General features: G+C 40.7%; 1 protein-coding gene across 1 annotated transcript; it reads left to right on the forward strand.

The window, feature by feature from the left end:
* Positions 1-7622: 7622 nt before the first annotated feature.
* On the forward strand, positions 7623-55066 carry LOC145802555 (uncharacterized). Its single transcript, XM_082895282.1, has 4 exons — positions 7623-8514; positions 15072-15972; positions 51383-51459; positions 54747-55066. The coding sequence occupies exons 1-4, from the start codon at positions 7623-7625 to the stop codon at positions 55064-55066; spliced, it is 2190 nt and encodes a 729-aa protein (XP_082751408.1).
* The last annotated feature ends 13640 nt before the right edge of the window (positions 55067-68706 follow it).

The following is a 68706-nucleotide window of genomic DNA, read 5'->3' on the forward strand; positions in this document are numbered from 1 at the left end:
CTGATATGCCACATCATCCCAATTTGGCAAAGGGTGCAAATGAGTAGAAACATGTGTAGTAGTAAAGTCAACAAATATATATTGTTGCACCTGAAGTAGACAAACTCAATCTCACAATTTCAGAAGCTATGAAATTATCCTCTGTAATTTAATAAAGTCAAACTCAGCCACCCCAATCTCACAATTTCAGAAGCTATGAAATTATCCTCTATTTTTTTCAATAACCAGCAAAGTAAGGACCAAAAAAAGTCAAAAAATCGGCATATTTGACTATCAAAGCCTATTGAAAGTTTATTTAGCAAAGTTGAGAGCTCCATCCACTGAACAACAAGTTATAGATGGAAGAGGATAACTTGAACTTAAAATTATATTTGAAACCCATTATCATTATATTTGAGACCCATTATCCGGAACATATTGAACACATTATATTTGAAACACATTATCATAAAATTAAATCCCACTATATCTTATCACATTTAGATTGTAAATCTATATAAATATAACAAATGGCAGGAAATTTAAGAGGTTGATGCAGCTTAGTATTGCCAAAACCTATAATACAAAAGTGAACTTAACTAAATAAATATTAAATACATAGCATATTTTAATTCACCAAGTCAAACCGAACGAAGCAATCAATAGATACTTAACATATCGATGGCTCCTACATTATTGTTAGGAATCAAACATATCGATGGATTAAGCTTTACTGAATTGCAGATGCCAAACTAATAACCTACTGTAGCTCGACTGAACTCCCTTCGCGCGCCCCCTTTTCGGAGAGGGCGCGGATTTGGTTTCATAGCTACTACAGTTCGAACTCCTGTCACAGTTCTGAATCTAATCTCACAAAGAACAATGTAAGACTGATAAATCACCAAATAGTCCAAATCCGGCAAATCGTTTTGGAAAATCGATTTTAATCAAAAAAGCACCAAACATGGACTGCTTTGCCAGATTTCAGAGTCACCACCTAAATATTTTATTTTGGAAAATTTAGGAAACCCTGACTCGTGTTTAAGGCCACGTGTCCGTCATCACCAAAGTTGCCTCGGCTCGGGAACTTGGGTACGAGAGGAGAAGGTCCTGAAATGAGCACCCCCGCTTGCCCGATCAAAGGATTGACCTCTACTAACATGATATGTTGTTTTTATAAACACATGTGTTCTTTTTCCGGTTATTAGCTAGTTTACTATGTGATCCGCACAGCACACAAGTATAGACTCAATCACTCAATTTGGAACAAAACATCTCATGTTTGTTTGTCGAAAATGGTTTGAAGTTGCTACCCTCAAGTAGGCTAAAATGCCGATTTGCCACCCTCAAGTGGGCTTAAAACATGATTTGCCACAAACAAGTGGGCTTAAAACGCACATTTTGATGAATTGTTTCATTTCAAGCAATGAAGCCTTCATCCACAGGCATTCATGCAGTTAAGCACTTAAGCAAATAGGCTTATGGCAAACATGCTATCATGGCAGTCACTTACACACATGTAGTATGCTAAAGTGTAAACACTTATAATGTACTTCGAGCCAAAACAGAAAACTAGATAGAAATCATGTATGATCCTAGCTATGTTAAGATGCTTAATGCAATACATGCAATAATACAACTAAAGTAGGCTCGGCTATCTAATCATGACATATGAATCAACAATTTGATACATGTATTCAAATAGGTATTGAAATACGATGCAGTTTGAATGATGCGCCGAGCCCGGTGCATGCAAGACGAATGAATGATGCAAACATGCAAGCATAAGGTATGCTAATCGAAATATGCCCTAATCTAACCACTGAAAGCGGGTAAATAAAAGGGAGAAAGACGTGGGGTTGGAAGACATTCACACACACAAGCACACTTATTACAACATATGCCCTCTCGACGAAGGGTCCGAATAATAAGCTAACTAGCTACGCTAATTAAACTAATTATTACAAATCAAAACTAATTAACTATTCCTAGTTAACTAATTATTACAAAACAAATCGATTAATTAAGCATATTAACTAATCAATTACAACAACGACTAAGCTAACTTAGCTAAGCAAAACAGTTAGAAGGCCTCGGGACGAGGGATGCATGCATGCTCGATCGCCTCGCTCGGAAATCCATTGCTATGCCACCAATTGCCTCTGTTTGCAGTTGATTTGATCTTTGAAAATTGCACAAACTTCCAGATTGCTTTTGCTCCAACACAGGGACCCTCTAGTGGGCTACCGACCAGAAAAAAAGGGCTGTAGACCAGAAAAACTGGTCGGCCGACCACCCTTACTGGTCGGTCGATTACTTCTTATGGTCGGTCGGCCAGTTGATTCTCCAAACTCCAGTTTTGCTGCAACAGAGAACAACAAGGGGCATAGCAGTGTATTTGCAAGATATGTGTGCACAACCACCCTCCATATCATTTCTTAGGCTCAAGGGAGTGTGGTTCTTGACTCTCGGGTCGCCAACCAAGCATCGCAGTGCACGATGGCCGAGAAGCCAATATTGCACGAGTCAATGAATGCACAAATAACACATAAGAGCCTCCAACTCTATCATGCATAATCAAGAGGGTTGGCGACCAAGAAATGCTACACGTTTCATCACTTTGAGTATGAAACGTGCCACATTCCTCGTGTTTGGATTAACGTTCGATCTAAACACATGTAATGTGTAACGCCCTCAAAATAATACATAAAACCCATCACTTTAGACATGCATTGACATAGAAGAACCCAACCATCTTTCCATTAATCAAAGTAGTTCTTACAAAAGTATTACATGTAAACAACAAAAGCGAATGCCCTACGGGCTTACAGCTTTCCAAGTTAACACTTGGTTACAAAAAGAAGAGCGCTAACTCAATACATATTAAGCCCTTGGCTTGAATTTACATGTAATACATCAAAAGAAAGCAAACAACAAAAGCAGTCTGTCTGTATAGCGATCCCGGGTTTTCCCTTGTTGTACAGTGATCCGGACATGTGTCCGTGGATGTTGGTAGTTGTTTATTTTCTAGTTTGCATCCTTTGTACTTTGTATTTGAGTTATAGGATGTGTTGGGCAGGTTTGTTTCAGGTTGGTTGTGTTTGGAAACCAAGTGTTGCTGCCCAAAATTTTGGGCCTTCGCTCGAGCGAGGAGTGGTCGCTCGAGCGAGCGTTGTGTTGCACCCGGTTCTGGACCTGAGAGTTGTAGTTTCTGGCTCGAGCGAGCTTTTCGTGGCTCGAGCGGTCTGGGTTTTTCTTCGCTCGATCGAGAACTTCTTGGCTCGAGCGAGAGTTTTCTGTGTCTGGTAGCTCGAGCGACCAATCCTTCGCTCGAGCGAGCGTGTTTTATATCAGCGGACAGCAGCGTCTAAAACATCACTTTTTCAGTCCCTTTCTTTGATTAAACCCTAAATCCGACACCCTCTCTCTCTAAACTTGCACTCTCTCTAAGATTTGATCTCCCTAAGGTGTAAATCTAGCCTAGGGCCTTTGTTAAAAAGATAGAGGGCGTTGAGAGCTTCGATTTAATCTGAAAAAGTTTGGATTTGGAGCAAGTTGATCTTGGAGTCTTCATCTCCTTTTTGGCTTAAACTTCAAGGTAGGGATAACCTACTCCTCTCTATGGGTTTTGTCTTTAAATTTTGGTATTTTGAAATGTTGGGCTTGGTTTGGTAATTTTGTGAAAGTTTGGGGCTTTTGTGTAATTTTACAAAAGTTGGGGTTTTATTCATAATAAACCTAGATGCATGTTTGACATAGAAAAATGGAATGATTGTTGAATCATTGATGAAAATGGAACCTAAGGGTTGAAATAGTAATTATGGAAAATGGCCTAATTACATTGTTTAATTAATTGGGATAATTAATTAGTGAGAAATGAGGAAATGAAATGTTGATTGAATATCCATCCGTGCATTTATTTTCTGTTTTAGAAATAACTGCTTTGGGCTATCGGTGGAGGATAGTCGTGATTGTTGTAGACAATGTATGTTGATTAGGCAAACTGAAACTAATCAATGGAATGTGTTATGGAACTTGACAGTTGCTAGAATACATTAATTGTTTGTACTGTGTGATTGTATATAGAACCAATGTGTTTATATACGTTTGTGTAGAGGAGGAGATAGGGGATGTACTCCGCGGTTTAGGGGAAGATAGGGGATGGACCTCTAAACCGGATAGGTATTTGGAGGAGATAGGGGATGTACTCCGTAGACAGAGCTCATATGCTTGTCTAGAGAAGTGAAGATAGAGCTCATATGCTTATCTTTGTGAAGTGAAGTGTGGATACAGCTTGTATGCTTATCTGTGGATATTGTTGATATACATATCTGTTGTAGAGTGTGGGTACAGCTTGTATGCTTATCTGTGGATATTGTTGATATACATATCTGTTGAGAATGTGGATATAGCTTCTATGCTTATCTGAATGTGAGATATAGTTTTTATACATATCTGTGGAAATGATGATAGAGCTAGCATGCTTATCTGTTAAAAAAGGGAAAATGAAAAGTAATTGGGACTTGTAAGTCGTTGACATAAATATGTAATTTATGTGATTGAATCAGTGTTGACCAACTATCAATTGCTAATGTTTTAGTCATTGTCCATGGTTGGTTTAGTGTATTTCTACTGGGCTGTGGCTCACCCTATATGGGAATATCATTTTCAGGTGCAGGAAGCATGCCACCTCCAAGGACATAGCTGGGAGGCTAGTGGCGGACATAGTTATGTCGTTTTACTGTTGATGTATTACATGTAATTTCAAGCCAAGGGCTTAATGTGTAAACGAGTTAGAACTCTTTGTTGTAACCAAGTGTTAACTTGGAAAGCTGTAAGCCCGTAGGGCATTTTGTTATGAGGTTAACATGTAATACTTATGTAACGGAATTCTAATGAATGAAAGGAATGTGGTTAGTTTAAATGTAAATGCAAGTCTTATCTGGTGGGTTTATTGTTATTATTTTGAGGGCGTTACAACTTGGTATCAGAGCGTACCGGGTTCGAATACTTTGGGTACGTGGGAAGTGATTAGGATCACAATGGGTTTGTCTCGCTTGATAGAGACGTAGATGTAGTACCATATGCTATGTGTTTATTTGATAACATGCTTATGTGACTATGTGGGTATGGGATTTAATTTCTAGGATGTTGATTGGATCCTTGAGTTTCTGGGAGTCTTGTTGGAAAAGCACTTGATCAATGCTGTTTCTAACCGGAACTCTAGTAACGCCTTGGGACTATCATTATCCGGAAATGAAATTCGTAAGTGCTTATGTGTTTATGTGCTTATGTGGAGTGAATTACAGTTGTCCATGCATTAGGACGTTAGTGTTTAGTTTCGGCACATTCGTGAATGTGCTAATGTTCTGTGTTGCCTTTATTAGGATGTCAGGACGAGGAAGAGGAGCTAGGCGTGGTAGACCTGCGAGGCAGGAAGCACCGTCACAGGGTGAGATTCCGGCAGTGCAGGAGGGAGTTGGGCAGGCCAATGTGGCCGAGCCAGTGGGTCAGCAGGCTATGGGTGCCTTGGCCAGAGAGATAGCAGGAGCTTTGGGTATTCTTAGAGCTGGGAATCAGGCAGCTGAGACAGGGCCTTCCTTCTTGAAAAGGGAGTTCTTTCGGTGTAATCCGGACGAGTTTATTGGGGATCCTAAAGAACCGCTTAAGGCAGATGAATGGCTCGAACAAACAACGAAGACGTTTGAGATGCTTGGCATCGAGGACGGAGCACTGAAAGTGACCTTGGCATCCTTCCAATTGAAGGGAGATGCGGGTCAATGGTGGAAGTACGAGAAAGCTCGTGTTGGTGGTACTTGGGAGGCGTTTATAAATGCTTTTCAGGAGAGGTTTTTGTCTGCAGTAGCAAGGGAGAAGCTGAGGGATCAGTTTAGCCGGCTTAATCAGCAGGGCTTGTCAGTGGCCGAGTTTGAGGCTACTTTTACCAGTCTGTCTAGGTTTGCACCTGAACTGGTGGCGTCTGAGGAACGCCGTTGCTATGAGTTTGAGCGGAAGTTGAGGCGGGGCCTTAAGTTGAGAGTTGGTGGGTCTTATATTTGAGAGTATAGACACCTAGTGGACGCTGCAGCTCATATGGAGCTTATGATGCAGGAGGAGGATGAGGGTCAGAGAGGCTCCAAGAGGAGCCAGGATAGTCAGAGTGATGGCAGGAGACAGAAGGGTTATAACCCTCAGCAGTCTCAGGGTGCAGTTTCTAGATCGACCTTTCCAGTGCCGAGTGGAGGCTCGGGGAGAGGCAGTCAGGGAGAATTCACTTGTTACAAGTGTGGCCAGCTGGGTCACAAGGTATCTGTTTGCCCGCAGAAGGGTGGGGATCAGAAAGCTGCTTCTTCTTCAGCTAGACCGCCGAGTCAGAGTTTGGGCAGGGGGCAGCTCTTGATTTGTTATCAGTGTGGACAACCTGGGCACATGAAGAGGTTTTGCCCACAGTTGAGTGCCACTTCGGGAGCGTCTGGTTCTAGGCAGACGCAGGGTTTTCAGCCAGCTCAGTCTGTGCAGGCCTCGAGGGCCAATCCGGGAGTTTCGTCATCCCAGTCTGTGCAGCAGTCTTTTGCTCCGAGAGGTGAGCAGGTAGACCAGGGGCCTACGGGGCGTGTGTATGCTGTTACCGCGCAGGATTTAGTACCAGCTCCATCAGTAGTGAGAGGTACTTTTTTGTTTTGCAACTCGGTTGCTAATGTGTTGATAGACACGGGTGCATCTCATTCTTTTGTATCTGCTGCATTTGCATCTGTTTTGGAATTGGAGTTAGCACAGTTAGCATCTCCTATTTGTGTGGTATCGCCTTTGGGCGGTGAGTTGATTCTGAAACAGGGTGTTAGAGGATGTGATATTGAGGTCGCCGATTATAGGCTTCCTTTTCCATTTGTTATCATGCCCATGAAGGGTTTTGATGTTATTTTGGGTATGGACTGGTTATCGTCATACCGGGCTGTTATTGATTGCTACCGCCAGAGGGTTACATTGTGTACCTTGAGCGGGGAGTGGTTCCATTTCTTGGGAGACCGGGTTGGTAGTGTTTTGCCACCGGGGTATGATTCGCGAGGGCGAAGTGAGCTTAGTAGTCTACTTGCTAGCTTTGAGAGTGGTGAGAGTGGTGAGACCCAGCAGGTATTGCCGAGGGTGGTTTGTGAGTATTCGGATGTCTTTCCCGAAGATCTTGTTAGTTTGCCACCTCACCGAGAGATAGAGTTCTCTATTGATTTAGTGCCTGGTACGGCGCCGATTTCTATGGCACCTTACCGTTTGCTCCAGCAGAGTTGGTTGAGTTGAAAGTTCAGCTCCAGGAATTGCTCGATAAGGGCTTTGTTCGCCCTAGTGTTTCACCGTGGGGAGCACCGGCACTCTTTGTTAAAAAGAAAGATGGTGCCTTGAGATTGTGTATAGACTACCGGAAGTTGAATCGGGCTACGGTTAAGAATAAGTACCCTATGCCCCGTATAGATGATTTATTTGACCAGTTGAAGGGTTCCCGTTGTTTCTCTAAGATAGACTTGAGATCGGGTTACCATCAGTTGAGGGTCAGGGAGGAAGATATTCCGAAGACGGCATTCCGTACGCGGTATGGCCATTATGAGTTTCTGGTGATGCCATTTGGGCTTACCAATGCACCGGCAGTCTTTATGGACTTGATGAACCGGATTTTCCGGGAGTTCTTAGACCGCTTTGTGGTTGTTTTCGTGGACGATATCCTTATCTATTCGTCTTCTGAGGAGGAGCACGAGGAACACTTGAGAGTGGTGCTTGAGTTACTTAGAGCCCATAGGCTGTATGCCAAGTTTGGGAAGTGTGAGTTCTGGCTGAGGGAAGTCAAGTTCTTAGGCCATGTGGTATCCGGGGAAGGGGTGTCTGTTGATACATCCAAGGTTGAGGCAGTGCAAGATTGGGCACAGCCTAAGAGTGTGTTTGAGATCCGCAGTTTTCTGGGATTGGCTGGGTATTACCGTCGGTTTGTGAAAGATTTCTCCAGGTTAGCGTCACCGTTGACTAGACTGACTCGGAAGGGAGTCAAGTTTGTGTGGAGTGAGACTTGTGAAAAGTCGTTCCAAGAGTTGAAAGTTAGATTGACCACCGCTCCGGTGTTGATTATTCCGGAGAGAGGGTTGGGTTATGCGGTTTATTGTGATGCCTCACGAGAGGGTTTGGGTTGTGTGTTGATGCAAGAGGGGAAAGTGGTAGCTTATGGCTCACGTCAGTTGAAAATACACGAGAAAAATTACCCTACACACGACCTAGAGTTAGCAGCTGTGATCTTTGCCTTGAAAATCTGGAGGCACTACCTTTATGGTGAGAGGTTCGAGGTATTCTCGGATCACAAGAGTTTGAAGTATCTGTTTACACAGAGAGACTTGAATCTGAGGCAGAGGAGATGGATGGAGTTCATCGAGGATTATGATTTTGAGTTGCATTATCATCCGGGAAAGGCCAATGTTGTGGCCGATGCCCTTAGTAGAAAGACCATTAGTGATGTTGCTAGTATAGCCATCCGGGAATGGGAGATGTTGGGAACACTTGGCGAGTTTGATTTGCTACTGGGCGAATCTGTTGAGACTGCGGCCTTGTTTTCTGTTGTTGCGCAGCCTACACTTATGATTAGAGTGTTAGAGGCACAGAGAGGTGACCTTGAGGTAGAATCCCTCCGAGAGAAGATCTCTAGTGGGAAAGTTGAGAAGGGTTTGGCGGTGTATCCCGACCTGAGTGTGAGATACCGAGACCGTTTGTTTGTACCGGAGTCTTGCCGAGAGGAAGTACTCCGAGAGTTTCACCATTCGCGCCTTGCGGTGCATCCGGGAGGTACTAAGATGTATCAGGATTTGGGTCGCCAGTTTTGGTGGCGGGGTATGAAGAAAGATGTGGCTGTCTTCGTATCGAAATGCCTTACTTGCCAGCAAGTGAAGGCCGAGCATCAGAGGCCAGCGGGTTTGTTGCAACCCTTGCCTATTGCCGAGTGGAAGTGGGAGCATGTCACTATGGACTTCGTTGTAGGTCTTCCGAGGACTCAACGGGGTAGTGATGCTATTTGGGTGGTTGTAGACCGGTTGACTAAGTCGGCGCACTTTATTCCTATGCGCGTGAGAGATTCGGTAGATCATCTTGCCGACTTGTATATTCGGGACGTAGTGAGATTGCACGGGGTCCCAGTGACGATCGTCTCAGATAGAGATCCTTGTTTTACTGCTAGGTTGTGGCAGAGTTTGCAGAGTGCCTTGGGCACTAAGTTGACCTTTAGTACGGCTTATCATCCTCAGACTGACGGACAGTCCGAGCGTACTATTCAGATCCTTGAGGATATGCTTCGGGGTTGTGTCCTTGACTTCAGTGGGACGTGGGAGAGGCACTTGCCATTGGTAGAGTTTGCCTACAACAACAGTTTTCAGTCTAGCATCGGTATGGCACCGTTTGAGGCCTTGTATGGCCGACCGTGTAGGTCTCCAGTTTGTTGGGCCGAGGTGGGTGATGCACCTTTGTTGGGTCCGGAGTTGGTTAGGGAGACGACGGAGAAAGTTGAACTTGTCCGTAGGAGGCTTGTTACAGCCCAGAGTCGACAAAAGAGTTATGCCGACCGTAGGAGGAGACCTTTGGCGTTTGAGGTGGGTGACCATGTCTTTCTGAAGATATCACCTAGGCGAGGCTTGATGAGATTTGGGAAGAGTGGGAAGTTATCCCCTCGGTTTATTGGTCCTTTTGAGATCCTTGAGAGGATAGGTGAGGTTGCTTATCGGTTAGCCTTACCGCCGCAGTTGTCCGGAGTGCATGACGTGTTTCATGTGAGTATGCTTCGGAAGTATAAGCCAGATCCATCACATGTGCTGGATTGGAGCGATTTAGAGGTAGATGAGGATGCCTCGTATGAGGAGAGACCGGTTCGGGTCTTGGATAGGCGGGATCAGGTCCTGCGTGGCAAGACCATTCCTTTGGTGAAAGTCTTGTGGAAACATCACGGAGTGGAGGAAGCCACTTGGGAACGTGAGTTGGAAGTCCGAGAGAAATATCCGGACTTGTTTGTTGATATGTAATCTTGTATTTAAATTTTACATCTTGTTGAACTTAAGAGCTTTGATATATGTCTTAAGTTGTGAAACATTGAAAATGTTTTGGTTATTGGAAGTATGTTTTGGAACTTGCCTAATATGGAAGTTGAAAGTGACATTATATGTGTTAAATATATTGTTGAAATTGGAAGGATAGTGCATAATGTTAATGCATGTTGAAAATACATATGTTGTTTACATATTGTGATATGTCTCTTGTTAAAGGGATGGGATGACCGGTAATGGGTCGAATTGTTGAATGTTAAAATGTAACATTGTTTAAAATGGAGGAAAACTTGTTTTTGAAAACTTGTGCTTAATTTCGAGGACGAAATTCTGTAAGGGGGGGAGGTTATAGCGATCCCGGGTTTTCCCTTGTTGTACAGTGATCCGGACATGTGTCCGTGGATGTTGGTAGTTGTTTATTTTCTAGTTTGCATCCTTTGTACTTTGTATTTGAGTTATAGGATGTGTTGGGCAGGTTTGTTTCAGGTTGGTTGTGTTTGGAAACCAAGTGTTGCTGCCCAAAATTTTGGGCCTTCGCTCGAGCGAGGAGTGGTCGCTCGAGCGAGCGTTGTGTTGCACCCGGTTCTGGACCTGAGAGTTGTAGTTTCTGGCTCGAGCGAGCTTTTCGTGGCTCGAGCGGTCTGGGTTTTTCTTCGCTCGATCGAGAACTTCTTGGCTCGAGCGAGAGTTTTCTGTGTCTGGTAGCTCGAGCGACCAATCCTTCGCTCGAGCGAGCGTGTTTTATATCAGCGGACAGCAGCGTCTAAAACATCACTTTTTCAGTCCCTTTCTTTGATTAAACCCTAAATCCGACACCCTCTCTCTCTAAACTTGCACTCTCTCTAAGATTTGATCTCCCTAAGGTGTAAATCTAGCCTAGGGCCTTTGTTAAAAAGATAGAGGGCGTTGAGAGCTTCGATTTAATCTGAAAAAGTTTGGATTTGGAGCAAGTTGATCTTGGAGTCTTCATCTCCTTTTTGGCTTAAACTTCAAGGTAGGGATAACCTACTCCTCTCTATGGGTTTTGTCTTTAAATTTTGGTATTTTGAAATGTTGGGCTTGGTTTGGTAATTTTGTGAAAGTTTGGGGCTTTTGTGTAATTTTACAAAAGTTGGGGTTTTATTCATAATAAACCTAGATGCATGTTTGACATAGAAAAATGGAATGATTGTTGAATCATTGATGAAAATGGAACCTAAGGGTTGAAATAGTAATTATGGAAAATGGCCTAATTACATTGTTTAATTAATTGGGATAATTAATTAGTGAGAAATGAGGAAATGAAATGTTGATTGAATATCCATCCGTGCATTTATTTTCTGTTTTAGAAATAACTGCTTTGGGCTATCGGTGGAGGATAGTCGTGATTGTTGTAGACAATGTATGTTGATTAGGCAAACTGAAACTAATCAATGGAATGTGTTATGGAACTTGACAGTTGCTAGAATACATTAATTGTTTGTACTGTGTGATTGTATATAGAACCAATGTGTTTATATACGTTTGTGTAGAGGAGGAGATAGGGGATGTACTCCGCGGTTTAGGGGAAGATAGGGGATGGACCTCTAAACCGGATAGGTATTTGGAGGAGATAGGGGATGTACTCCGTAGACAGAGCTCATATGCTTGTCTAGAGAAGTGAAGATAGAGCTCATATGCTTATCTTTGTGAAGTGAAGTGTGGATACAGCTTGTATGCTTATCTGTGGATATTGTTGATATACATATCTGTTGTAGAGTGTGGGTACAGCTTGTATGCTTATCTGTGGATATTGTTGATATACATATCTGTTGAGAATGTGGATATAGCTTCTATGCTTATCTGAATGTGAGATATAGTTTTTATACATATCTGTGGAAATGATGATAGAGCTAGCATGCTTATCTGTTAAAAAAGGGAAAATGAAAAGTAATTGGGACTTGTAAGTCGTTGACATAAATATGTAATTTATGTGATTGAATCAGTGTTGACCAACTATCAATTGCTAATGTTTTAGTCATTGTCCATGGTTGGTTTAGTGTATTTCTACTGGGCTGTGGCTCACCCTATATGGGAATATCATTTTCAGGTGCAGGAAGCATGCCACCTCCAAGGACATAGCTGGGAGGCTAGTGGCGGACATAGTTATGTCGTTTTACTGTTGATGTATTACATGTAATTTCAAGCCAAGGGCTTAATGTGTAAACGAGTTAGAACTCTTTGTTGTAACCAAGTGTTAACTTGGAAAGCTGTAAGCCCGTAGGGCATTTTGTTATGAGGTTAACATGTAATACTTATGTAACGGAATTCTAATGAATGAAAGGAATGTGGTTAGTTTAAATGTAAATGCAAGTCTTATCTGGTGGGTTTATTGTTATTATTTTGAGGGCGTTACAACTTGGTATCAGAGCGTACCGGGTTCGAATACTTTGGGTACGTGGGAAGTGATTAGGATCACAATGGGTTTGTCTCGCTTGATAGAGACGTAGATGTAGTACCATATGCTATGTGTTTATTTGATAACATGCTTATGTGACTATGTGGGTATGGGATTTAATTTCTAGGATGTTGATTGGATCCTTGAGTTTCTGGGAGTCTTGTTGGAAAAGCACTTGATCAATGCTGTTTCTAACCGGAACTCTAGTAACGCCTTGGGACTATCATTATCCGGAAATGAAATTCGTAAGTGCTTATGTGTTTATGTGCTTATGTGGAGTGAATTACAGTTGTCCATGCATTAGGACGTTAGTGTTTAGTTTCGGCACATTCGTGAATGTGCTAATGTTCTGTGTTGCCTTTATTAGGATGTCAGGACGAGGAAGAGGAGCTAGGCGTGGTAGACCTGCGAGGCAGGAAGCACCGTCACAGGGTGAGATTCCGGCAGTGCAGGAGGGAGTTGGGCAGGCCAATGTGGCCGAGCCAGTGGGTCAGCAGGCTATGGGTGCCTTGGCCAGAGAGATAGCAGGAGCTTTGGGTATTCTTAGAGCTGGGAATCAGGCAGCTGAGACAGGGCCTTCCTTCTTGAAAAGGGAGTTCTTTCGGTGTAATCCGGACGAGTTTATTGGGGATCCTAAAGAACCGCTTAAGGCAGATGAATGGCTCGAACAAACAACGAAGACGTTTGAGATGCTTGGCATCGAGGACGGAGCACTGAAAGTGACCTTGGCATCCTTCCAATTGAAGGGAGATGCGGGTCAATGGTGGAAGTACGAGAAAGCTCGTGTTGGTGGTACTTGGGAGGCGTTTATAAATGCTTTTCAGGAGAGGTTTTTGTCTGCAGTAGCAAGGGAGAAGCTGAGGGATCAGTTTAGCCGGCTTAATCAGCAGGGCTTGTCAGTGGCCGAGTTTGAGGCTACTTTTACCAGTCTGTCTAGGTTTGCACCTGAACTGGTGGCGTCTGAGGAACGCCGTTGCTATGAGTTTGAGCGGAAGTTGAGGCGGGGCCTTAAGTTGAGAGTTGGTGGGTCTTATATTTGAGAGTATAGACACCTAGTGGACGCTGCAGCTCATATGGAGCTTATGATGCAGGAGGAGGATGAGGGTCAGAGAGGCTCCAAGAGGAGCCAGGATAGTCAGAGTGATGGCAGGAGACAGAAGGGTTATAACCCTCAGCAGTCTCAGGGTGCAGTTTCTAGATCGACCTTTCCAGTGCCGAGTGGAGGCTCGGGGAGAGGCAGTCAGGGAGAATTCACTTGTTACAAGTGTGGCCAGCTGGGTCACAAGGTATCTGTTTGCCCGCAGAAGGGTGGGGATCAGAAAGCTGCTTCTTCTTCAGCTAGACCGCCGAGTCAGAGTTTGGGCAGGGGGCAGCTCTTGATTTGTTATCAGTGTGGACAACCTGGGCACATGAAGAGGTTTTGCCCACAGTTGAGTGCCACTTCGGGAGCGTCTGGTTCTAGGCAGACGCAGGGTTTTCAGCCAGCTCAGTCTGTGCAGGCCTCGAGGGCCAATCCGGGAGTTTCGTCATCCCAGTCTGTGCAGCAGTCTTTTGCTCCGAGAGGTGAGCAGGTAGACCAGGGGCCTACGGGGCGTGTGTATGCTGTTACCGCGCAGGATTTAGTACCAGCTCCATCAGTAGTGAGAGGTACTTTTTTGTTTTGCAACTCGGTTGCTAATGTGTTGATAGACACGGGTGCATCTCATTCTTTTGTATCTGCTGCATTTGCATCTGTTTTGGAATTGGAGTTAGCACAGTTAGCATCTCCTATTTGTGTGGTATCGCCTTTGGGCGGTGAGTTGATTCTGAAACAGGGTGTTAGAGGATGTGATATTGAGGTCGCCGATTATAGGCTTCCTTTTCCATTTGTTATCATGCCCATGAAGGGTTTTGATGTTATTTTGGGTATGGACTGGTTATCGTCATACCGGGCTGTTATTGATTGCTACCGCCAGAGGGTTACATTGTGTACCTTGAGCGGGGAGTGGTTCCATTTCTTGGGAGACCGGGTTGGTAGTGTTTTGCCACCGGGGTATGATTCGCGAGGGCGAAGTGAGCTTAGTAGTCTACTTGCTAGCTTTGAGAGTGGTGAGAGTGGTGAGACCCAGCAGGTATTGCCGAGGGTGGTTTGTGAGTATTCGGATGTCTTTCCCGAAGATCTTGTTAGTTTGCCACCTCACCGAGAGATAGAGTTCTCTATTGATTTAGTGCCTGGTACGGCGCCGATTTCTATGGCACCTTACCGTTTGCTCCAGCAGAGTTGGTTGAGTTGAAAGTTCAGCTCCAGGAATTGCTCGATAAGGGCTTTGTTCGCCCTAGTGTTTCACCGTGGGGAGCACCGGCACTCTTTGTTAAAAAGAAAGATGGTGCCTTGAGATTGTGTATAGACTACCGGAAGTTGAATCGGGCTACGGTTAAGAATAAGTACCCTATGCCCCGTATAGATGATTTATTTGACCAGTTGAAGGGTTCCCGTTGTTTCTCTAAGATAGACTTGAGATCGGGTTACCATCAGTTGAGGGTCAGGGAGGAAGATATTCCGAAGACGGCATTCCGTACGCGGTATGGCCATTATGAGTTTCTGGTGATGCCATTTGGGCTTACCAATGCACCGGCAGTCTTTATGGACTTGATGAACCGGATTTTCCGGGAGTTCTTAGACCGCTTTGTGGTTGTTTTCGTGGACGATATCCTTATCTATTCGTCTTCTGAGGAGGAGCACGAGGAACACTTGAGAGTGGTGCTTGAGTTACTTAGAGCCCATAGGCTGTATGCCAAGTTTGGGAAGTGTGAGTTCTGGCTGAGGGAAGTCAAGTTCTTAGGCCATGTGGTATCCGGGGAAGGGGTGTCTGTTGATACATCCAAGGTTGAGGCAGTGCAAGATTGGGCACAGCCTAAGAGTGTGTTTGAGATCCGCAGTTTTCTGGGATTGGCTGGGTATTACCGTCGGTTTGTGAAAGATTTCTCCAGGTTAGCGTCACCGTTGACTAGACTGACTCGGAAGGGAGTCAAGTTTGTGTGGAGTGAGACTTGTGAAAAGTCGTTCCAAGAGTTGAAAGTTAGATTGACCACCGCTCCGGTGTTGATTATTCCGGAGAGAGGGTTGGGTTATGCGGTTTATTGTGATGCCTCACGAGAGGGTTTGGGTTGTGTGTTGATGCAAGAGGGGAAAGTGGTAGCTTATGGCTCACGTCAGTTGAAAATACACGAGAAAAATTACCCTACACACGACCTAGAGTTAGCAGCTGTGATCTTTGCCTTGAAAATCTGGAGGCACTACCTTTATGGTGAGAGGTTCGAGGTATTCTCGGATCACAAGAGTTTGAAGTATCTGTTTACACAGAGAGACTTGAATCTGAGGCAGAGGAGATGGATGGAGTTCATCGAGGATTATGATTTTGAGTTGCATTATCATCCGGGAAAGGCCAATGTTGTGGCCGATGCCCTTAGTAGAAAGACCATTAGTGATGTTGCTAGTATAGCCATCCGGGAATGGGAGATGTTGGGAACACTTGGCGAGTTTGATTTGCTACTGGGCGAATCTGTTGAGACTGCGGCCTTGTTTTCTGTTGTTGCGCAGCCTACACTTATGATTAGAGTGTTAGAGGCACAGAGAGGTGACCTTGAGGTAGAATCCCTCCGAGAGAAGATCTCTAGTGGGAAAGTTGAGAAGGGTTTGGCGGTGTATCCCGACCTGAGTGTGAGATACCGAGACCGTTTGTTTGTACCGGAGTCTTGCCGAGAGGAAGTACTCCGAGAGTTTCACCATTCGCGCCTTGCGGTGCATCCGGGAGGTACTAAGATGTATCAGGATTTGGGTCGCCAGTTTTGGTGGCGGGGTATGAAGAAAGATGTGGCTGTCTTCGTATCGAAATGCCTTACTTGCCAGCAAGTGAAGGCCGAGCATCAGAGGCCAGCGGGTTTGTTGCAACCCTTGCCTATTGCCGAGTGGAAGTGGGAGCATGTCACTATGGACTTCGTTGTAGGTCTTCCGAGGACTCAACGGGGTAGTGATGCTATTTGGGTGGTTGTAGACCGGTTGACTAAGTCGGCGCACTTTATTCCTATGCGCGTGAGAGATTCGGTAGATCATCTTGCCGACTTGTATATTCGGGACGTAGTGAGATTGCACGGGGTCCCAGTGACGATCGTCTCAGATAGAGATCCTTGTTTTACTGCTAGGTTGTGGCAGAGTTTGCAGAGTGCCTTGGGCACTAAGTTGACCTTTAGTACGGCTTATCATCCTCAGACTGACGGACAGTCCGAGCGTACTATTCAGATCCTTGAGGATATGCTTCGGGGTTGTGTCCTTGACTTCAGTGGGACGTGGGAGAGGCACTTGCCATTGGTAGAGTTTGCCTACAACAACAGTTTTCAGTCTAGCATCGGTATGGCACCGTTTGAGGCCTTGTATGGCCGACCGTGTAGGTCTCCAGTTTGTTGGGCCGAGGTGGGTGATGCACCTTTGTTGGGTCCGGAGTTGGTTAGGGAGACGACGGAGAAAGTTGAACTTGTCCGTAGGAGGCTTGTTACAGCCCAGAGTCGACAAAAGAGTTATGCCGACCGTAGGAGGAGACCTTTGGCGTTTGAGGTGGGTGACCATGTCTTTCTGAAGATATCACCTAGGCGAGGCTTGATGAGATTTGGGAAGAGTGGGAAGTTATCCCCTCGGTTTATTGGTCCTTTTGAGATCCTTGAGAGGATAGGTGAGGTTGCTTATCGGTTAGCCTTACCGCCGCAGTTGTCCGGAGTGCATGACGTGTTTCATGTGAGTATGCTTCGGAAGTATAAGCCAGATCCATCACATGTGCTGGATTGGAGCGATTTAGAGGTAGATGAGGATGCCTCGTATGAGGAGAGACCGGTTCGGGTCTTGGATAGGCGGGATCAGGTCCTGCGTGGCAAGACCATTCCTTTGGTGAAAGTCTTGTGGAAACATCACGGAGTGGAGGAAGCCACTTGGGAACGTGAGTTGGAAGTCCGAGAGAAATATCCGGACTTGTTTGTTGATATGTAATCTTGTATTTAAATTTTACATCTTGTTGAACTTAAGAGCTTTGATATATGTCTTAAGTTGTGAAACATTGAAAATGTTTTGGTTATTGGAAGTATGTTTTGGAACTTGCCTAATATGGAAGTTGAAAGTGACATTATATGTGTTAAATATATTGTTGAAATTGGAAGGATAGTGCATAATGTTAATGCATGTTGAAAATACATATGTTGTTTACATATTGTGATATGTCTCTTGTTAAAGGGATGGGATGACCGGTAATGGGTCGAATTGTTGAATGTTAAAATGTAACATTGTTTAAAATGGAGGAAAACTTGTTTTTGAAAACTTGTGCTTAATTTCGAGGACGAAATTCTGTAAGGGGGGGAGGTTATAGCGATCCCGGGTTTTCCCTTGTTGTACAGTGATCCGGACATGTGTCCGTGGATGTTGGTAGTTGTTTATTTTCTAGTTTGCATCCTTTGTACTTTGTATTTGAGTTATAGGATGTGTTGGGCAGGTTTGTTTCAGGTTGGTTGTGTTTGGAAACCAAGTGTTGCTGCCCAAAATTTTGGGCCTTCGCTCGAGCGAGGAGTGGTCGCTCGAGCGAGCGTTGTGTTGCACCCGGTTCTGGACCTGAGAGTTGTAGTTTCTGGCTCGAGCGAGCTTTTCGTGGCTCGAGCGGTCTGGGTTTTTCTTCGCTCGATCGAGAACTTCTTGGCTCGAGCGAGAGTTTTCTGTGTCTGGTAGCTCGAGCGACCAATCCTTCGCTCGAGCGAGCGTGTTTTATATCAGCGGACAGCAGCGTCTAAAACATCACTTTTTCAGTCCCTTTCTTTGATTAAACCCTAAATCCGACACCCTCTCTCTCTAAACTTGCACTCTCTCTAAGATTTGATCTCCCTAAGGTGTAAATCTAGCCTAGGGCCTTTGTTAAAAAGATAGAGGGCGTTGAGAGCTTCGATTTAATCTGAAAAAGTTTGGATTTGGAGCAAGTTGATCTTGGAGTCTTCATCTCCTTTTTGGCTTAAACTTCAAGGTAGGGATAACCTACTCCTCTCTATGGGTTTTGTCTTTAAATTTTGGTATTTTGAAATGTTGGGCTTGGTTTGGTAATTTTGTGAAAGTTTGGGGCTTTTGTGTAATTTTACAAAAGTTGGGGTTTTATTCATAATAAACCTAGATGCATGTTTGACATAGAAAAATGGAATGATTGTTGAATCATTGATGAAAATGGAACCTAAGGGTTGAAATAGTAATTATGGAAAATGGCCTAATTACATTGTTTAATTAATTGGGATAATTAATTAGTGAGAAATGAGGAAATGAAATGTTGATTGAATATCCATCCGTGCATTTATTTTCTGTTTTAGAAATAACTGCTTTGGGCTATCGGTGGAGGATAGTCGTGATTGTTGTAGACAATGTATGTTGATTAGGCAAACTGAAACTAATCAATGGAATGTGTTATGGAACTTGACAGTTGCTAGAATACATTAATTGTTTGTACTGTGTGATTGTATATAGAACCAATGTGTTTATATACGTTTGTGTAGAGGAGGAGATAGGGGATGTACTCCGCGGTTTAGGGGAAGATAGGGGATGGACCTCTAAACCGGATAGGTATTTGGAGGAGATAGGGGATGTACTCCGTAGACAGAGCTCATATGCTTGTCTAGAGAAGTGAAGATAGAGCTCATATGCTTATCTTTGTGAAGTGAAGTGTGGATACAGCTTGTATGCTTATCTGTGGATATTGTTGATATACATATCTGTTGTAGAGTGTGGGTACAGCTTGTATGCTTATCTGTGGATATTGTTGATATACATATCTGTTGAGAATGTGGATATAGCTTCTATGCTTATCTGAATGTGAGATATAGTTTTTATACATATCTGTGGAAATGATGATAGAGCTAGCATGCTTATCTGTTAAAAAAGGGAAAATGAAAAGTAATTGGGACTTGTAAGTCGTTGACATAAATATGTAATTTATGTGATTGAATCAGTGTTGACCAACTATCAATTGCTAATGTTTTAGTCATTGTCCATGGTTGGTTTAGTGTATTTCTACTGGGCTGTGGCTCACCCTATATGGGAATATCATTTTCAGGTGCAGGAAGCATGCCACCTCCAAGGACATAGCTGGGAGGCTAGTGGCGGACATAGTTATGTCGTTTTACTGTTGATGTATTACATGTAATTTCAAGCCAAGGGCTTAATGTGTAAACGAGTTAGAACTCTTTGTTGTAACCAAGTGTTAACTTGGAAAGCTGTAAGCCCGTAGGGCATTTTGTTATGAGGTTAACATGTAATACTTATGTAACGGAATTCTAATGAATGAAAGGAATGTGGTTAGTTTAAATGTAAATGCAAGTCTTATCTGGTGGGTTTATTGTTATTATTTTGACGGCGTTACAGTCTGCCTTTAGCCTCCCAAGCTATGTCCTTGGAGGTGGCATGCTACCTGTACCTGAAAATGATGTCCCATAAAGGGTGAGCCACAGCCTAGCAGAAATACGCTAAATCAGCTATGAACAATGACTAAAAGATTAGCAGTTGATAGATGGTCAACACCGATACACTCACCTATATCACATTCCGGTTTCATGACATTTAAGTCCATGTTACATTTCATTTCTCATTTCTTTTTCAACCTTGAGTTTGAAAACAAGGCTCAAAACTTAGCCAAATAACTTGATGAGAATAAGACTCATCTTAAAAAAAACACTTTCGAAATTCATGGTGGATACACATTTTGATGCTGTATCAATAACACATAAGCCACTCTCATACTATACGAACGATACACATTATGGTGCTGTATCAACATGACATAGAAACACTTCTATACTTCACAATTGATAATGATATACATTTTAGTGCTATATCAAATCAATCTAAACACTTCCATAATCAACACTTGATACACATTGTAGTGTTGTATCAATGTCACACACAACCCGGCTTAGAGGTCCATTCCCTATCTTCCCTTAAACCATGGAGTACATCCCCTATCTCCTCCCACACACACAATGTATATAAACATAGATCATATACATAAACAATCAATACATAAAGTCGATGTATTATTCCAACCGCTATATTCGATAGCATACTCAATCGATTAGTTTTAGTTTGCCTAATCATCATGCATTATCTACAACAATCAAGGCTATTCTCCACCGATAGCCCAAAGCAGTTATTTCTAAACAGGAAATAAATGCACCAAATGGATATATTATCAACATTCAACCTGGGTGAGCGATTAAATGAATCCAACTACACCCGTTAATCCCATAATCTTTTCAATTTGAATACTCTCAATTCAATTCCTCATTTCTCAAAATTAATTATACAAATTAATCTATCCAACTAATTAGGGCATTTTTCCATAATTAACATAACAACCCCAAGGTTCCACTTTCATCCATAGTTCATCATCTATATCATTTCTCTAAGCCAAACATGCATATAGGTTTAATTATAAATAAAACCCCATCTTTCGTAAAATTACACAAAGACCCAAACTTTCTCAAAATTACCCAATAACCCCCAACATATCAAAATGCTAAAATTCAAAGACAAAGCTCATAAAGAGGAGTAGGATATCCCTACCTCGAAGTTAGAGCTCAAACGGAGAAGGAGAAGAAAGCAAAAATGCTCCAAACACCACGATTCTCGGATCAAAACGAAGCCCTTAACGATCAACACACTTTTTACAAAGGCCGGAGGATAGAGAGACACTCTAACTAGATCAAACCCTAGAGAGAAGGGAGATCCTAGAGAGAGAAGCTCTCAAAAGTGTTTTTAGAAAGTTAGAGAGAGAGAGAGAGAATGTAAAAAGTGATTTTAAAACGCCCAGCTGCCACCTGATATACGACATTCCCGCTCGAGCGGATAACAGGAAGCTCGAGCGTCAAGAACAGAAAACTAAGCCCGCTCGAGTGCAAGAATTCCCGCTCGAGCTCCAAGACACAAAGACAAAACACACCCACTCGAGCGCGAAAGACTAGTCCGCTCGAGCGTAGATTTTCATCTCCCAGAACTTTCACCAACAAGGTACTACCCGCTCGAGCGCCAACAATCCCGCTCGAGCGCAAGAAACCCGCTTGAGCGTAGAAAACACACCTGTAGAAGTTTTGTAGGGACTCAAAATGTTGGAAGGGTGTAAACCCTGCTCGAGCGTAAAATGACTCGCTCGAGCGGACCACTCAAAAACTGGGCAACAGCAATGGGAGCCAAAGCTCTACCAACCTGTAACAACCAAGCCCAACACATCCTAAAACTCAAACAAATGGATTTAAAGGACGACAACAAGATAGATACAACTACTAACTGCACGGAACCGAGTTCGGAATACAACTGAACAGTAAATGGACAACCGGGATCGCTATATAATGCAACTCAAGCATGTTATCTTGACATGTTTTACTTGGTCTCATTTTGTTTACACATTTTAAGCTTACCAATTAATCCTTTAATTGATTTGTCCAAATGTGATTGTCCTCTAATGGGAAAAATGGTCTAAACCACAAGTACCTTAAGCATGAAAGAAGCCTCATGCTTTTGGTTAGTAGAAGCCCTCAAGAGAAGGCTAAAACCATTAGGCATGAGAGCCTCAATTCCATGCTCAAGCCAACAAGGGGCTCAAGACCTCTTTCAAAACAAATGAAGAAGTAAACAATGGAGTGCAATGGCATAATTTCGGCACTGAAATGACATGCTAAATGATGCTAAAACATGCAAACGACTTATGCAATGCATGCTAGAAGCCAAGAATACCGAGGCTAATGAAGGACATAACATTAGAGGTATGCAATACAATGCACAAAGGACTAAACCAACCCCAAACAGACCTCATGCATGCCAAAACAGTGGCTAAAATGGACTGAAATGATAGCATGAAAAGCAAGAAAACGCATGCGCAAATGATGGCTCGCAAGCAAGGCACAAAGCTTAACTCTCAAGAGCACTTAAAGAGTGAAAAATATGGAAGTGTGGTAGATATATATGCTCTAAAATAACATGCCAAATGATGTCAATATCACACAAACATCACTAATAAGGCATGCTACGGGTCTCCAAACACAAGGCTAGCAAAGCCAATTACACTATAGCCCTACAAGGCAAGCCATACATGACCAAGATCTCTTAGAACATAGTTTAAGCATGCTAAATAAAGGCCAAAAGCATGGTGAAACAGAGCTAAAGCAAGCTAGAATTAGAGGCATAAAGCATGATGCATGTTAAGCCTACAAAGGGGGATTGCACTACAAGTACAAAAATCAAGCAAGAGGTGACTGCGCCAACTAAAATTAGAGTTAAATCATGGTAAATAATGGCTAAAAACGTGCTTGAACTAAGCAAATTCAAGGCACAAAGACATGCTACTTTGCAAGGCCACAAGTAGGATTACACTACAAGTGCAATAAGCATGCAAGAGGTGACCAAGAAAGCCAAAAAAAGAGTTATAGAAGGTCTTAAAAGTCACAAAAAAGAGCCTAAACAAAGGCACAAAGAAGTAAAAACACATGCTCATTTGGTTGGCCATCAACACATGCAAACAAGAGAAGAGGAGGGGGGACCACCCCCACCTATTTGGGACCTCAAAACATGGTTTTTGTCACTGAAAAACCTCTGATTTTTAATGGTAAAAAGGCCCAAAAATTTGGATTTGAAGGTGGTGAGAAGTTGCACAAAAGGCCTCACAAGCCAAGGAACAAAAAGGGAGAACAAACCCCTAGCCAAACAAGGCACCAACCAACACTTTTAGGACTGAAATACGGAGGAAAAATAGAGATTTTTGTAGTTCAACACCACCCCAAAAACAGCCCCAAAGTAGTTGAAAACTATGGCAAAACAATAGTGCACAAAGAGCTTAAAAGAGATAAGGGGTTACCTTTGAAGAACAGCAGCAAATCAGCCTCTTTTCTGAGCCAAACAACCTTCCAACAACCCAAAAATAGGTTCCAAGGGACCTCAGCCCAATGGTGATCAACTTTGGTCAAGAGTCTCTTTGCAAAAATGTAGAGAATTCTAAGCTTAAGGCTCAAAAACAAGAGGAGAATGAGAGAATTCTAGAGAGAGAGAGAGTTTGCTCACAAATCTTCTAGAGAGAGGATTCTAGAGTGAGAAGCTCCCCAAATTTTCTAAGCCTTCAAAATGTTCTAACCCTTGCAAAATGGGAGAAATGCCTCATATATAGCAATATACAAGTGTTTGGTCGAAATATCTGATTATAGGACAGCTGGAGGTTGTGGAAGACAGTTGGAGGGAAAATATCTTCAAAATTTGGGCTTTCTGGGCATAAGTGGTCGACTGACCACCTCAACTGGTCGGTTAGCTACTTTTTCTGGTCGACAAGGATCATTTCTAGTCGACAGCCTATTTTTCTGGTCGACAGGCAAAATTCTACTTTCCAGGTCCAACTTCAAATGGGCATAACTCCTTTGTCTGGGCTCCTTTTCAGGTCATTCTTGTGTCAAAATTGAAGCCCCGGAAGTAAGCTTTCCAATGGTGTCAGTCTTGCATCAAAATTCCAACTATGAAAAAAAGTTATGCCTTTTGTGGTGAAGCCGCTCAGTTTCGATCCTACTCGGATTTATGCCGAACTTCTCCCAAACTAGTTTGCTTCTCTCCTCTCCTCTTTTCTTCAACTCCAAACCCCTAAACAAGGTGTTTTGAAAGATTTTTCAGATATTTCATCTCTCTTTCATTCATTTCCACTTTGTTTTTTGCTCGGTTTGCCGAAAAGCGCAACATTTAACAAAATGCGAGCGTCAGAACATCGTAGGAACTTTTTCAAAAACTATTTTGAAAGGGAGGATTTCAAGGTCTAAAATCTTTTGATCAAGATTTTTTTGGTCCAAAAGGGGTATGAAGTTGGGATTTGACTATCTCTTTGCCAAAGAAATTGAACCTTTGCCCTGCACACCTTTCACCACCAAGTAAACCATCAGTAGTGCCCATGTCTTAAAGGCAGTAAAAAATGGGGTGTCTACACCTACCAATCATTTTCCACCACCAAATTTTACTAAAATTAAACAATTTATCAAAATGAGTTGTGTTTCCAACGGAAACTATCAATAAAACACATCAATCACTTAGTACTTTGCTTCAAAGAATCTATTTATTAAAATTAACAAATAACAAAAGCTTTGCACATCTACATAGTTTTAAAATAATAATTTCACTCCAAGCATTAAATAAATAAAAAATAAATCAGTCTGTATGAGGACATTTTCAGGGATTGGTAACACAATTTGACTCCAAACAACAGCAAAATAAAATATTAATGAATGTTACCATTTTTCTTAGTAAAAACTGCAAATGAGTAGACATATATGTATTAGCAAAGGGTGGAAATATATACTTCTGCACCTAAAGTGGACAAAGTGAACAACTAAAGTCAACCGCTAAAGTCAAAAAGCCAACAAATAATTTCATAAAAAATAATTCAACTACCGGGTGGTCAACCACTAAAATGTCTCCTAGATATAACTAAGCTAACCTTTTTTTCACAAAAGATAGATATGATAAAAAATATTTCAATGTACATAAGAAAATAACCTTAAAAGATATAAGAATTGACTTTCCAAGATTGTTTCATTTTTGGGAGAAAAAACAAAAAAGAAGCGAAAAAGATAAAAAAATAAATTGGTTAACATAATTTTTTTATTCTTCCATAATCTTAATTTATTTTTTGCTTCCTCAATTTAAGAAAGGTTGTGATACACTGCTTTAGGCATTGATGAGGCAATTGAAACCATATAAATCCCCAAAGATATCATATGTTTACCATAGGAAAACATCTTAACCATGAACAACAATAAATAAAGCCAATCCCAAAAGATATGTTATATTTACCATAGGTCTTAATGGCACTTCCAAACACAATCAGACTCAAATCAAAATTGGGTGAATTCCTGTAACGAAGCTAATTAATTCTAGAACTTGAGATCCAACTCATGCTATCTAAGACCTGAAACACATCTTATAGAAAAGGTAAGAACTGGAACACATCTAAGACATGAAACAAACAATAGAGACCAATACAGTTGTAGACGTCCCCGAATGCCCCGAGACGATGAGTCTCGTTCTGTTCATTTGGGCTCACTACAGTTCGGACTCAAATTGTCACGGTTCTTAATCTGAACCAAAGAGTCCAAATCTGGCAAATCGGTTTGAGAAAAACAGATTTTTAGAAAAGAAGTGCCAAACATGGACTGCTTTGCCAGATACAGAGTCGCCACCTAAATATTTTTTATGGGGGAATTTAGGAAACCCTGACTCGGTGCCAAAGGCCACGTGTCCGTCATCACCAAAGTTGCCTCGGCTCGGGAGCTTGGGTACGATTAGGGAAGGTCAGCTATGAGCACCCCCTCTCGTCCGATCCGAAGATCGGCCTCTACTAACCGTGATATCCGTTTTTGAAAGCGTTATGTGTTCTTATTCCGGTTACTAGCTTAGAATTACTATGTTATGCGCACAGCAAACAAGTATAGACCAAATCACCTAAACTGGAACAAAACATAGTATGTTTGTTTTGAAAATGGTTTGCTACTCGCAAGTAGGCTAAAATGCAGGTTTTGTCACCCTTAAGTGGACTTTTAGAAAAAATGGTTTTGCCACTATTGAGTGGGCTTAAAACTCACAGTTTTAATGAATTATCCCAATTTAAGCAATTCGACCTTCATCCACAGGCATTCAAGCAGTTATATCACATAAGCAGCTAGCCTCATGGTAATCATGCAATTATGGTAACACTCACACGCATGCGGTATGCTAAAGCAAAAGGACTTACAGAGTACTCCAAGCCAAAACAGAAACTAGTTAGTAATCATATGCATGATCCTAGTTCATGTTAAGATGGCTAATGTAACACATGCAGGATCCAACTAGAATAGGCTCGGCTATCTTGAACATAGCATGTGAAATGCAACAGATAACACGTATTCAATTTGGAATTGAAATACAAATGCAGTTAGAATGATGCGCCGAGCCCGGTGCATGCAAAACGAACGAATGGATGCAAACATGCTATCATACTGTATGCTAATTGAAACATGCCCTAGACTAACCATTGAAAGCTAGTAAATAAAAGGGAAAAAAGACGTGGGGTTGGAAGACATACACACACTCACGCACACTTATTACACAATTGCCCTCGCTTGGAGGGTCCAAATAAATATTACAGTCCGAATAAATAATACTAAATTAATTATTACAGAACTTCTAATTAATTAACGAATTAAATGCAAAAGGATGGGGGCCACAGCCCTGCCTCGAAATGCGTGAATGATGCATGCTTGACCCATCTCGCCCAGAAACTCGCTGCCATAGCACTGTTGCCTCTATTAACACTGCCCTGCTTCTCTGAAAACTGCTAAAATCCTGGGACAGGTTCCCTGAACCCTGTAGGACACCATCGGCTGAAGGGAATACCCACCGGCCATGGAACTTATCCATCGGTTGGGGTTTCATATTATCGGCCACCAATCCATGGCCGGTCGGCACTCTACAGTGCCGGTCGGCAAAAACTCCCTGCAGAAACTGGTTTTTGACAGCAACAAGGACATACAGTGTATGGCATGGAATTTCAAGCAAATGTATGCGCGGGCACACTCCCTATCATGCAAGGGACTCAAGGGAGCATGACCCTCGACCCTCGGGCCATCAATCATGCATTTTGATGCGTGATGGCCTAAGGAGCCAAGGTTAATTTTCAATGAAAATGTATGCAACATATAAATGAATACCAAAACCCTATCATGCCAAAGTCAAGGGCCTCGGTGACCGAGAGTTGAGACGCGTTACATCACTTGTAGTATGAACACTTCTCCCCCCTCACACTTGGTTTGACACCCCAAACCAAGCAATGCAATGCATGTTATGCAAACATGGCTCGAAAATGCAATGTATCACTAAAATGCAAAGCATGCCAAATGTAATGCAACATATCATGGCAAGCATGCAATGTTCCTAACATGTAATGCTACAATGCAACTCATCATGCAATGCTAATATGTTACAATGCAAGCATGCGATTAGAGGCAACAAGTCACGCATACAACCATGTCCGAGAAGGGACTTAGACTGAAATGGGAGGCCTCAAACACCCCCAAAACAGTGGCCAAAAGTGTCTCAAGTGATGGACAAAATGCACTACAAGCATGCAAGTCAAAAGGGGCCCAAGGCTAAGGCATAACAACAGGGCACTCCACTACCACTAACCCAAACAAGCATGGCATGAACTATACAACCCAAAAACAGAATTTTAGCATGCAAAATAGCTCCAAAACCCGTTGGTATGGCAGCCCTAAAATGACCCAAACACATAGGCATACACAATGCACATGTCAAGGCATGAAAACACAACACTTCAAGGCATTGAAAGAGACACAAAGGACAATGTAATACCACATTATATGGACTGGAATATGATCTCAACTAATGCCAAATGATGATAATAGGCCAAGCTAGGCATGTTAATGATCCATACACTCAAGGCTCATGATCCAAAATGCAAAGCAACTATATCAAGCATGCTAAACAAGACCAAATCAGTGGCCAACAGACCTCATGCATGACAAAATATGGTTAAGAACTTCACAAAGTGAAGCCAAAATATGAGAGCATGGTAGTCAAAAGTCATGATGCATTTCTAGGCACAAACAAGGGAATACAAAGCAAGTATGTTAAGCATGCAAAGGGCCACCAATCCGACCAAAAACAGAGATAACATGTGACCTAAATAGCACCAAAACATCTGATATGGAGCCAAAAACAACCAAGCATATATGCTACCCTTATGAGCCCAAAACATGCACAAATGAGACACAAAGGGAGAGGGGTGTCCCTCCCCTATACAAGACTTAAAACCATCTTCTTCACCACTGAAAATCCACTGGATTTCAGTGGTGAGAAGGCTAATACAACAAAGCAAATAAGGCTTAAAGAAAAAGACACCAAAAGGGGCCAAAAGAGACCTAAGAGGGGGATTTCAACCCCCAATGCCAAAACACCCTTAATGAAAGTTCTTAAGCATGAAAATATAAGACTTTTTTTAGTTATACACAAAGCTCAAATCAATATGCAAGATAGGTCAAAAGCCAATGCAAGATTGGGGAAAATAAAGCAAGAAACTCACCCTTGAAGAACACTTCAAGAACAGTTGGTCCAGCCACTCTTTTCTGACCAAAATCAGTCCAAAACCTTAAGAATCAACCCTCAATGTCTCTCAAACTCGAAGCAAGGTGTGGTAGTGTGTGTCTTAGTGCAAAACTAAGGTAAAAATGCACTTTTAGGCCACAAAACACACACAAGGGAGGAGAGAGAGTAAAATATAGAGAGAGAGGGTGTATATATATCAGATATATATATGTATAAGCTCTGTTTTTTCTTTCAAAACCACCAACCCTTGACAATGGGAGAAGAGGGGTCCTTATATAGACAAAGGGAAATGGTTTAAGCTTCTCAAAGAAGCTAAGTGAAAGGGGCAAAGGGGGCAAAGGAGTCAGGGCTTCTTGAGGAAGCTAGGATAGCTGGCCAAGCTTCTTGAGGAAGCTTGGCCAAAGGGTTCAACCTTCTAGAAGGAAAAGGGGTGCAAAGGCTCAAAACAGCCACTTCATGCACGGGGAGGAGTGTTGGTGCATTCCAGCTGGTACAGCTGGCATGCAACAAATCTAAAGGGTGCAAAAGGGTCACACCGGCCAGCAAAATAGGTCACCGGCCAAATAAAGTGCCGACCGGCCATATAGAGTGCCGACCGGCCATTGGCTTTAAGAAACCACTGCCGGTGGCACCAATAAACGGCCGGTGATGTGAGGGGACAGCCGGTGGGGTGTGGGAATGGCCAACAAGCCATTCCCTGCCTTTCAAGGCAAAAACACAAGTGTTTGGTGCAAAACCAGACACCAAACAGTCGAGTCGAGAGATCCTGAGGCAAGGCGCGCAACCGAGACCTCCGGGAACTCAAGACGAACACAATCATGGATGATCACCGAGTGTTCCAACGGTGACGTCCAAGTCTTGAGGCCGGTCAAAAATGGGGTGTCTACAGTTGCCCCTCTTTGACAGAACTCGAAAGTCATAACAATGACGGGAGTGATTGTCAAAGCCCAGAGACGACCCATTTTTGACAAGGCCGAAGACTTAGACAAACATGCAAGGCAAACAAGATATGCGCCCGAAGGCAGGGGCAAAATGCAAGACAATGCACAAAGCCGAACATAACTTATGATCATGCAAGAGAAATATGGACGTATCCCGGTGTTTCAAAACAAGGAGAAACGTAGGGACGTATCCCGGTGTTTCGAAAGGAAGGAGAAACGTAGGGACGTATCCCGGTGTTCCGAAGAGAAAGAAACGTAGGGACGTATCCCGGTGTTTCGAAAAGAAAGAGAGAAACGTAGGGACGTATCCCAGTGTTTCGGAAGGAAGGAGAAACGTAGGGACGTATCCCGGTGTTCCGAAGAGAAAGAAACGTAGGGACGTATCCCGGTGTTTTGAAAAGAAATGAGAAACATAGGGACGTATCCCGGTGTTCCAAAACAAGGAGAAGAAACATAGGGACGTATCCCGGTGTTCCAAAAGGATAGAGAAACATAGGGACGTATCCCGACGTTTCAGAAAGAAAAGAGAAACATAGGGACGTATCCCGGCATTTCGGAAAGAAAAGAGAAACATAGGGACGTGTCCTGGTGTTTCAGAAAGGAATGAGAAACATAGGGACGTATCCCGGTGTTTCGAAAAGAAAAGAGAAACATAGGGACGTGTCCCGGTGTTTCAGAAAGGAATGAGAAACATAAGGACGTATCCCAGCGTTTCGGAAAGAAAAGAGAAACATAGGGACGTGTCCCGGTGTTTCAGAAAGGAATGAGAAACATAGGGACGTATCCCAGTGTTTCGGAAGGAAAAGAGAAACATAGGGACGTGTCCCGGTGTTTTGGAAAGAAAAGAGAAACATAGGGACATATCCCGGTGTTTTCGAATAGGAATAAGTATTGGAACGTATTCCAAATGCTCGTAACCAAAGAAGGAGAAACATTAGGACATATCCCGCTGTTTCGGATTGAGTGAGAAACATAGGGACGTATCCCGGTGTTTTGAATGGTGTGAGCATTGGAACGTATTCCAAACACTTTTAACCGAAGAGGGAGAAACATAGGGACGTATCCCGGTGTTTCGAAACGAAGAGAGAAATGTAGGGATGTATCCCGGCGTTTCGGAAATAAGGAGAAACATAGGGACGTACCCCGGTGTTTCGGAAAAAGAGAAGAAACATAGGGACGTATCCCGGTGTTTCGGAAAGAAGGAAGAAGAAACATAGGGACGTATCCCGGTGTTTCGAAAAGGAGAAGAAACATAGGGACGTATCCCAGCGTTTTGAAAAGGTATAAGCATTGGAACATATTCCAAATGCTTGTAACCAAAGAAGGAGAAACATTAGGACATATCCCGCTGTTTCGGATTGAGTGAGAAACATAGGGACGTATCCCGGTGTTTCAGAATGGTGTGAGCATTGGAACGTATTCCGAACGCTTTTAACCGAAGATGGAGAAACATAGGGACGTATCTCGGTGTTTCAGAAAGGAATGAGAAACATAGGGACGTATCCCAGTGTTTCGAAAAAGAAGAAGAAACATAGGGACGTATCCTGGTATTTCGAAAAGGAATGAGAAACATAGGGACGTATCCCGGTGTTTCGGAAGGAAAGAGAAACATAGGGACGTATCCCGGTGTTTCAGAAAGGAATGAGAAACATAGGGACGTATCCCAGTGTTTCGGAAGGAAGGAGAAACATAGGGACGTATCCCGGTGTTTCAAAAAAGGGAAGAAACATAGGGACGTATCCCGGTGTTTCGGAATGAAGAAGAAACTTAGGGATGTATCCCGGTGTTTCGGAATGAAGAAGAAACTTAGGGACGTATCCCGGTGTTTCAAAATGAAGAAGTAACTTAGGGACGTATCCCAGTGTTTCAAGAACAGAGAAAAACGTAGGGACGTATCCTGGAGTAGAGGCACACTCATTCTTTGGAGCACTGACAAGGCCTGAAGAGGTACATCCGTAGTACAATCACGGAATTTGCTGAAGGTGAAACACACTCAGATGCTTCGGTTTTCCCTTTTTTCTTTTGCTTTGTAGTCTGGAACCCATATAGCTTCAAATAGGTCCTTGTTTTACTGTTCTCACATGACCTGGGTTGAACCTTGCGGTTTATGAAAGAAAGAATCTTATTTTGCATAAATGTGCGGAATGGCACAGCACTCTGAGCACAAAACGATTTTTTTGAAAATGAGAAAAGGGTTCTCAACCGGGTATTGAGCCTACAACTGAACACAGCATACTATGACTCAACAAAAGGTACACGACCTAAACACATCGAGTAATACTCGAAGAAGACTCAAAACAAAAGTTGAGGTAAACAAAACAAAAGAAACGACACACAGACGTGTTACAAAGACAAGAGACCTCTCAGTTCGCGAGGAGCCAGTTTCTCCGGGTAGTGTTTCCCACTCTTTTCTCATTTGTGATTCTCACATCACTCTGGCACTCAATCTCTGTTTTTCTGAAAAAAAAGCCATTTTCTCACCTTTTCTCTCAGCGCACATCTCTCTATTCTTCAATCTCTCATTTTTTATCCCTCCCCAGGGTGGTTGGTGGATAAACAAGAAGTTGCAGGGCCCTTGCCCCTGGTATTCTACCAGCTTTTGATTCTTGTTCACAATAGTGAATTCCTCCCACAGAGGGGTTGCGCTACAACTGGGTATGTAGCAAATCTGTAGCTGACATCAGTTGATGATGCTCTGCTGGGAAGTTCGGACATGATCAGATCTGTCCAGATGAGGGAGTGGGATATCTTGTCCCATTCTGGTTCGTGCTTCGCACTTGACTTGATACCTCGTTGCGTGGAGGATGTGAGAACTTTCTACCCTTTTGCGGTTAGCTTCAGTGGTGCCCTTTCTGGCGAATACGGTGCCCTTTCTGGCGAGGGAAAGATAGGAAGCCTGACTCAACTGTGCCCCTAGTTCATCATTTTGACCATTTTTTTTTTGTTTTTGGCTTTCTACTAAAACAATTTTGACCAAAATGAGAGTTAGATTAACATGCTTGTTCGATTTTTGATTTGAAATCATGCAAGTCAGGCTATGAGCACTGAAAATTTTCCTTTTTTGGATCCAAGAAATGGTCCAGTTTTTGGAAAAGATGGAACAATTTTCGAGAAAATTAGTCAACCTCAGTAAAAATTCTCAAAAACTATTTTTGCAAACGGCCGATGCTCGATGAGCACGAAACTTACTCTCGAGATGCACAACCTCGGATCGGAGGCAATGGAAAATTGCCCCTTGTGTGGATGGCACTGCATGGCAACGGAAAGTTGCCCCTTGTTTAAATGGCACTGCAGCGCACTAAGTGGCAATGGAAAGTTGCCCCTTGTTTGAATGGCACCGCAGCGCATTGTAGTCAGTCCTCAAAGTGACGAACACAACCAAATTCTCAGATACAGAGAAGGCAAAAATGATCAAAACCATTACATGGACACAATTGATTTGGAAGTGTTTGTGGCTGGACTTCAGAATGAAGTTGCCTACGTATCCCAAACATGGGAATCAAGCCTTACGTAGTTCGGGTCAAGGTACACTCGGGTATTAACCTTCACTTTTTAGGCTCTAACTTTTGCCAAGGCGCCCGTTGCGGGTTTTCGACCTTGCGAGCTTTATTATTCTTTTCTTTTCAATTCTTTTGTATTTTCTTTTTTTTTTCTTTTTCATCTTTTCTTTTCTCTTTTTTTTTATATATATATTTTCTTTTGCTCTAACTTTTGCCTGGGTCGCCCTTCCGGGTTTTCGGCCCAGCGAGCCTCTCAAGGGTAAAAGTGTAGCTTGGTCCATGTCAAATGGTTCTGAGATCTTGAATCCATCTGAATCCAGGAGAGTGACTGTTGTTCGCTGACAATGCAGGAGTCCATCCCATGGGGGCTGGATTTGCCTCTAGTGTTGTGGATAGGAACTCAGTTGTTCTTCAGCAATACTTTCTTCTTTCTTCTCTTCCGGGGTTTGGCATTCTTGCCAGTCTTTATTGATTTGTAGGACGATCCATCTTCGGCTCTTCGAGCACATCTGGCATTTTTGCCCCTAGTTCCAGGGATACTTCTGATCTAGCTTTGCAAGCTTCTTTTGGCGACATCTGATCTCCTTGATCTGACTTTTCTTGTCCCTAGTTCGAGGGCTGCTTTGAATCTGGCCACACAGGCCTCACATGGCAGTTGACCGTTGAACGTTCTGAATTGGTTCAAGGTTCGAAAACAAATGGATTGAATCTTGAGGCTGAGAGTGATCCTAGGCTGCACAATCTCAAGAGCGATTCCACACAAATCTTCACAGGACCGCGCAAAACAGTTTTTGAAATCTTTTAAGAAAGCGACAAATCGCTCGCGCTGAAGACAAAGTAGAACCAATCTGGATCAAGTCAGGATCCTTCTCAGTACTCACATTAACAAGTATGATCTTGATCATTAAGGGCTTAGCATGCCTCTCTTTCTCTCAATCGATCAAATTTTGCAAAACCCGGGGAATTTCTTCCTCTTCGTTTTTATCACAATGTTTCGAAAAAAGTTTTGGAAAACTTAGGTCGATGTAATGAATTCAAGGAACAGAAAAGACACAGCTTCTAGTCAATTAATGCCCTCTCATTTAGAATTTCTGGCACAACTGGCACACGGCAGAAGCAAACACAAGAGTGTGAAAATCAATGTTGTTCCATTCAGATCCGTTGGCGTAACTGGCTCCTCGGCCGAAACAGACTCCAAAGAAAGCAAAAAAGACAAACACAAAACAAGCAAGTGATGTCTGAGGTAACACCCCCGAAATCACCCGACTCTAACAAAACAGGACTGACTCGATACAACAAGACAGACCCAATTGACTCAGTATGAAAAGACTGACTCAATACAAAATGACAAGACTGACCCAATACCCAAGTCAGAAAGTACAAAAGCTAGCATTCGCAAAATGCTCAAAACAGTGCATGCCATACGCCACATCCGGAGTAAACTGAGCGCCGCCCGCAGGTGGTTCATCCCTCGATCACATCACATTATCCCCCACAAGTTCACCGATCAAGTGCCAATAGACTTTACAGGACCTGGTGCGGGGATGACCTTGCTGTCAATCAAATTTTGTATCTCGTGGCGGAGACGGACACAATTGTCGGTGTCATGACCGGTTTGTTGATGAAAAGCACAGTACTTAGTCGGGTCATGCTTTGGAGGGAGAGGATCGGGTAGAGGCCATTGTTCCAACGGTTTCAGATGTCCTTTCCTGAGTAGGACACCTAGAGCTTTAGACGAAGGCATGAAGAGTGGAGTGAAAACCCTTTTGCCTCGAGGTAGATAGTCCGAAGTTCAGGGGTTTGAAGTGGATGCACCAACAAAGGGGTGGCTGCTCTTGGTGTGGTGGTGGCGACCATGCCAACGTCTGAGGTCCTAGCAGCTGCGTCACCACCGGTGGTCGCACTTGAATTGCGGGAAAACGCCCTCCTAGGCTGCTCCTTCTCCTGGTCAATAAGGCCCTGCTTCATAGCGTCCTCGATCTGTACTCCCATCTCATGCAAATCTGAAAAGGTAGGGAAGGGGAGCATGATCATTTTCTGCATTAGTTTGGGCTGGAGGTTGCGCACAACCATCCGTATTTGATCCTTATCCGTTGGCCTAATGGTCATCATTGAGGCCTTGGCCCTCCAGCGGGCCACGAATTCTGAGAAGCTCTTCTTTGGCTTTTGGCGGGTGACTTCAAGATCACGAGTTGTGACCTCAATCTGTGCGTTGTAGGAGTATTGATCACTGAAGGCCTCAGCCATCTCTTCCCAATTCTGTTTCACAGAGTTCTCTAATTTTGCATACCAGATTGCGGCTATCCCAGACAGGGTCCGGCCAAACAATGATAGTTTCTGTAATCTGGTGAGACCCATCGGCCTTAGTATGTCGGAAAACAGCCGTAGATGCACCATGGGATCCCCAGATCCATCAAAGCGGTCGATGTGCAGCATCTTAAATTTGTCCGGCAGCGTCACAGCCGAGTCTGTATACCCATCTTCAATATCAGGAATGGAGTGGGCCCCCTAAGACTTCTTGAACAATTTCTCAAGCTTGCTCACTTTCAATGCTGTGGGGTCCGTCTCGACATCAAAGGGGGGGTCTGGTAGGTTGGTGGTTGTTTTAGATAGCTGGGGTAGAACCGGGGGCGAAGCTGGCCCTATCGGAATGTCCGTATCTTCCTGGACATTAGCTGTCTCCCCGAGTGTTGGAACTCTTGGTGGGGGAGGAGCCTGGTGTGAAGTAGATACTCCAGTTTGCTGCTCTAACCTGGCAATTGTCTCTGCCTGTTGGGCTATGACCACAGCCTGTTGTTTGGCGAATTCTGCTTGATGGACAGCGTCATGCTGCAGGGCTTTCATACTATCTTGGAGTTGGCGCACCATCCCTTCCATTCCTGCCATACTGCCCTGATCTAACTGATCTATCGGTATATCTGTCTCTGTGGTAAAGGCAGATATCTCAACCCAACCGCACACAGGTGAGATGGATAATGACTACTGATCCGAAGACTGTTGAACTGATGATCTGTACCTGACTGGCCTTTTACTCTGCCTCTGGAAAAGGAACACTGATTGCCCTTGAACTGAATCTCTGACTTGACAAAGTCTATCAGCACAAGTCCGATGAACCTCGGGGGATATCGGAGCCTTCTGAAGCTATGGTTCTAGGACTACTTAGCAAAAGGGAAAACAGAGAGCATCTTAGCCTGATTTTACCATAACCCATATGAGCAAAGCTGAGTGACTGGCCCCGATAGAATTCTGCCCAAAATTCTGCCTGTAAACTGATACCCTCAGGTAAAATTGATTCCCCAAATACTGATTGTGATGCCCACAAGCCTGATACTCAAACTTGCAAACTGTTATGCGCGTTCCCTGCATAGATACACTCTAAAAACACGTAGCAAGTAAAAGAGAGCCAAAACACCCCTAAGTTGGGGTAGGGTTTCCCTGTCCTATTTTTGTCAAGAGCTAGGGTTTCACTATGCACGCAGCAGTTTTCAAACAACCTAGCATCGGGTAAGCAACCTGTCCTAGTTTGGAATAGTCACTATGGATTTCGATATGCACTAGCTCGAATGGTCGAAAAGGGTGCCCCGGTAAAACCGCGGTTTGTGTTCCCATACTGTCAGAGCCCACAACCGGCCAGCCTTATGGCATGCTTTGACAAAGTCAAGCCTCCGGCAAACAGTTCAGGAATGGCAGATGGAAAACATGGTGTCCTAGGCGCACCAATGCACATGCAATGCAATGAGACACATAAATGAAATGAAAATAGGATATCATGAGTTCGAGTCAAGCTCTCTAAATCCCCAGCAGAGTCGCTAGAAACTGTAGACGTCCCCGAACGCCCCGAGAGGATGAGTCCCATTCTGTTCAATTGGGCTCACTACAGTTCGGACTCAAATTGTCACGGTTCTTAATCTGAACCAAAGAGTCCAAATCCGGCAAATCGTTTTGAGAAAAACAAATTTTTAGAAAAGAAGTGCCAAACATGGACTGCTTTGCCAGATATAGAGTCGCTGCCTAAATATTTTTTATGGGGGAATTTAGGAAACCCTGACTCGGTGCCAAAGGCCACGTGTCCGTCATCACCAAAGTTACCTCAGCTCGGAGCTTGGGTACGATTGGGGAAGGTCAGCTATGAGCACCCCCTCTCGCCTGATCCGAAGATCGGCCTCTACTAACCATGATATCCGTTTTTGAAAGCGTTATGTGTTCTTATTCCGGTTATTAGCCTAGAATTACTATGTTATGCGCACAGCAAACAAGTATAGACCAAATCACCTAAATTGGAACAAAACATAGCATGTTTGTTTTGAAAATGGTTTGCTACTCGCAAGTAGGCTAAAATGCAGGTTTTGTCACCCTTAAGTGGACTTTTAGAAAAAATGATTTTGCCATTATCGAGTGGGCTTAAAACTCACAGTTTTAATGAATTATCCCAATTTAAGCAATTCGACCTTCATCCACAGGCATTCAAGTAGTTATATCACATAAGCAGCTAGCCTCATGGTAATCATGCAATTATGGCAACACTCACACGCATGCGGTATGCTAAAGCAAAAGGACTTACAGAGTACTCCAAGCCAAAACAGAAACTAGTTAGTAATCATATGCATGATCCTAGTTCATGTTAAGATGGCTAATGTAACACATGCAGGATGCAGCTAGAATAGGCTCGGCTATCTTGAACATAGCATGTGAAATGCAACAGATAACACGTATTCAATTTGGAATTGAAATACAAATGCAGTTAGAATGATGCGCCGAGCCCGGTGCATGCAAAACGAATGAATGGATGCAAACATGCTATCATACTATATGCTAATTGAAACATGCCCTAGACTAACCATTGAAAGCTAGTAAATAAAATGGAAGAAAGACGTGGGGTTGGAAGACATACACACACTCACGCACACTTATTACACAATTGCCCTCGCTCGGAGGGTCCAAATAAATATTACAGTCTGAATAAATAATACTAAATTAATTATTACAGAACTTCTAATTAATTAACGAATTAAATGCAAAAGGATGGGGGCTACAACCCTGCCTCGGAATGCGTGAATGATGCATGCTTGACCCATCTCGCCCGGAAACTCGTTGCCATAGCACTGTTGCCTCTATTAACACTGCCCTGCTTCTCTGAAAACTGCCAAAATCCTGGGACAGGTTCCCTGAACCCTGTAGGACACCATCGGCTGAAGGGAATACCCACCGGCCATGGAACTTATCCATCGGTTGGGGTTTCATATTATCGGCCACCAATCCATGGCCGGTCGGCACTCTACAGTGCCGGTCGGCAAAAACTCCCTGCAGAAACTGGTTTTTGACAGCAACAAGGACATATAGTGTATGGCATGGAATTTCAAGCAAATGTATGCGGGCACACTCCCTATCATGAAAGGGACTCAAGGGAGCATGACCCTCGACGCTCGGGCCATTAATCATGCATTTTGATGCGTGATGGCCTAAGGAGCCAAGGTTGCAATTCAATGAAAATGTATGCAACATATAAATGAATACCAAAACCCTATCATGCCAAAGTCAAGGGCCTCGGTGACCGAGAGTTGAGACGCATTACATCACTTGTAGTATGAACACTTCTCCCCCCTCACACTTGGTTTGACACCCCAAACCAAGCAATGCAATGCATGTTATGCAAACATGGCTCGAAAATGCAACGTATCACTAAAATGCAAAGCATGCCAAATGTAATGCAACATATCATGGCAAGCATGCAATGTTCCTAACATGCAATGCTACAATGCAACTCATCATGCAATGCTAATATGTTACAATGCAAGCATGCGATTAGAGGCAACAAGTCACGCATACAACCATGTCCGAGAAGGGCTTAGACTGAAATGGGAGGCCTCAAACACCCCCCAAAACAGTGGCCAAAAGTGTCTCAAGTGATGGACAAAATGCACTACAAGCATGCAAGTCAAAAGGGGCCCAAGGCTAAGGCATAACAACAGGGCACTCCACTACCACTAACCCAAACAAGCATGGCATGAACTATATAACCCAAAAACAGAATTTTAGCATGCAAAATAGCTCCAAAACCCACTGGTATGGCAGCCCTAAAATGACCCAAACACATAGGCATACACAATGCACATGTCAAGGCATGAAAACACAACACTTCAAGGCATTGAAAGAGACACAAAGGACAATGTAAGACCACATTATATGGACTGGAATATGATCTCAACTAATGCCAAATGATGACAATAGGCCAAGCTAGGCATGTTAATGATCCATACACTCAGGCCATGTTTGATTCACAACACTAATAGTGAGGTATTAATAATCCTATTAAATTAGTGTGGTATTAGTTATCCCACCCCTACCCCATTACTAATAATCCTACAAATTTGTTGGATTAATTATCCATTGGATTAATAATCCTAAACTAAAATGTCAAAACAAACATAGGATGATTGGGCCCACGGATTAATAATCCCAATCCTATGCTTTAATCCTTCCAATCAAACATGCCATCAAGGCTCATGATCCAAAATGCAAAGCAACTATATCAAGCATGCTAAACAAGACCAAATCAGTGGCCAACAGACCTCATGCATGACAAAATATGGTTAAGAACTTCACAAAGTGAAGCCAAAATATGAGAGCATGGTAGTCAAAAGTCATGATGCATTTCTAGGCACAAACAAGGGAATACAAAGCAAGTATGTTAAGCATGCAAAGGGCCACCAATCCGACCAAAAAAAGAGATAACATGTGACCTAAATAGCACCAAAAACATCTGATATGGAGCCAAAAACAACCAAGCATATATGCTACCCTTATGAGCCCAAAACATGCACAAATGAGACACAAAGGGAGAGGGGTGTCCCTCCCCTATACAAGACTTCAAACCATCTTCTTCACCACTGAAAATCCACTGGATTTCAGTGGTGAGAAGGCTAATACAACAAAGCAAATAAGGCTTAAAGAAAAAGACACCAAAAGGGGCCAAAAGAGACCTAAGAGGGAGATTTCGACCCCCAATGCCAAAACACCCTAAATGAAAGTTCTTAAGTATGAAAATATAAGACTTTTTTTAGTTATACACAAAGCTCAAATCAATATGCAAGATAGGTCAAAAGCCAATGCAAGATTGGGGAAAATAAAGCAAGAAACTCACCCTTGAAGAACACTTCAAGAACAGTTGGTCCAGCCACTCTTTTCTGACCAAAATTAGTCCAAAACCTTAAGAATCAACCCTCAATGTCTCACAAACTTGAAGCAAGGTGTGGTAGTGTGTGTCTTAGTGCAAAACTAAGGTAAAAATGCACTTTTAGGCCACAAAACACACACAAGGGAGGAGAGAAAGTAAAATATAGAGAGAGAGGGTGTATATATCAGATATATATATATGTATAAGCTCTGGTTTTTCTTTCAAAACCACCAACCCTTGACAATGGGAGAAGAGGGGTCCTTATATAGGCAAAGGGAAATGGTTTAAGCTTCTCAAAGAAGCTAAGCGAAAGGGGCAAAGGGGGCAAAGGAGTCAAGGCTTCTTGAGGAAGCTAGGACAGCTGGCCAAGCTTCCTCAAGAAGCTTGGCCAAAGGGTTCAACCTTCTAGAATGAAAAGGGGTGCAAAGGCTCAAAACAGCCACTTCATGCACGGGGAGGAGTGTTGGTGCATTCCAGCTGGCACAGCTGGCATGCACCAAGTCTGAAGGGTGCAAAAGGGTCACACCGGCCAGCAAAATAGGTCACCGGCCAAAGAAAGTGCCGGCCGGCCATATAGAGTGCCGACCGGCCATTGGTTTTAAGAAACCACTGCCGGTGGCACCAATAAACGGCCGGTGATGTGAGGGGACAGCCGGTGGGGTATGGGAATGGCCAACAAGCCATTCCCTGCCTTTCAAGGCAAAAACACAAGTGTTTGGTGCAAAACCAGACACCAAACAGTTGAGTCGAGAGATCCTGAGGCAAGGCGCGCAACCGAGACCTCCGGGAACTCAAGACGAAAACAATCATGGATGATCACCGAGTGTTCCAACGGTGACGTTCAAGTCTTGAGGTCGGTCAAAAATGGGGTGTCTACAACAGTGTATACAAACCAAACTGTTTAAAAAAAATAAATGTAGTGATACTGTACGATTTCCTGAGCTGATAAATAAAATAAAATAAAAGATTCCCTAGGTTTATTAGCAAACATGATAGAATATTTTCCAAATTCTTAGAAACACAAACACATATGGAGGCCATTATTTGCCAAAAACAACCCTTTATTGGCCAAAAACTGTCCGATTTATTGATTAATCTCCAAAAACTGTTTGACACAAAAATTTCGAATTTATTAAAGCTTGAACAGTATATAAAACCACAAATTCAAACCAAAGTATGAATTTAAGAAATCAAACAGCGTGATACCACAGTATGAATTTAAAAAATTAACTCATGAATTCTATAAGGGCCTTTTCGTTGAAATAGAAAAACACGAAATGTGGTTTAGATTTCCATACTTACCACATCTGTAAAATTAATTTAACTCCTAATAAAATTAATAAAATTCAAACTAATAATAGATTAATTTAACTCCTAATAGATTAATTTTACACACTAATAAAATTCAAATGTTATCAAATGTTACAAGCTAATAAATTCGAATGTTATCAAAATGCTATACAAACTAATAAATAGGTGTTTTATGCAATAAATAAAACTCAAACTAAGGCCTTGTTTGATTAACAGGTTAATAAAATAGTACCACTAATACTACCAATCAAACATGCCCTAAGTGTCATTCAAGGAGAAAAGAAAAAAAAAACAAAGATTAATTTAACTCCTATCTATATTGGTTAAATTTGAAACATTAGATAAAAAGTCAAAAACTAATACAAAAAATAAACCCATTCAACACAAAAAACATGCCCTAAGAGGCAGAGGAAGGTATGTTTATTTTCTTCTTCCAATTTTCCATTTTTTTTATTAAAATAAAATAAATAAAAAAACGCCATCTGTTTGGTTGCTTAGAAAGCAAAAACCCACTTCAGTTTGTTAATTAATTGGCACAGGTTTTGTTAGACATGGCTTTCTTAGACATGGCTTCTCAATATATATATACATACTGGAATCAAACATAAATAGGGGGTTTGGGGTTTGGAATCATATATATACAGGGGGTTTGGGGTTTGAAATCATATAGATAGATATATATACATCCATATATATATATATATATATATATACATACATACATATTGGAATCATATGTATAGATATATATACATCCATAATCATATATAAAATAAAAATAAAAGATTAATTTACCTTGGTTCGATATGAAAGGTCTTGAGGAAGTCCACAATGCTTCAGACTCAATGCTTCAAACCTGTTGTCAATATTATTGAAACAAAAGATTATTGAAGATTATTAAAGATATCCAAAAATTAAAGATATCCAAACATGCTGGTAACATTCATTAATATTTTGAAAGATTATTGAAACAAAAGATATCCAAAGATAGAAATATAAAAATCAAAGTCCAGGTTTCCATTTTCCCAATTGTTAGCTACTAATTAATGCTTGGTTGGTTGTGTATGAATGACATTTAATAGCATTCCAAATGAAATTATCATGCATTACAAACTAATAAATTGTAGAGGTTATTTGTAAATCAAATTTGAATGTTATCAAAATGCTATACAAACTAATAAACGTGTAGTACCTTTGATTGACAGGTTAATAAAATAATACCACTAATACTACTAATCAAACATGCCCTAAGTGTCATTCAAGGAGAAAAGAAAAAAAAAAAAGAAAAAAAAAGAAGATTAATTTAACTCCTATATATTTTGGTTAAATTTGTTTGCAAATAAAAAGACAAAAACTAACACATAAAATCAACCCATTCCCTCTATTTAAAAAGCCACAAAAAATAAAATTAATAAAAGAAACAATATCACATACATACATACATACATACATACATACATACATACATACATAAAGTACAATTATAGACTTGTATCCAAAGATATAAATATAAATACTAAAGAAAAATCAAAACCTAGTTTTCCATTTTCCCCATTATTTGTAAATCAAATTCAAATGTTATCAAAATGCTATACAAACTAATAAATTCGAATGTTATCAAAATGCTATACAAACTAATAAATAGGTGTTTTTATGCCCGTGATTGAATGCACTATCTAATAAAATTCTTATATTACAATCTGTGTGTTGCAAAAATGTTAACGACCATAAAAATGTTTAATGAAAATTGTCTCAAAGTTGTGATCAAACAACCAAAAATGTTTAGGATCAATCAATCGACCAACAAAGGCTAGATGATTTTTCGTAAAACTTTTAAGAGAAATTATGTCTTATGTAGCATACCCAAACAAATATAGCCCTAAATAGTATATCAAAAAACCATAGAAAGACAACTACATGAAACTTTTGATTGGTTCAAGATAACCTGTGAAAATACAATAAAGAATTCAAATAAGAAGTTACATTGATCACAAATTGTTCTAGAACCATCTCAGATGAAACAAACATAACTTTTTAGTAATCACTGTTAAACTAAAAATAAAATAATCAAATTTAGATGAGTAAACCAAACTAAACCAAACCAAGCCTTAAGTCTCATCAAATGAGATCGATTGCATAAATAAAAATGTGCACAATAAAATAATCAATTTCAAATTAGTTTAATAAAAATAAAAAAATAAAATAAAAAAAGCCATTGCCTATTTTGAAGAGTGATTGTGGTCGGTAACCATGACAAACTAAGAAGCCACTTACACACAAATGCAAAAAAAATATATTCTTGAAGCCCCAAACACATTTCTCATGTGTGATGGCATTTTTTGGTGCCAAAAATATTAGAGTGATTTCATTTGGACAATGACACTTTTTACCAAGAAAGGTAATATATCTTGTATATAAGAATAGCACTATCACATTCTCTCTTCTTCTTTTTTCATCTTGTCGCACTCAAATGCCTCTCCAACTCACAGAAAATCATGCAGTGGAATGGAAAATATCTATTAATCCTCCATAGTCATTCTATTTTGAGATATTTAGACAGCAAATATTGCAAGATTGTTTCATAAAGTCAAAAAGCCAACAAATAATTTCATAAAAATAGTACCACTTTGATTAACATGTTAATAAAATAGTACCATTAATACTATTAATCAAACATGCCCTAAGTTTCCTTGAAGGAGAAAAGGAAAAAAAAAAAAAATTTAACTCTTAATAAAATTAATAAAATTCAAACTAATAATAGATTAATTTAACTCCTAATAGATTAATTTTACAAACTAATAACATTCAAATGTTATCAAAATGCTATACAAACTAATAAATTCAAATGTTATCAAAATGCTATACAAACTAATAAACAGGTGTTTTATGCATTAAATAAAACTCAAACTAAGGCCTTGTTTGATTAACATGTTCAGATTTAAGGATTGGAGTACTCCTATCTATTTTTGAACTAAGGCCTTATTAGTTTTATGGCAGATTTAAAATAGTACTCCAATCTATTTTTCAAACTAATAAACTGGTGTTTTATGCAATAAATAAAACTCAAACTAAGGCCTTGTTTGATTAACAGGTTAATAAAATAGTACTCCAATCCTTAGTTTTGAGTTTGAATTTTAGTTTGAAAAATAGATAGGAGTTAAACTAAGGCCTTCTTCCCCTTCAGAATAATATCTGCCATCCATCAACAACTAAATGATATTTCGAATCCTTACTCTTCTTTTTTCATCAAATTCAATTGAAATCTTGGTTAAAAACTTAATTTGATAGGAGTACTCCAATCCTTACTATTTTTCTCTTCTTTTTTTTTTTCCAGCAAATCTTTTTGAAAAATTCCAAACTTATCCTGAAATCAGTTTTAACCATTTTTAATAAAAGAAAACCATCTTCAATCCTTACTCTTTTATAAATTAAAACCATCTTAAAACCCTTTTCAAAACCATCTTGAAAACCATTCAAAAACCCATTTTAGATCAAGTAACCATAATCGTATCTATATATAAAAGAGTTGATTCAATATTTGAGATATCTGTATTCTCAATATTTGCATTGTCCCTAATCATATATAACCAAATGTCATGTGGACTTGCAGTTCAATTTTCAAGTTTTGGCCCCAAAACATAAAACTAATACACTAATATGGAACCAATTAAGGCCATAAATAAGTTGCCCATAGCAGAAGTTATTAAATGGGAAGACTTGCAACTTATTATGATTATACCACATGTAAACAGACACATATAATTGTTTTACATATTTGATAATACATTCCGATATGTATTAAAACTTCATAAAATGGATGCTTAAATCTGTTCATTAACATGCTCAGATTTAGTGCACGTTCATACACATTTATCACAAGAAACACCACAAAAAAAATATAGCGATCCCGGTTTTCCCCTTTCTTTTTTTTTTTTATATTCTGAACTCGGTTCTGTGGTTGATGGTTGTTGTCTGTGTTGCATTTCCATCCTTTAACTCTTAGTAAGTGAGTTTAGAAATGTTTTGGGCGTTTTTGGAACAGGTTGGTTGAGCTTTGGCCTCAAGTGTTGTTGCCCAGGTTTTTGGTGATCCGCTCGAGTGGGTCCATTTGCGCTCGAGCGGAGTCCGCATACTTGCAGTATCTTGTGTGTCTGCAAAACTTCTGCAGATGTGTTTTTCACGCTCAAGTGGATTTTCTTACGCTCGAGCGGGTATCTTGGCGCTCGAGCGGGTGTTTGAACTCTGTAAAAGTACTGGATGATTGAAATCTACGCTCGAGCGGGCTTTCTTTGCGCTCGAGCAGGTGTGTTTTGTTTTTGTGTCTTGGCGCTCGAGCGGGTTCAGTTTTTGTGTTTGACGCTCGAGCGTCCTATTCTCCGCTCGAGCGGGTCATACGTATATCAGTTCGCAGCAGCAGCTTCTTCTTCACTTTTTGATTTCCCCTTTTGTCTAAAACTCTAGATTTGACTCCCTCTCTCTCTACACTCACCTTTTCTTTAGGGATTGATCTAGTTCTTGGGTGTTCCTACCCTAATCTCTTTGTAAGAAAGGTAGAGGGTTGCGTGGGCTTTGTTTTGATCCGAAAAACTTTGGGTTTGGAGCAATTCCGAGTTTGGCTCTTCTTTCCCTTGGGTTCTCCATTTGAGGTAGGGATTTCCTTATTCTTTTACAATGCTTCGTCTATAGATAGACATGTGGTAGTTTTCTATTGCATGAAAATTATATCCATGTTGGATTTGTTTGAAAACCATGGGGGTGAACCTAGGGTTGGTTGTTTGAAAATGGGTTTGTTATCATTGAAGGTGATTTGGACTAATTGGGGTGTAAATTAGTATAGTAATGTTGATAGAAGAAAAAGCCCTAATTTATATTTGATTTGATAAATTAAAAGAGGGGTTTTGTACTTTAGACCAATACATATGTATTTTGGATCTCAAATGAGATTATTGTTAATTGTTGTTGGTATTTGAGCCCCTTTTGGGTCAATGTTAAGAAAGAGGGAGAAAGCCCTAATTTACTATTATGAATTAATTGCATAATTGATTTGGAAAATTATGAGAAGAACGGTATTGGTTTTATGAAATGAAAATGGGGTTTTGGAATTGGAAAATCCTGGAAGTCGATCTTGGAAATGGGAAATGAAGTGTCAACTCTATGTGAGTTTTAGAAAATGAATATGAGAATTGAATTGTTGAATCTTGATTGTTGAATACGCACATTTGGGGAAAATTGTTGTTGGATTTAAGATCTCATGAGAGTTGAGTCTTTATAATAGATGTACTAAAATCATGCATCTAGAGGTTTTGTCCTTGGTCATCGGTGGAGGATGACATGGTTGTGTTGAATTGTCGTGTATGCATTACACCTGTGTTGATTGAACATTGTATGTAATGAAGTGCTATTGTACATTATATATGTATAAATTGTTAGGGAGGAGAAAGGGGATGTACTCCAGTGTGTGGGATGAGATAGGGGATGTACCCCACACATACTTATGTGTTCATATACTTTAACACATTGCTTATGTATTTTGATAGTTTATGTGTACGTATTACACTTGTTGGTTGTACTCTGTTGTATGGTGATTCTTGGTGTTATACCCTGCGCTTATAATCAGAGGTACCGTTACCTTCCAGCTAGCCTGGAGAACTGACTGCGCTGAGAATAGAAGGTACCACACCCTTCCAGCTAGCGCCTGGTAAAATGGCATATTGTTGTGAGAGTTTTATCCTTGGCTTACTGTGCATATAGCCGGTAGAGCAGAGTTTTTATTGTTTTGTCTCAGTGTATCTGATTATATCATGGATTGTGATGGTTATAGTTTTGGAGGGCCTAGTTGCCTCAATTGTTAATTTTATACATGTTGATGATCTGTTATCTCCCTTTTATTGAAGGCATGCATGTATAGTTATGGATGTATTGAAAACAAACCAAAATGCCATTGTGAGATTTTGGGAAAGTGTGAAGGGAAAAATTGGGTATTTGAAAGTATATTTTGAAAAAGGGAATATCTGTTGTAAGTATGGAAAATGTGAGAAAGTTAATGGGCTCAGAGAAATTGGTTTCCTAAGAAGTTGTTATTGTTGTGAAAGTTTGGGAACAAGGGTTAATGAAATGAAATGAAAGATGAATCGCTTATAGCGCTGAATGGATTGACTGTTTTGAGAAAAGCTTATACTTATGTATACTTTTGTATAAACTGCCACATTATTATTCTAGTACGAGATTGAGCATTCATGATCATAGCTATCTGTAAGCTGTTATTGTTGAGGATCATGTAGAGATCCCTACTGGACTATATGTTCATCCCATGTTGTTGAATCTTTTTTAGGTGTTAAGCAGGATGTGTTACAAGATGTGGATCTTCTTACTTGTTGGCCACGGGGCCTCTTTTGTGTTGGCCGAATGCCATATATGTAAAAGGGTTACACCCTTCTTTGAATTCTTTAATGATGTAAGCCTTCGGGCATTTTATTCAGTATGCTCATGTTGTATTTAATTTGCATTCGGATGAGAGAATTGTTATTTACTTCTATTCATCGGACTAAAGAGTTTATTTCCGCATGTTATCTCTGAACTTGAATTAAGCTAATGAATTTGGTAATGACTTCGAGTAATAAAAAGTGGGGCGTTACAAAAAATGTCAATTCTGTTTATTACTGTCAACGGTGGCGGCAAGGACTTCCATTTTCTCAAATAACCTATACCCCACAATAAAAAAAAAAAAATACATATTGGAATGTGGCAAAGTAGCTTTAAAGATTCAAATGACATGGACATTGCATGTTAGAGCAACTTTAATGGTGTGCTTCCCCTTCATGCGAAAGCCAAAATTTGGCAACAACACTTCCAATTCATGTGCTATTTTTTGGTGCCAAATTATAACAATGCCAAAATTTGGCAAGAGCTCATCTCTCTATTCTCTAATGACAGAACCCTATTTGTCAACAAAGCCATTGTGATATAAGCTAATTGTTATTGTTGTCAGACAATCTTAACTGTACTAGACAATTTTTTTTTTAATATACAAATTTAAAAGGACAAATGAAAGAAACACTGAAGTTGAATTTTTTACTTGCTGATATGCATGGTGGAAGCAGAGTGTAGCAAGGAAAGACCTAGTTGAATCAAAGAAAAAGAAAACAATAATTAAACAACAAATATAATTGTCCCAATAACACTAACAATTTGTGTAAAATTCCAAGTTGACTCTTTGAGAAAAAAAAAGATTTCTATATATTAGATCCAAAACACAGCATAGTGTCTTCCCAAAGAAAATTTGAAAGAGATGAGAGGAGTACGTGTGTGTGTGTGTGTGTGTGTGTGTGTGTGTTTGTGTGTGTGAGGGTGTGTGTGTTCAAAAACAGAGCCATCAGATTACAGAGGGTGTGTGTTCACAATGATATATATAATACACACAAATACATACATATTGGCTTTTAAATAGTCAAACCCATTTCATAAATCAAAACCATGTTCAACATCAAACATTTCAAATTAACCATATCAGATTAATCACATATATGCATACATATATATATACATATATACATATATATACACATATACATATATATACATCCAAAATGCAAATTATATATATTATACAAACAAATACATATATATTGGCTTGAGAGAGAGAGAGACAGAGAGAGAGGGGTAACCGGGGACGGTGACGGTGACGGTGACGGTGACGCCATGGCCGGGGACAGACTTCGGTCCGGTTCCGGCAGTGACGACTCCCTTTCAACCGTTGTTCCCCTGTTGATCTATTTTATTCCGGCAGAGAGAGAGGGAGGAAGAGGGAAGATGAAGACAGGGAAGCACGACAAGGGTTGGACTTCGACAGGGAAGCACGGGAATAGGCTCCAATGGAGGTAGAGAGAGAGAGAGAGAGAGTTCAAAATTTGAAAACAGAAAGAGAGGAGAGGAGTATGTATGAGAGAGAGAGGGTGTGTATTGAGAGAGTGTGTGTGTTGAAAGAGATGAGAGTGAGATGTTTTTAGCCCTTAGATTAAATCAATCTAATAGTCAAAATTTGGACAAAGGGACAAAAGTCCTATCCAGATTCAAAATCTTAGCTTCCCTGTTATATAGATTTTTTTGTATATGTCATACATTTTTATGGCAAATGTTATGTAATATTATGGTGAAATTACAATAAATTGTGGTTCAGAAATGAAAATACGCATTATGTGGTGATATTACGACAAGTCTTTTGTAAAACAACAGGGTGCCTTCTGATCCTCAAAAATGGATTACAAAACGGATATCATCAAATAAAATTAGACAGAGAGTATTTCACTAATAGCTTTTAGTATGCCATAAAGTCATTATGAATAGCTTGTGATGTTATTCGAATTAAAAAAACACTCTTAAATATTTCGAAGAAGAGGGTTTCGTGGAGTGGAGGTTATGACTACATCTTGTGGTAGTCCTCTCATGTTACTCTCATCCATCACCGCACCACCACATGGAGTAGGGATTATGTCTGCATGGTGGTTGGGTAGAGAGTGTGATATGATTGGCTGAAGAAGAGAGTTATAATTGGGTGATGGTTGAGTTGTAGTTGGCTGAAAAAATGAATGCAGTAGGAGGGCGTCATAGGTATGAAGTTATTGTTGCATGTTGTTGTCAAGTCTTGAGATAAAAAATGATGATGAAATAAAATAAATTTTATGGCGGTGAATTATGCGAGATCTGTTGAAGTCAAGATTTACAACAGACTTGGTGACAAGTGAACTTTGGATAAACAAGGCACGAGCAATCAATAATAACTCCAGACATAATAAAGGAAGAAAATAAAATTTATACTTACTTATTTCTTTGTGTTGGGTTTTTGTAATTAACAATTTCATTGGATAAAACTCCATTCAAATGTAATTGCATTCACTTATTTTTATCTGTGAGTTTGTAAGAATTTATATGCGAATCCGACCCAATTTGTGCCTGAGTACAGGAGTTTGTGCTGAAGGAAATGTGTGCTTGAGCAGAGGTGTTTTTTATCCTGTCAAAGTTCTTAGACCGCGCTCAAACGAAGTGACAGGTGAAAGTTTGTTAGCATCGCCTTTCAAACACACCGCTCGAGCAGTCATTCCTGTGCTCGAGTGGTCATCACGACTCTAAATCTTTTAAATTGCCTCATATGCATTTTTCAAGATGGAACCCTTCGTTGGACAAAACTCCATTCAAATGTAATTGCATTTGCTCATTTTTATCTATGAGTTTGTGAGAGTTTAGATGCGAATCCAACCCAATTCGTGCCTGAGTATAGAAGTTTGTGCTGAAGGAAATGTGTGCTTGAGCAGAGGTGTTTTTTAACTTGTCAAAGTTCTTAGACCACTCGAGCGGTAGAGTGTGCGCTTGAGCGTTGATTTGGAGCATCCAATATCTCAGTTTGTTTTCAAAGATACTGAGAGTTATGTTTTACCACTTGAGCAGTAAGTCTTGCACTCAAGTGAAGTGACAGTTGAAAGTTTGTTAGCACCACCTTTCAGACACACCGCTCGAGCGATCATTGCGACTTTAAATCTTTTAAACCGCCTAACATGCGTTTTTTAGGGTAGAACCCTTCCAAAATTCTCTCTGTTGAGATAAGGAAAAGTGTTCTATATTGGAGGGTGTTTATAGATTGTTTACCTTGATGGATTAAGAGTGATCAATAGATCAACAAACTTTATATTGACAATAATCAAGAGATTTCTTTTATTCAAATTCAATTTAGAACAGAAATGTTCATTGGTGGATTCCAAGAAACTTAAGCTTGAAGCTTTGGTGGATTCTGAAGTGCGTCACCATCTTAGATTCGACATCGATGTTGTGGATTCAATGTCAGGCAAAGCAATTTCGAGGTGAAGACGGTGGTGAAAGAGGCACAATGGGTTCGATTCAATTTGGGCGTGAATTTGCTAGGTAATTGAGGGTTCTCGATTGTAATTCCTTTTTCTTCTTAGTGGATTTTTTTGTCAGTTTAGTGATTTTTTTATTGTAATTGAAGATGCTCCAATTGTGCTTTTTTCGATGTTATATCGTTGTGATGATTTGTTGTTGTGTGTTTATAGAAATAATTCAATTCTAGTTTAATTGGATTAGATTTATAGTTAGTTGATTGTGAATTGTTATTCATTGTTAAAAGTGAATCTTAATTGCAAATCAAATGTCGGAGGTTTTAAGTTTTTCAGTTTGTAATTGGACACAATTTTAAAGGACAAAATTTGACATGTAATTAAATTATTTGATAATGTCAACAATTTTTTTACCCGATAAGTAACAAAATAGGAAATCTAATAATAACTAAAACTCAAGAGAGATTTTTGTCATTTTAGAAACATTAGAAAAGGTTTCTGGAATTTCATTAAATCTCGGGGGAGGCCAGTGTAATTTAAATCTAAACTTCAAGAGAAATTTTCCGTCAATTTAGAAACATCAAAAGAAATTTCTACAGTTTATTAATTAAATCTTAGGGAGGTTAATGTAATTTACCCTTACTCAATAGCAGAGTAATTACAAATATAAGAAATATTAACATCATCAAGCATGCCACTAGCCCACAATAGCTAAAAAGTTAACAAAGTATAATAATCTAATAAACCAAGCTCATCACCAAGTCCAAACCATTACTAATTACATATAAATTTCAAACTTCTCTCCATAGGAGTTAAATCCACAATGCCACATCACAAATAGGGATGGCAATTTGAACCCAACCCGATAGGGACCCGACCCCTCGACCTCTATTAGAACAGTTTTTCCCCAAAAAATACTCTTGATGGGCTGGGGATGGTATTTGAAAATAAATCCCCGATAATTTTCGAGCCAGGGACGGTGATACGTTTCCTGTCCCCAGCTCGTCCCCGTTTCCCCGAACTGAAATTACCATAACACCCTTCTATCCATTTATATATATAAACCCCCTCTATTATACCCCTCTGATATGATCTATCTCTCTCTCTTCCCTCTACTCTCTCTCTCTTCTCTCCGCAGTCAGCGTCATCTCCCCCTTCGCGACAGTACGCTGCGACGTTGCCTCTTCCTCCTCCGTCGCCTCCTCCTCCGCCACAGTTGAGTGGATCCCCATCGCCTCCTTGTTGGTACATAAATTTTAACCAAATTTATATTTAAATTTCAAATACAGTCAATGACACACATAGAGCCTATGATAAGATTGTTATAGACAATCACTTCCTAAAATGACCAACTTGCTCCGTTGAAGTGTATAAATAAAACAACGTCGTATCTCAACGACGTTATTCAAGATGCTCAAATGACGCGTGGAGCCCATGAAAGATGACACCTGTAGAGCCTACAACAAGGACACCACACAAGATGAAACCCCAAAGATCAATCCGGTTAATCAGATATACGATTAATCATATAACGTTATCATTCAAAATTCAAATTGAGGATGAGGCATTCTTATCACCTAGATGGCCCTCCATAAATATGAGGACCATCACACAAGAATCAAGGATCAAAAAAATTAGAAGTAAGAAGATCAGAGAGAGAGAGAGAGAAAGAAATCAAGAGCTAAAGAAGTTGTTACAAAAAAAGAAGAAAGAAAACCTAGAGAACTCAAGAGCCTACATTACAAACGTAAAATGACGATGAATAGATAAAGGGTTCCAAACCCAAGAATTGTACTTTGTATTCAAGGGTTCAAAACCCATAACAATTTCAATAAAATATTTATTTTTCTTAAATAGTCTTATGTTGTTTATTTTGTTCTTCATTAATCAGAGGTTTCATTTATACAAAATGTATAATTAACGATCTGGAATATAGATCGAAAGTAGGAACCTGCTATTCAAATAATCAACACTGTTTAGTTCAAAAACTAAATAGTGGATATTTGTAACATAAAATTTTGAAATGTGTTGAAACATTTCATGTTTCAAAATTTATGTCTACAAATTCTGGCATGCCTAGTGAGACCTATTTCTCCTCCCATCTTTTGAAGAACAAAATCTCTCTCTCTCTCTCTATATATATATTTGAAACTTATTGACATATTCTTTTGTTATACGAATGCTGAAGCAACTGTCAAAAGGCTAACCTACACTCCGGTGGTTTAGAAATCGTGAAAGGTGGAGATAGCACCTGTCACCTGAGGGGCTTCGGAGCGAATGCTCTTAGCTGTCCCAAAGGTAGAGCTAGTGAAATCATGGAAAGATACACGTCTTTCCCCAACACTTGTCATCCAAGGGGCTTCAGAGCGAATGCTCTTGGTTGTCCCAAAGGCAACTAGCATCACGAAGAAGGTCACACTTTTTTAGAAAGCTGAAAGTTTGAGAAAGATTGCTGAAGATTATGTGAAAGCATCGAAGGAGTACGTAACCATAAAGGCCACAGCCCAAACGAAAAGCTTTCTAATTCAGGCAAGGAAGGCTAATCAGGTTGTAACTACGGCCTTTGTTGCAGCTTTAGAGGGCACAACAAAAAATGTTGTAGCTCAACTACTCATAAAGGTAGAAGACTTCATTAAAATGGCAGAGTCTGCCCAGAAGAGGGCCTTTGTTGAAAACATGGCCATCATTAGGGCCATTGGGAGGAAGGTAATGACCTAAACTCCTGTTGATGGAAAAAAGGCCCCTGTTGTTGAAAAAACAATTGCGGCCTACGAACCGACAGTTTTGTTCAAAGTGCAAAGTCTATCAAACCAAATCTCAGTCACCTCTTAGGAGCCAAAGGAGCACCCGTTGGCCCAACAGGGTTCGAATGAGGAACACCTGTTGGCCCGACGGGATTCAAATCAACATCAATTAGTCTACCATACAAATACTCTCCCTGTTACAAAAAATGTAGGGACAGTTCTATTCAAAATGCGGTCAAACCAAATCCCAGTCACCTCTCAGGAGCCAAAGGAACACCTGTTGGCTCGACAGGGTTCGAATAAGGAACATCCATTGGCCTGACGGGATTCGAATCAACATCAATTTAGTCTCTCTGTTCCTAAAAATGTAGGGACTATTTTGAAAATTCATGAGGAATTTGCAAAAACACAATCAGTTCCTTCTATGCCCATAGGGGCTCGACTTGATATGTCATAAGATGGTTCAGTTTCAAAAAGACAAAGGTGAATAAGAAATAAGGCCTTAAAGAAACTAGAACGAAGAATAGTGGTGACAAATATTATAGGCGTTGTTGAAACGGCTCTCTTGAAAGATAAACACCAAAACAAGTTGAAAGTCCTATCTTTGTAGGAAAGTCAAACCTCTCAAAGGCGGAGCGTAAACAACCCTGGGAAAATATTTCTACCTTGATCGAACTATTTATGGAAGGAATAAGAAAAGGGCCTGTAACAAGGTCTATGACTCATGAGGCTCAAAACAAAGCATCGCGGTCAGATGCTTCAAATGTGAGTAATGTTGTGGGGATTAATAATCCTTTATACAAACAAGATGATTTTGTCTCATCTAGCTCGTCTGTTTTAACTAATATTGAAAACGATGAATTGAGAGATGTCAACAAAGTCGTTGCAGTTATGATGACTGAGGTTGACAAAGAAGGTGAAAATTCGTAGGTCCAACAGGACCAACAAGGTCTCAAGGAAAAAGTGGTGGCCCTACAAGAACAACTTGAGAGAAGAGAACGAGAAATGACTGCTATGTTGAAGCAAATGCAACAGTTGTAGGCCCAAATGACAAGAACAGGAAGTGCACCCAAACAAATGGCACAACCTATAGTGGGGACATCCGTAGGCATACAAAGTGCACTAGCCTCATGGGGCAATGGTCCTTGTTACTCTGATCAAACCAATGGTGATATGAATCCAATGCTCATGGCTATGATCGATGATATGGTGAGGAGACAAGTAAAGAAAGTCAAGGAAAAAGATGATGAGAACTTTCGAATAATTACAAAGCCTTACCTAACATGGGTAAATGCTGTTCCATTTCCTTCTGATTTTTCCCAACCAGATTTCAAAATGTTTGATGGAATAGGAGATCCAAGGCAACATACGGCTCATTTTCTTTTAAGATGCGGGCCAATAGCCCAGAATGAGGTCCTTTGCCTGCAGCTATTTGTCCAATCACTTGAAAGTTTTGCATTTACATGGTATGCTAACCTTCTTGAGGGATCAATCCCAAATTGGGATTCCATGGTGAAGGAGGTCCTTAAACAGTTCTACAACACGCAAAGGCAAGTCGGAGTGCTAGAACTGATTGAGACCAAGCAACGTGATAATGAGCCTGTTACAAATTTCATTGCAAGATGGTGAGCTTTGACATTTGCGTGTCCTCAAAAGTTTACGCAATTAGAGTTAATTTGAATGTGCCTTAACAACTTCAGACATGAGCTCTCTACAGCTCTTATGGCTCAAACTTTTGAAGGATTCAACGATCTATGCACTAAAGCTCATGATATGGAGCTGCATCTAGCTAAGCGAAGGAGGTCCAGAGTGGTTTAAAGGGTTGAGTCCTCGATTGCAACCATAGTTGAAACCAGAAAGAAGGGTCCCATTGTAGTTGGGGCTAGAAAACCCAAGGAATTCAAAAAGGTGACTATGAAAGAAAGGTTGGAGAAAAAATATTCTTTTACAGATGATCTGGTCGAAGACTTGTTTGAAGATTTGTTAGAACAAAAGTTGATTGCTGTCCCTGACGTGAAAAGACCACATGAGGTAGGAAAAATCAACGATCCAAAGTATTGCCCCTACCATTGTTTGATTAGCTATCAAATAAAGGAGTGTTTTGTTCTGAAAGATAAAATTCAAGAACTTTTAGACTCTAAGATTATCGAGCTCTCTCCTTAAGAGAAAGCATCTGCTAACCCAATCACTATCGACAATGATAATGAAGGTGAATGGGTCGTTTATTAGTTAAAAAGCATGAAGAAAAAACAAAATGCCACAGTGAAAGCTAGAAATGTGGTTGCTTCAACAACACAAGGGCCAAAAGTTTCCAAAAAGCAAAAACCAAAAGTTTCCAGGAAACAAAAAAAGGCTAAAGTAAGTAAGAGAAAAGGAAAGAACCCAAAGAAGGAAAAATGAGAGAAATTGGTCCTTGATGAACAGTTAGAGCAATGTCCCCTTGTCCCAGTCACATTGGAGGAATTCCTTCCTTCAAAATTTCAATCTATGGAGTTACAGACATACTTTGATAAAAGGAGAGAGGAAAAGTTTACTTTGGCCCTTTGCCTAACCATCATTGTTTTGAGTGATGACGAGGAAGATGAGGATGAAGTGGTTCAAAAGTTAGGGAAGGAGATTACATCACATCTCCTATCTATATACCTAACTCTCCAAAGTATACACCAACTTCTCCAGAGTACACACCTTTTCTCCAGAACATTCACCAGTACCACCAATGTACTATCAAAACACTCCAGGATATATAAGGGGAATAGAACAAGGAGACACTGGGTGTAGGTCCGACTCTGAGCTTATTAAAAAGGCAAAAAAATGACTACACTTCAAGGATGATGAGGCGAATGGCAGGTGTAGGTTAGATGATGAAGTATGGAAGCATTCAAATAAACAAGCAAAGTCATCTCAAATTGAGGATCCTAATGAAGATTGGGAACTTGACTTTTTTCCTGATAGTTCACTATACACATCTCTAGCCATGACATACGATGAAGAAAGTGTATCAAGTGACCACTTTGACTTTCCATGTAATTTCATCATTGTGGATGTAAATTTTGAAGAGCGAGAAATACATATCATTCGCAATCCAATTGATGATGAGAAAGCAAGAATTGAAGCTAGAAGGGAAGCGGAACATCAGGCAAAAGTAACAGTCTCTTTAAAAGATGAGGGTTTTGAAGCCCATCAAAATTTGATTATTGAAAGAAATCAAATTTCTAGACACCCTTTCCCTAATTGGGTCGAATGGGTTCAGTTCCCATGAGGATATACAGTACCTCGTTTTCCCTTATATAATGGGATAGGTTGTCCAATGCGCCATTTGGTTCTTTTCCTTGCACAATGTGGAAACACAGTAAAAAGCCAGGCGTTATTTTTATGATAGTTCGTTCTTTCTTTGGATGGGTGGGTTGCAAATTGGTACTTCTGTCTGCCATCTAATTCAATTCCAAATTGGGACACCATGGCTGATTGATTCTATAGGACATTTTATAAACCATGGCCAATAGAAATTGAGATGTCAAAACCTTTGGAGGACGAGGGTACATCTTCTCAAACATATGATTTCATAGAAGGCACAATTGAGGAGAAGATTGAAACTGCCTTGATCTTCGAGAGATGGGCACTTATCGCCCAAGGGATTTGTTTCCTTCATGGGTAGAGCAAACACCATTTCCCGAAGGGTACGAGCTTCCGATTTTGTCCTATATGAGGGGTATGGAGATCCTCAAAAACATATTAGGCATTTTTTTGTAACAGTGTGGGGAAACAGCTTAGAATCAAGCACTTTTCCTAAAATAATTCCCCCATTCTTTGGAGGGGATCACCTTTGACTAGTATTGCTCCCTAAAAGGGATCGTGTTACCTAGTTGAGAGACCATGAAGAACGGTTTTATAGAAGCTCAATGCGTTTATAGGCATGACTCCCAGTACCTAAAAAATGGGAGAAGAATGGAGCTCTAAGAAGATGGAGAAGTGACTAATGATGATGATCACTCTGCAGCTGGACCAGTTAACATGGTTCAACTAAGTGATGGAACAAAAGAAGTTGAGGTCAATGAAAGGTGGTTGCTGAAGTATGCCAGACTTACTTATCCTACCGGAGGAAATTACGAAATCCTTAGGACCCTTAAGCGTCAGAAGTTCCACAAGTTTTGTCGGAAGAAGAGCAAGAGAAATATGATGTACTAGCTCATCTAAAGAAAATTCCAGCATTGTTGAGCGTATATGATGCACTAAAAATGTCTCCAGAGCTTCGGAAGTCTTTAATATATGCTCTATCCAAGCCAGAGGATTTCCACAAAGAAATCAAGGATAGAAATCAAGAGAAGACAATTACATGCATGTCTATGGTAACCTTCGGTGACAATGACATGTGTGTTGAAATGGCAGACCATAATTGGCCTTTGTTTATCACTGGACTTATCCATGATGTGAAAATTTCTTAAATTATAGTTGATAGAGGATCTGCATTAAACCTCCTACGTCGGAGGGCCTTAAACGTATTAGGGGTTTGAATTTCACAACTTTGCCCAAGTCGTTTGGTCATTCAAGGATTTAATCAGAATGAACAACGCCCAATGGGGAAGATTGAATTGCAAACCAAGTTTGGGGATATTGAAGAAAGCACAGAGTTTTAGGTCATTGATGTAGACACCTCCTACAATGCTTTGCTTGGGAGACCATGGATATATAATCATCATGCAGTACTATCAACTTATCACCAATGTATCAAGTATTTGTTGCCTTCACCTAAAAAAGAGGGGACAATTGTGGCTGACAGTGATCCATTTGGAGAAGTAGAGGCCTATTATACTGATGCTTGCTTCTATACAAGGACTTCACAAAGCAAGGGAAAACATGTGAAAAAGTCTGAAGATACTCTGAATGTCAAAGACGCTCTACAACCTACTCTAGTTTTAACAAAAAGAACTTTTCGATATGTGCCAAAGTCCAAAAGGAAACGGGGGCAAAGGCTCTAGCCCCAATATATCCAATTTTGGATCTAAAGGGTGAGTTCACTTTGCTATTAAGAAGGATAGAATGCACCTATGTGGAGAAATATAATAAGATCATGGTCTTTCCTAAAGGAAAAAGGTCGAAACCTATCATATTCCACTCACTTGGAGATGTTGAATAGAAAGTGAAAGTTGAACAAGTACCAGAAGAAAATATATCGAGTATTGAGAAACCTACATTTAGTGCAGAAATTACACAGATGTTGGTAAAAGTTGGTTTAGATCCTGAAAAAATACCAGCAGGAACAAAGACACCCTTTGACTTTGCATTAACACCTTCGCAGAGGCAGGCTATCCAGCAAGGCGGTATTATCACCACCATGACAGAAGGGTTAGGCTATCGTGGGGATGAGGAAAAATTTCTAGTAAGCACGACTATCACTCAAGATGTGTTGGAAGATGTTGACCAAGATGAAGCTCAACCTACACCAACAAAATTTGAAGCAGGAGGCCAAGCCACCATGGATGACCTTCGTGAGGTAAATCTTGGTGATGAAGAAGAAAATAAACCAACCTTCATTAGTGCAAATTTAAAAGAAGAAGAAGCTCAACGATATATTTCTTTCTTAAGGGAGTATCTCGACATATTCGTATAGAACTATAGTGAGATGCCTAGTCTTAATACAGAGATTGCAGTCCATAAGCTTTTAATTCACCCTGAGAAACAACCAATTAAACAGCCTTAGAGGCGAACTCGACCAGAGCTTACAACTTAAATTGAAGCTGAAGTCGACAAGCTTATCAATGCAGGATTCATCAGGGAAGTCAAATATCCAACCTGGCTAGCAAACATAGTGCCGGTCAAGAAAAATAATGGTCAAATCAGGGTTTGCATGGATTTCTGTGATCTAAATGAGGCTTGTCCTAAAGATGACTTTCCCTTGCCCATCATTGAACTTCTTGTAGATGCAACTATTGGGTTATGAAACCTTGTCTTTTATGGATGGATACTCAGGATACAATCAAATCTGAATGGCACCTGAAGGTGAGGAAATGACTGCATTCAGGACTCTGAGAGGAGTCTTTTGCTATAAGGTAATGCCTTTTGGCCTGAAAAATGCTGGGGCCACGTATCAAAGGGCAATGACTGTAATTTTCAGTGATATGCTCCATGATACCATCGAATGTTATGTTGATGACCTTGTCTTCAAGACAAAGGAAAAGGAAAACCATGTGGAAGATTTGAGAAGAATCTTAGAACGTTTGAGGAGATACAAACTCAAGATGAACCCACTAAAATGTGCATTTGGAGTTCCCTTAGGAAAATTTCTAGGGTTTGTGGTTCGAAACAAAGGGATTAAAATCGACCATACCAAGATTAAAGCTATTGCTGAAATGCCTCCTCTGCGAAATTTAAGGGAACTGAAGGGGCTACAAGGGAGATTAGCCTATATCAGAAGATTTATTTCTAACTTGGTAGGTCGATGCTTGCCATTCTCAAAATTGATGAAAAAACGTGTTTCATTTGAATGGGATCAGCAGTGCCAAAATGTGTTTAACAGTATTAAGGAGTATCTTTTGAAGCCTTGAGTACTCATGCGCCCAATAAAAAGGAAACCACTCTTATTGTACATAGCAACCCTAGATGGTTTGTTGGGGGCACTGTTGGCATAACACAATGAGTAGGGGAAAGAAAATTCCTTGTATTACTTGAGTCGTACTCTGGTTGAGGCAAAAGTCAATTATTTTCCTATTGAAAAGACATGTCTTGCCTTGGTGTTTGCCTTGCAAAAACTAAAGCACTATGTCTTGGAATACGAAGTCAAGTTGATATCAAGAGCATACCCTTTGAAATATATACTTTTGTAACCCGTACTTTCAGCGAAAATTGCAAAAGTGGGCTATAATTCTCCAACAATTTGCAATTGATTATGTTCCCCAAAGAGCTGTAAAAAGACAAGCTCTAGCAGACTTTTTGGCAGCAAATCTTATACCTACTGACTCACCTCTAGTAACTGATTTATCAAATGAAGAGGTTGTGCAAGTAAAGATCCAGAAAGAATATGAGATGTATTTTGATGGAGCTTTAAGGAGTCCAGATGGCAAGAGACAAGAAAATCCTAAAAACAATAAAGTTGGATTTGGAATTATGTTTGTGACTCCAGACAATGCTATAATCATCCATTCTTTCGCCTTAAGTGGAGGATGCTCCAATAATGAGGCAGAATATGAAGTTGTAATTGTTGGATTAAAATTGGCATTACAGATTTCTATTGAAGAACTCTCAATTTATGGAGATTTAGAACTGGTGGTAAAGTAACTCCATGGAGAGTACTTTGTTAAGAAAACAAGTCTCATCCTATATCATGAAAAGGCTGATCAATTGCTTTCGCAATTCAGGAAAGCACATATTTTTCACGTAAAGAAAAGAACAAATGGTCGAGCTAATTCGCTAGCAAGTTTGGCTGCATCACTCACCCTACCATATAGCAAAACAATTACTATCATAATAGGCGAAAGAAGGGTGTTACAACCTTTAAAAAAGGTTTCTAACTTGGCTCCAATCTTGGTCGTTACCATGGAAGGAGAAAGCGATGAGGATTGGCAGGATCCATTTGTAGCTTACCTTTAACATGGTAGGTTACCTGAAGATAAAGTAAAAATAATTGAAGTGAGACGCAAGGCTACCAAATTCGTATTGTGGAAAGACAAGTTATACAAAAGGTCTTTGGATGGAAAGTACATGCGGTGTATGGCCAAGGAGCGTATTCAAGAGGTAATGGTAGAAGTACATGAGGGTGTATGTGGGGCACACAAAGTGGTCCTAAATTACATATGCAGCTAAAACGGTTAGGATACTATTGGCCGACTATGATTGCAGATTGCATAGATTATGCTTGGAGATGCCAAGTCTACCAATTCCATGGGAACTTTCTCCACCAACCCCCAGAGCCTTTACATTTAACAACTTGTTCTTGGCCATATGCAACATGGGGTATGGACATTATTGGTTCTTTTGTACCTCTATCTTCAGCAGGATATCGATACATCCTAACTGCTATGGACTATTTCTCAAAGTGGGCAGAGGTCGTGGCTTTAAAGGATATAAAAAGCACTGTTGTCTTTGAGTTCATCCGAACCCATATCATTTACAGGTTCGGGATTCTAGAAAGTGTCATCATGGATAATGGACAGTGGTTCAAAAGTGATGCTTTGAACAAGTTATTTGCCAAGTACAAAATCAAAAACAACCATTCATCAAGTTATCATGCACCTGCCAATGGTTTGGCAGAAGCTTTCAACAAAAAATTGTGCAAAATTCTCAAGAAGATGGTGGATAAGAACAAAAGAACTTGGCATGAAAAGTTACAAGAAGCTTTGTGGGCTTATCGGCCTTCACACAGAACTCCTACTCAAGCAACCCCTTATTCATTGGATTTTGGAGGAGAAACAGTGCTACCACTTGAGGTTCAAATACCATCATTGCGAGTGGCAATACAAGAGTCCTTAACAGAAGATGAAAGTGCAAGAGTGAGGTTTGCTGAGTCGAGACCTTACATGAAATAATGTTGTATGCTCAACAGAACTTGGAGATCTACCAACAAAGGATGGCAAATGCATTTAATCAAAGAGTGAGGCTCCATTCCTTTAAAAAAGGAGACTTGGTACTAATGGTTAGAACATCCATAGTAGTCTCATGACGAACCAAAGAAAAGCTTGAGCCCAAATGGAAAGGACCTTATGTGATTGAGAAGGTTTATTCTAATGAGGCCTATTTGTTGATAACGATGGATGGTAACAGAATCATTCCTCCGACCAATGCAAGGTTCTTGAAGGGATATTACCCTTAAGAATGCCCGCTAGGTTGAAAATCCGAAAGGGCGGCCTAGGCAAACATTAGGGCGACCAAAAAAAAAAAAACTCGCTAGATTGAAAACTTGAAAGGGCAGTCTAGGCAAAAATAAGAACAAGCTTGCTAGGTTGAAAACCTGAAAGGGTGGCCTAGGCAAAAGCTAGGGCACCCCCCCTCCCCCCCAAAAAAAAGACCACCAACGGTATTATATGTGGTTAAACTGCTAAAATACCCCACCAAAATCTAAGGTGGTAAAACATTGGATACTCCTAGCCTGCAAGAGTATAAACTGTGTATGGCCAAACATAAGTTAAAGACCACTAGCGGTATTGTATGTGGTTAAATTGCTAAAATACCCCACTAAAATCTAAGGTGGTAAAACATTGGATACTCATGGCCCGCAAGAGTATAAACTGTGAACGGCTAAAATAAGACAAATCAATGTATTGTATTGAGAAATTTCATATAACAAATAAATCTATCACTGAACGAAATTTCATAAATACATTATGTTTGAATGAATAATAAAATAAAAGTACATTCATTCATTAAGAGAAGCCTTAGCCCTTTCAAAAGCACGTTTCACAACACTGTGTTGTCCATTCTTGTTCTTGTGCTAGCTCAAAACATTCAGAGCAGTTTGAACGTCATCTTCTGATTTAGAAACACCCTCGGAAGCTTGTGCAAAATCATGCATAAAGGATGCATGCTCTGTTTAGTGTGGACGCGCCCTCGAGGACTTATGCTACCACAGTTCGGACTCATTATGTCACGGTTCTTAATCTAATCTCATAATGTGCGATGTGAGATTGATAAATCACCAAAGAGTCCAAATCCAGCAAATCGTTTTGAAAAATAGATTTTTAGAAAGAAGTGTCAAACATGGACTGTTTTGCCAGATACAGAGTCGCCACCTAAATGTTTTATTTTTAGAAAATTTAGGAAACCCTGACTCGTTGCCTAAGGCCACATGTCCGTCATCACCAAAGTTGCCTCGGCTCGGGAACTTGGGTACGATTGGGAAAGGTCAGCTATGAGCACCCCCACTCACCCGATCAAAGATCGGCCACTACTAAACATGATATCTCGTTTTTGAAAACACATGCGTTCTTATTCTGATTAATTAGCTAGAATTACTATGTGATGCGCACAACACACAAGCATAGACTAAATCGCCTAATTTGGAACAAAGCATCGCATATCCGTTTTGTTTGGAAAATGGTTTGAGGTTTGCTACTCTCGAGCAGGCTAAAACACAGATTTCAATGAATTGATCCAATTCAAGTAATCCAACCTTCACCCACAGGCATTCAGGCAGTTATATCATATAAGCACATAGCCTCATAGTAAGCATGCTATCATGGCAAAACTCATATACATGCAAGATGCTAAAGCATAAATACTCACAGTGTACTCCGAGCCAAAACAAGAACCTAGTTAGTAATCATGCATGATCCTAGTTCATGTTAAGATGGCTAATGCAACACATGCAAAATGCAACTAAAATAGGCTCGGCTATTCTAAAATGGCATGTGAAATGCAACACTTAACATGTATTCAACTCGGAATTGAAATGCTATGCAATTAGTATGATGCGCCGAGCCTGGTGCATGCAATACATATGAATGATGCAAACATGCATAGCATAAGGATGCTAATTGAAACGTGCCATAGAACTAACCATCATAAGTGGTTAAGTAAAAGGGAGAAAGAAATGGTGGTTGAAAGACATGCATTACACACACGCACGCTTATTACAAAATTGCCCTCTCTCGGAGGGTCCGAATGAATAATACAAATTAATTAACTAACAAGCTAATTAAATATTACAGACCCTTAATTAATTAAACAAATTAATTAAATTACTAAAAGCAGTAAAACAGCCTTGGGAAGAGGGACGAATGCATGCATGCTTGGCTTTGCTCAGAAATCCACCGCCATGTCACATGTTGCCTCTGTTTACACTGCTCTGCACCTCTGAGGACTGCACAAGTCTCAAGATCACTTCTGGACTACTCCCTGAGCACTGTGGGAGGTCACCGACCAAGGGGGAGCACCACCGGCTATGGAATTATGGTCATCGACCAAAAATTAGATCACCAGCTGGTTATTGATAGTCGGCCGGCACTGAAAGTTGCCAACTGGCCATTTCTTCCTGCAGAATACTAGTTTGCTGCAACAGAGGATAGACAAGACATGGCAATGCAATTTCAAAGCAATTTATGCACCACCACCCTCCTCAGCATGTTTGAGACTTAGAGGAGCATGGTTCTCGACCCTCGGATCATCAATCACGCATTTCAATGCATGATGGCCAAAGAAGCCAAGTGTGCAACTCAATATGGAATGAAATGCACAAAACACATAAAGGGCCCCAACCTCTATCATGATTGATCAAGAGGCAAAAGATGCACACACAATGCAATGCAACCTAGGCAAGCAAGCAAGCATGCAAATAACTCAAGTGTGCAACAAATCTAATGCAACATGAGCATGTTAACATGCAATATGCAATAGGCATACAACCTAAACATGTGGACATGTGTAGCATGCAACAACATGCAAAATGAAACAAGCATGCAACAACATAGTGAGATGGACTTACACTAACATGGGTAGCTCTCAAGCATGCCAAAATCAGTGGCCAATATGATGCAACAAAAGCATGGAATAGATATGCAAACATGCATGCATAAAGGCCTATCATCTAAGGCATAAAAGAGGCAACTCTTAAACACATTTAAAAGAGACTAATATGGACAAATGACAAGCATGCTAAGCTCTGAAATCATATTAAGAGTGGTGCCAAACCAATCAAACTACCCAAGTAAAGCATGCAAGGGAGTCCAAAACTTGAGGCTAGCCAAGGGGTTCAAGCCATGACCATATCAACCAAGCCCCAAAGGGCCAAGAGGACTTAAAACAGTCCCAAGGCAGACCAAAACAAGGTTAGAGCATGCATGGAACAAGGCCAAAACATGCTAAGAAATGGGCCCAAAACAAAGGGCATTCAAAGCTACAAAAGGGAGCATTGCTCTACACCTATCACAACCAAACATGGCATGGATTATTCAATGTAAAATAGAATTATATCATGCCAAAATAAGCCCCAAAACCCACTTAGATGGCATCTAAATGGCCTAAGTCTAAAGGCATGCACAATGACCCAATCATGAAGCATAAAACGCCAACTCTTCAAAGCATTGAAAGGATGGAAAATGCGAGCATACAAGCATGAAACATGGATTGAAATACCATAACCAATGATGCAAAATCATTGAAATGAGCCAAGTAAAGCTTGCTAATGACTCACACACCCAAAGCTAACAAGCTAGAATGCATGGTGGCTATACAAAGCATGGCATATATGATCAAATCAACACCAAACAGAGCTTAAACATGGTGAAACATGACTAAAAGCTTCTTTGGGTCAAGCCAAAATCATGCTAAAAACAAGGCTCAAAGCACAGAGCATGTTAAGGCAATTTCGTAGAAATGCACTACAAGTGCATAATGCATGCAAGGAGCCATCAAACCAACTTTGGACACAGTTATGACATGCTAAATAATGACCAAAAACATGCTGAAATGGAGCCCATACATGCTTAACAAACATGCTACTTTGTAAGGCCAGTAAGGCTAATAAAGGGGATTTACACTACAAGTGCAATAAGCATGCAAGAGATGAGCAAGAAAGCCCAAAACAGATTTATGGCAGGTCTGGAAAGTCACAAAAATGAGGCTAAACAAAGCCTCCAAGAAGTAGAAACACATGCTCTTTTGGAGGGCCATCAACACAAGTAAACAAGACAAGAGGGGGGGGGGACAACCCCCACCCATTTGGGCCTTCAAAATAGGGTTTTTATCACGAGAAATCCTATGGATTTCAGTGGTTAAAAGGCCACGAAAAGTTGGTTTCAAAAGCTTAGGAAGTTGGCTCAAAAGCCTTTACAAGCCAAAGAGCAAAAGGGAGGACAACCCCCTAGCCAACCAAGGCACAAACCAAGACTTTTAGGATTGAAAAAATAGAGGAAAAACAAGGATTTTTGTAGTTCAATACCACCCCAAAAAAAGCTTCAAAGTAGTTCAAAAACTTATGGCAAAGCTAGTATGCAAAACAAGCTAAAAGGGAGTGAGATGTTACCCTTGATGCACAGCTGCAAAACCAGCCCAAAATCTAAGCTTAGACTAGCTTTTGAAGCTCAAAATGATCCTCCAAGAACCTCAGCCCAATGGGGGTTAACTTTGATGAAGGATGTATATGCAAACAAGAAGTATTTCTCTACCTCTATGGACTTCTATGCACAAAAGGGCAATGAAGAGAGGCTCTAGAGAGAGAGGCAGAGGTTTTTAGGTCTGAAATTTCTAGAGAGAGAGGACCTTTTAGAGTGAGAAGCTCCAAAACTTGCTTAGGAAGTTCTCTTTTTCAAAATGGGAGATATAGGTTCATATATAGCACAAAGCAGCTTTTGGTCGAAAATATCTGATTATAGGACAGCTGGAGCTTGCTGGAAACAGCTGGAGATGAAATATCTGTCAAAAATATGAGTTTTGGGCACTTCTGGCCGGCCGGCCATCTTTAGTGCCGGCCTGCTACTTGTGATGGCCGGCCTGCTACTTTTTTGGCCGGTATGTTACTTTTGTGGCCGGTAGCACATATTTGTGGCCGGTAGCAAATTCTGCTCTGCAGGTCCAACTTCGAATAGGCATAACTCCTTCATATGAACTCTTTTTTAGGTCATTCTTCCTAAACTAAAGCCCCAGAAGTAAGCTTTTCAATGGTGGTAGCCTTGCATAAAAATTCCAACTGTGCAAAAAATTATGCCTCTTTTATTGAAGACTGCTCAGTTTTGATTCAACCGAAATGATGCCCAACTTCAACCAATCATATCTCCCCCATCCGGACTCGGCTTTAGGAGATTCTTGAGTGAAAAATGAAGCCCCAGAAGTCTCCTTTCCAACGGTGGTGTCCTCATACCTTAACTCCAAGTGCATAGACAGATAGGTCTGATTTAGCAAGGACTGCTCGTCCCTCTCTTAGCGATTCATGCCCATCTTCTTCTCCAACTTGGTTTCTTCCCTCTTCTCCTCTTTTCTTCAACTTCAAACCCTTAAGCAAGGTGTTTTGAAATATTTTTTCAAATATTTCAAGTCTCTTTCATTCATTTCAACTTTGTCCTTGCTCGGTTTACCGAAAAGCGCGACATTTAACAAAATGCGAGCGTCGGGACATCGTAGGAACCTATTTTCAAAAATGTTTTGAAAGAGATGGTTTTAAGGTCTACAAACCATTCAAAATAGTTTTGGTCCAAAAAGGGGTGTGAAGTTAGGATTTGACTCTCTTCTTGCCGAAGAAATTGAACATTTGCCCTGCACACCTTTCATCACCAAGTAAACCATCAGTAACGCCCAAGTCTTAAGGGTGGTAAAAAATGGGGTGTCTACACTTAGGTGGATGACAATTCCTCTTCAAGTTGTTTGAGTAATTCTTTGGTTTGAATAATCCTTTAATTAAGACCAACAATGTGCTTATCCGACTTGATAATTAAAGCAGACAACTCTTCATGTTCACCAAAAACTTTGTTGAAATAAAGCTTCTTCTCATAGTATTAGGCCTCAAATTCTGCAGTAGATAAGTTTGAAGAATCTGCAAGCTGGGTTTTTAAAGCAAAGCCCCCAAGGAATATCTTCACCTTCTCGAAAAATAAGGTGAAGTCTACACCCAAACTCTTTAAAATCATGAAAATGTTGTTTACTACAGCAAT

The sequence above is a fragment of the Camellia sinensis genome, chromosome 11 (genome assembly GCF_055761805.1).
Source record: "Camellia sinensis isolate YWXY chromosome 11, ASM5576180v1, whole genome shotgun sequence".
NCBI classification, from domain to species: Eukaryota; Viridiplantae; Streptophyta; class Magnoliopsida; order Ericales; family Theaceae; genus Camellia; species Camellia sinensis.

Bases quoted from the DNA above. Each gene is read 5' to 3' on its own strand.
- LOC145802555 (XM_082895282.1), top strand. From the start codon at position 7,623: ATGGACTTGATGAACCGGATTTTCCGGGAGTTCTTAGACCGCTTTGTG. The intron at 8,515-15,071 runs GCGAGTTTGATT...ATGCACCGGCAG, and splicing joins GGAGATGTTGGGAACACTTG to TCTTTATGGACTTGATGAAC. The intron at 51,460-54,746 runs GTAATTGAGGGT...CTATCTTTGTAG, and splicing joins TTTGGGCGTGAATTTGCTAG to GAAAGTCAAACCTCTCAAAG.